The sequence below is a fragment of the Ovis canadensis genome, chromosome 3 (genome assembly GCF_042477335.2).
Source record: "Ovis canadensis isolate MfBH-ARS-UI-01 breed Bighorn chromosome 3, ARS-UI_OviCan_v2, whole genome shotgun sequence".
In the NCBI taxonomy this organism is placed as follows: Eukaryota; Metazoa; Chordata; class Mammalia; order Artiodactyla; family Bovidae; genus Ovis; species Ovis canadensis.
In genome coordinates, this window is record NC_091247.1 from 170,322,549 (window position 1) to 170,394,637 (window position 72,089).

General features: G+C 36.3%; 1 protein-coding gene and 4 pseudogenes across 1 annotated transcript; all 5 read right to left on the reverse strand.

Annotated features, from left to right (window-relative positions):
• Positions 1 to 832: 832 nt before the first annotated feature.
• LOC138435206 (olfactory receptor 6C1-like) lies at positions 833 to 9,106 on the reverse strand (annotated as a pseudogene).
• Positions 9,107 to 12,448: 3,342 nt separating this feature from the next.
• LOC138435208 (olfactory receptor 6C3-like) lies at positions 12,449 to 13,379 on the reverse strand (annotated as a pseudogene).
• An 18,536-nt stretch (positions 13,380 to 31,915) lies between these two features.
• On the reverse strand, positions 31,916 to 32,857 carry LOC138438281 (olfactory receptor 6C1). Its single transcript, XM_069586454.1, has one exon. The coding sequence runs from the start codon at positions 32,855 to 32,857 to the stop codon at positions 31,916 to 31,918; it is 942 nt and encodes a 313-aa protein (XP_069442555.1).
• Positions 32,858 to 41,273: 8,416 nt separating this feature from the next.
• LOC138438282 (olfactory receptor 6C3-like) lies at positions 41,274 to 42,186 on the reverse strand (annotated as a pseudogene).
• A 16,551-nt stretch (positions 42,187 to 58,737) lies between these two features.
• Positions 58,738 to 59,684, reverse strand: LOC138435209 (olfactory receptor 6C6-like; annotated as a pseudogene).
• Between the last annotated feature and the right edge of the window lie 12,405 nt (positions 59,685 to 72,089).

A 72,089-nucleotide genomic window follows, 5' to 3' on the forward strand; every position in this document is an offset into this window, starting at 1 on the left:
ACTGTTGGTGGGAATGCAAACTAGTACAGCCACTATGGAGAACAGTGTGGAGATTCCTTAAAAAATTGCAAATAGAACTACCTTATGACCCAGCAATCCCACTGCTGGGCATACACACCGAGGAAACCAGAATTGAAAGAGACACATGTACCCCAATGTTCATCGCAGCACTGTTTATAATAGCCAGGACATGGAAACAACCTAGATGTCCATCAGCAGATGAATGGATAAGAAAGCTGTGGTACATATACACAATGGAGTATTACTCAGCCGTTAAAAAGAATTCATTTGAATCAGTTCTGTTGAGATGGATGAAACTGGAGCCGATTATACAGAGTGAAGTAAGCCAGAAAGAAAAACACCAATACAGTATACTAACACATATATATGGAATTTAGGAAGATGGCAATGACGACCCTGTATGCAAGACAGGGAAAGAGACACAGATGTGTATAACGGACTTTTGGACTCAGAGGGAGAGGGAGAGGGTGGGATGATTTGGGAGAATGACATTCTAACATGTATACTATCATGTGAATTGAATCACCAGTCTATGTCTGACGCAGGATGCAGCATGCTTGGGGCTGGTGCATGGGGATGACCCAGAAAGATGTTATGGGGAGGGAGGTGGGAGGGGGGTTCATGTTTGAGAATGCATGTAAGAATTAAAGATTTTAAAATTTAAAAAAATAAATAAATTAATTAATTAAAAAAAAAATAAAAAAAAAAAATAAAATAAAAATCCAAAAAAAAAAAAAATAAATTTTGAAACAACTGGATTTTAATTTAATTGTTCTTCATTCATATGCCTCTAATTCATGAAACAGGACTTTTATATTTTCATTTCAAACATAGTCTTCCTTGCCATATCCGTGAAGGCTCTCTTGACTTGCTGATTCCTAAGAGTGTAGATAAAGGGATTCAGCATGGGTGCTACTGAGGTATTTAGCACAGCTACTCAAAGACACCCTGTCTTTTGCAGATGGATTCACATACATGAAAATGCAGCTGCCATAAGAGATGGAGATGACAATCATGTGAGATGAACATGTGGAAAAGGCCTTTGTCCTCTGAGTGGTAGAAGGGATCCTCAAAATTGTTCTGATGACATATGTGTAGGACAGAATTATTAATGCTAAAGTGAACAATAGAATAAACACAGCACAGGAAAACCCCCAGTATCTCTAGGAATTTGGTGTCTGAACAAGAAAGGTATAATAAAGAGAAATAATGACAAGTAAAATGGTTGATAACATTGGACTTACAGTAATCAAGCTGTATGAAGAACATGAGTAATGGGAGTGTAATTAAGAAAGACGTCAGCCAAGAGGCCAAGACAAGCAGTGTGCAGACTCTGTGATTCATGATGGTCATGTAATGCAGGAGTTTGCAGATGGCAATGTAGCGGTCATAGGACATGGCAGCCAGAAGGTAAAACTCAGTGACTCCCAAGAAAATGATGAAAAAAAAAATTACTGAGTCATACAATCATTAAAAGAGATGGTTTTATCTTCTGTAATAATGGTGGCCAAGAAGTTGGGAATAGTGACAGCTGTGAATGAAACTTCCAATATGGAGAAACTCCTGAGGAAGAAATACATGGGGGTCTGGAGGTGTATCCAGCAGGGTCAGTGTGATAATGATCAAGTTCCCAGTGATGCTGAGCATGTAGGTGATGAGCAGAAAGACAAAGATCACAGCCTGAAGTTGTGGGTCATCCGAGAGTCCCAGGAGGATAAATTCTGTTATTTTTGTGTAGTTTCTTATTTTTCTTCTTCTTTTAAATGACCTTTAGGAGAAAACACAAATGGAAGACACAGAAAAGGGGATTATCCATGTATAACACTGGGATTTGTCTCTGAAAGTAAACTTACTATGCCATGCTAACATAATTCAGGAGATTTTTAAAAACAAGTTAATAAAAATAGGTAACTTACTTTAAAGTAAGTTTTCTGTTTTTTTTTTTAAATTTAATTTTATGTTATTTTACTTTACAATATTGTATTGGTTTCGCCATACATCAACATAGATCCGGCACAGGTGTACATATATTCCCAATCCTGAACACCCCTCCCACCTCCCTCCCCATAGAGACAGCAAAAGAGACCCAGATGTATAGAACAGTCTAAAGTAAATTTTTACCATATGCCAGTATGTGTGTTTCAATAGAATACTTCTTTATAAAATCCCTATTTTACTGGTTGAATTCAGAGTAGAAATGATTTTTAAAATCTTATCCAAATCATACCTTATCTAAATCATACCTTATCCATACCTGAATTGAAAAAGCAGGGATTATAACCAAGATCTTCCTAAAACTTTCTAAAATACAGTAAAATCAATGCTACCTGTTGACTTGTAAGATGCCCCACCCCCCACTCTTAGAGGATTCCCTCCTGTTGGGAAAGACTTTGTCTTTCTTCAAGCCCCATAAAATCATCCTATCCTAGTTTGTGTCAGCTGGTTCCTTGAACTGTTGTTCTCTACTGTAATATAGAAAACCTAAATGTGTCAGGAAAAAATCACCCAGTGGATATGTCTCCAAAATAAAAGTCATTGGAATGAAATCTTTAACAATGTCAGATTTCCAAGTTTCCACTCAGACTCAGATTAACCTCCCAACCTCATACTTCTATTCTGAGGCCCCAGATAATGGAATAAAGGAATCCAGATAATGGATTTGCTTCAGCAGTCTTCTCAGATATTAGACAGTCAAGAGAGGAGGCAGAGTGGACGTTTAGTAGATTGGATCTATGTTATGAGTTAAGGAAACCAAACTGTGTTGTTCATTCGCCAAGCTGTGTCTGACTCGTTGTGACCCCATGGACTGCAGCATGCCAGGTTTCTCTGTCCCTCACCATCTCCCAGAATTTGCTCAAGTTCATGTCTATTGCATTGGTGATGCCATCCATGCCATCATGCCATGGTGATGTCATGCCTCTGACATCCTCTTCTCCTTCTGCCCTCAATCTTTCCCAGGATCATAGTCCTTTCCAATGAGTCAGCTATTGGCATCAACTGGCCAAATTATTGAAGCTTTCAGTAGATAGCAGCAATGGAGCTGCTCTGCTACAACAGTCAGTTCAGTTAAGTTCAGTCGCTCAGTCGTGTCCGAATCTCTGTGACCCCATGAATTGCAGCAAGCCAGGCCTCCCTGTCCATCACCACTCCCGGAGTTCACTCAAACTCTCGTCCATTGAGTCCGTGATGCCATCCATTCATCTCATCCTCTGTCGTCCCCTTCTCCTCCTGCCCCATTCCCTCCCAGCATCAGAGTCTTCTCCAATGAGTCAACTCTTTGCATGAGGTGGCCCAAGTACTGAAGTTTCAGCTTTAGTATCATTCCTTCCAAAGAACACCCAGGGCTGATCTTTAGAATGGACTGGTTGGATCTCCTTGCAGTCCAAGGGACTCTCAAGAGTCTTCTCCAACACCACAGTTCAAAAGCATCAATTCTTCAGTGCTCAGCTTTCTTCACAGCCCAACTCTCACATCCATATATGACTACTGGAAAAACCATAGCCTTGACTAGACAGACCTTACATAGGAAATCCCAAACCAGAATTAGGTCGTCTATGAATGGTTTAGCACCAGGTTCCCTACAAATTAGGGTGCCATGATGGGTGAAGGGGTGACTACCTTTCTGGCTGCACCCAGTGTCCCAGGAAGAAGGGCTCTTTGCACCTGACCCTGGTCCCAAAGCACAAGGTGGTGCTCCCTTAGGGACCCCGGTATAGGCCTGCCAGCAGGGATGTTGAGGGACCAGCTATCCAAGGCCAATCAAGGCTCCTGGGATGCTGACATGTCATTCTGCATGGGCAGTATTCTGACTTAGAGGTGTTCAGTCATAATCCCACAGATGGTATCTTCGCTCCATTGGCTCTTCAGCTAAGCTCTCAACCAAAATGTATAAATATCTGAAAACAAACATTACCTTCCAGAGAATATTTTTTTTTCAAAATTTCTGCCATCTACATGTTACTAGTATTCTCTCCATTTCTGTTTCTAGCCAAGTCCAACACTTTGCAGCCCCATTGACTGTAGCCCACCAGGCTCCTCTGCCCATATAATTTTCCAGGCAAGAGTACTGGAGTGGGGGTGACATCTTCTACTTCAGGGGATCTTCCCCATCCAGGTATTTAACCCAAGTCTCTTGCAAATCTTGCATTGGCAAACGGATTATTTACCAACTCTGCCACCTGGAAAGCATCTACATTAATATTCCCTTAATAGAATCTCTATTTTGTTAGTGTATTAGTATAAACATGAAATAGCAATGAAAACTTTTATTTTGTCATTCCAGTTAACAGTAATAATAATGCATTTATGTTAAAAAAGAAGCTGAGTTCCCTCAATAAATTCAGGCAACCCAGAATTTGATACATATTCACAAATATAAAAGTTATTGTTCTCAGTTAACAAAAATCATCTATAATTAACAACTGTGTATAAGAGTCAGACATGACTGAGCAACTGAACTCAACTGAACTGATGATTCTGATCTGTAAACCATTTCTGGAATGTGAAGTGTTAACCATTCCTGGGAAGTTTTTGGTAAAGTAATGAAGAATATATCCAAATTTATAAGACATCATTTCAGAGTTTTTTTTCCTTACAACTATTTCATGCTTTTTTCCCCTTTAGTCCCATGGATCTTAGGATAACAAGTTACATATTCCTTTCTGTCCTTTTCTATTTAATGAATTCTCCTGTCTTGGATACGGGCTTCTCAGGTGGTGTTGGTGGTAAAGTACATGTCTGCCAATTCAGGAGACATAAGAGATGTGGATTCCATCTCTAGGTTGGGAAGATCCCCTGGAGAAGGGCATGGCAACACACCCAGGTATTCAGCCTGGAGAATTCCCATGTACAAAGGAGCCTGGCAGGCTACAGTCCATAGGGTCTCAAAGAGTCAATACAGGACTGAAGTGACTTAGCAGTGGTGCCTTGGATCTCATTGTCGAAATAGGCATGTGGCTCAATGAAAGTGAAAATTAACCTATATGATAAACAAATGCTGGTCATTGTGTTAAATAAGATAACTGGAAGTGATTTTCAGGACACATATGCTATTCCATAGTAAATTGTAAGCATGGCTTCTTTGAGAAAAGATCACTAGCATTCCCCAAATTCATCAATTTTAAAACCTGACAATATTTAAATGTCTATTAAGGATTGGGTTCCTTATTTTATATAAATTGTAAGACATGAGTGGGAAGCTCTCTAAATTTCACAATATAATTGGAAACAAATTAGCTTCTCACATTCTCTACGTATACTGAATTTTCTCTTCATAACTTTAAGACTCCTAAGGAAATTGTAAGTAATTCTATGAACACGTATATCCTCAAGGCAGTTTGCACCCTTTACATACTACACAGTATTCCACTTCCTTATCTTTTCCTTTCACTTGAGGATCTTTTTCTTGTTGTTAGGTTTATAAGCTAGAATAATTTGTCACAGAAGAGAACAGAATATTTATTAAATTTGATATCTTGGGTAATAGCTTGGTTTTATAACAACCCTAATCTTTTTCTAGAATGATTCGTTCCACTCCTGATTGTGTTTGCTGACATCTAATACCATGGAAGAACATCATGATGACTTTCCGGGGGGGAGGGGGGGAACCTCATGAGTCAATTTAGATTATTTTCAGATTATTACTTTATGACTGCCTTTGACTAGTCTTACAATTAGTTCATAATCCTGTTTCTCTCAGTCCTCTAATTTTTTCACACACACACAAAAAAATCCTTGTTTCTTTCTTAACGGAAAAGGGAAATCAAATCAAAGCACCAATAAGTATGAATAGGAATAATGAAGGAAAAACTGTAAAGATCTAACTCACTCTCAAAATCTGTATGTTTTCCTAGAAATGTTGCTTCTCTCCTAATTGTCTCAGTTTTAACTATTATCTATGTCTGAAGATAATTTTTAACTTAGAAAGGAGATAAATTCTTATAAAAATATGGCATCAGGACTTAATTTTAGTTAAAAATGTGTGAGACTATTAGGGTTTCGCATTCCAAGAGAAATTATTAAAACTACAACTCTCTGAGTTATAGGTTTCTTTTCCACTATGAACCTGACTGTAATATTTCATGGAATTATCATGAGGGCTAATTTACTTAAAAGCAAAGTGAAATTATATAAAAATTTTAAAGCATGTATTCCCAGAGTAAATGCTATTTTTATTATTATTCCTAAAAATAAAATCAATTATTACCTTTGAGGAAGATGATCCCAATATAAAATATAATCATTTTTGAGGAAACTCATGGAGAGACAGTGCTAAGATTCATGTAGTTATCTAACAGACTCATTACAATAGTTTTGTGTAATGTTTGAATAAGCTAACAATGAGAGGCTAAATATTAAAATCATATAGCTAATAAATTGTCAAATTGGTATTCTAAATTTTTTCTGCTTGAACTGAATGAAGCATGTGTTATCAAACATATATTCAATGAGGAGGACCAAACTCAAAGAGTAATTTTCTAACAATGAATAAATAATTAGTAAGACAAACAGAAAGTATTAATGTGCTCATTCTTCATAACCCTTGATATTTACAGAAAGGAAAGGAACTCCAAATTATTCATCTCAGTGTAATGAAAAGTTTAGCTGCTGCTGCTGCTGCGGCTGCTAAGTCGCTTCAGTCGTGTCCGACTCTGTGCGACCCCATAGACGAGAGCCCACCAGACTCCCCCATCCCTGGGATTCTCCAGGCAAGAACGCTGGAGTGGGTTGCCATTTCCTTCTCCAATGCATAAACGTGAAAAGTGAAAGTGAAGTCGCTCAGTCGTGTCCAACTCTTCGCGACCCCATGGACGGCAGCCTACCAGGCTCCTCCGTTCATGGGATTTTCCAGGCAAGAGTACTGGAGTGGCATGCCATTGCCTTCTCCGAAAGTTAAGCTAAAAATGTATAAATCAATGCTAAGAAAAAGTTGTCATTGGCTTTTACTTTGCAGTCTTACCTTTTTTTGTACAAAAGTATCACTTCAGGTGACTGAAACTATTTTAAAATCTTGGTAACTGTTTCAATTTTAGGATAAGACATCGAGCATTTCTAAGAATACTCTATCTCAACACATTTGGAATTACCTTATTTTTATAGATAAATTTCCTTGATGCATTTTACATGGAAGCCATGGGAGCAAACACAATGAAGGGAAGCAAGATATCGAGTTACTGTGGTCCTTTCTGGATGTGATTTCTATATAAATTTTAACCTGCGTGAGGCAAATGTTGCTTTAGCCACCATATGGCCAAAGCTCATGGAAACACTCCAGCGAATCAAATGTGACAACAGGGCCAAGAGGAAAATACACTAAGGATTATAAACATGTTATCAGCATATATACCACTACTGTAACAGAAAACTTGGCAGATAATATCCAAACATATAGAAAAGCATATGGATTATTTTTCTTACTACCTATGTGAAGATATCTAAATGTACAGGATTTTGGAAGGGATTTCCTGAATATTCTAAATCACCATTTTTCTGAAGAATAGACCTTTTTCCCTTGCTGACTAAAATACTGTGATGAATGAATCTTATGAGTAAACATTAAATTTTCCTTTCTTATCTGACAAAATGTGTCTGTAAAGTTGCTCTCTGTGCTATTAAATATAAAAAATATTTAAAATCAAATAGAGCACAATAAAAACAAGAATGAGACAAAATATCATACTCAGTGAATTACAATGCAATTTATGAGAAATTTTGGATTAAATACACTTTAAACTGTTCAAACTCTTCCAAAAAACTTTTCAGGTTATTTTTCCATAGTAGTGGTACTAATTGTTGAGAAGGATCTACCAGAGGTCCTATTTTCACCTGATTGAAAACAGGTTGTCAGTGTTCCAGTAATTACTGAGAGCATAAAATCTAGGAATTTTACAAGAATTTACAACTCATATTCCTTTTAAGCTAATTTTAGAAAGGACAGAAAAATAAACTTCATCTATTGACTCAATCGCTGTTATTCATTCAACAAACATTTATTGAGATTCTTCTATCTTTAGATACTATAGGAGCACTAGGGACACCACAGGATCAAAATAGATATGACCCAAACTTTAAGCAGCCTACCAAGGAATCTCCAAACACAAATATAGAAGATACTGTTGTGGTCCATGCACAGGTTGGAAAAGAATTTCCAGATATATAGAATGAGAGGGAAATAAAGTTTATTAGAGTGGGAGATGCTGATAAGAAGAGATACTACATTTGGTCTTATCCAAAAGCCTGAGAAGCAATAGACTTAGGCACATGAGGAGAGGCGAGGAGAGGGTGAGATGTATGGAAACAGTAACATGGAAACTTACATTACCATATGTAAAATATATAGCCAAGGAGAATTTGCTGTATGGATCAGGGGCTCTGCATCAACAAGGGTGTGATTGGGAGGAAGTTAGGAGGGAATTCAAAAAGGAGGGTATATATGTAAACCTGTGGCTGATTCATGTTGAGCTTTGACAGAAAATAGCAAAATTCTGTAAAGAAATTACCCTTCAATGAAAGAATAAATAAATTTAAAAAAGAAAAGAATGGGAGACGCTGTTAGAACAGTGGGCCAGCTCAAGGGAGAACTGACGTTGAATAGTTCTTGGTCCACTTTTATACCCAGGGTACGAGTACAAAAAAGGGATAGGTGTCTTGCAGGTCATTTGCCAATTGGATGAGGCACGTATACTGGGTGGGGAGGAGTAAGGCAAATACCTTCCTTATGTGGGGTAGGAGGGGAGACAGGTTATACTGCTCAGGAGGACCTGAAATCTGTTAATAGTTATGACATGGGGGCGGGAAGGACCATATGTGTCTGGTTTTTCCGTTCCTGCATTCCAAGACCCTCCTTGGTTTTATCTGCTTTTTAGTCCTTGGATCATCACATTCCTCCTTTCCTTTATTTTAGGGCCAATTCTTTGGCCCCTGTTGATACCTGTTCATGCCTAACTATCTACTTATTTCCCTTCTTAGGCATTTGGGAACCCAGTCTCAGAAGAAGAGGAGCGATGTCCATTCTGGCTTCTTCAGGCTGTACAGGGGTGTCATGGGGCTCTGGGTTCCCTTTGCCTGCTTCTTTGTCAGAGTGCATTTATGGAGGGAGATGAGAGTCCATGGAATGATAAGGTGATTTCTTTTAGCATTGTCTTTGGGTTGGTCAGAAGGTATTCTTGTTGTACTACCACTTGGAGATTTGTTGTATTCTAGAAGAAACAAACTTAACAAAAAAGTTAAAGGTACATGGCCCAAAGATTAAAAGAAGAAGAAAAGCTGCTCAGGGGCTAGCCAGGAGAACCAGGAACAGACATTGGTTCGTGACACTATTGTTTCTCTAGGTACAAGAAGATGCAAGAATTTGGGCTCATAAAATCTTTACCTGAAAGCCTGACTATCTGAAGGCCAGTTCTTCTGGGCTTTTCCCAGAGCAACAGAGTGCCTTATTTCTGATCTCCATCCTGAGCTCCTTTGAAGGCGTGTTGAAAGTCAGTAGCTTGTAATGGTCATGATGTAATCTTTGTAGAGGCAGCTGGAAAATGCCAACTCCCAGTCAGCAGGGTCCACATATTTGACCATGCTTTGGGTGCATTGCATGCCCATTGTGCCCCACAGTGCTGGGAAGGCTCATTCCAGTTCCAGGGAAGATTCCATTGATAGGTCACTCAGTGTGCTGTTATTGGACCAGGACTTGTGAGCAGCAAAAGTCTCTGAAACATATTGTCTTATTATCCTCTTGGTCCAGGAAAATATTCCCTCTTGTTGCTTCTTCCCATATCTAGAGTTACATTATTATAATCATTGATCTCATGGAACTGCTTATCAGCATTTTAACACAGGCTCAGTCACACATTTATTAACATAAGAAGCAATATTCTGAAACAAGAGACATAGAAAATAGTACAGCTAGCAGCTGTTAATAGGGTCACAATTAAAATAAATAAATTTATATTTAAAAAAATAAAAAAGAAATAAAGAATTTAAGTCAAGAACTTCCATTAGGTATAGCCCAGCATACCCCGGGTCATCTGACTTGGTTAAATGACTATAGACAAGTGTGACTCCCCTGGTTGTACATCAAAAGGTCGGTTATTGAGATAAGTTTTATTTTATTTTATTTTTAAATAGAATATGAGTTTATTTTCTTTCACTTGGTGGGTGGGACAACTCTGCTCTACAGAGTCATCCATGGACTCACATTCCCTCCATTTATAACTCTGCCAACCCCAAGGGTGTTTCCTTACTCTCACATCCAAAGCTGGGTCACTGGTACATCTCTTTTATTTATTTATTTATTAGTTATTATTTTTTTAATTTTAATTTTTACTTTATTTTACTTTACAATACTGTATTGGTTTTGCCATACATTGACATGAATCCACCACGGGTATACATTCGTTCCCAAACATGAACCCCCCTCCCACCTCCATCCCCACAACATCCCTCTGGGTCATCCCCGTGCACCAGCCCCAAGCATGCTGTATCCTGCATCGGACATAGACTGGAGATTCGATTCTTACATGATACTATACATGTTTTAATGCCATTCTCCCAAATCATCCCACCCTAGTCCAGAAGTCTGTTCTAAACATCTGTGTCTCTTTTGCTGTCTCGCATACAGGGTTATCATTACCATTCTAAATTCCATATATATGTGTTAGAATACTGTATTGGTGTTTTTCTTTCTGGCTTACTTCACTCTGTATAATCGGCTCCAGTTTCATCCATCTCATCAGAACTGATTCAAATGTATTCTTTTGAATGGCTGAGTAATACTCCATTGTGCATATGTACCACAGCTTTCTTATCCATTCATCTGCTGATGGACATCTAGGTTGTTTCCATGTCCTGGCTATTATAAACAGTGCTGTGATGAACATTGGGGTACATGTGTCTCTTTCAATTCTGGTTTCCTCAGTGTGTATGCCCAGCAGTGGAATTGCTGGCTCATAAGGCAGTTCTATTTGCAATTTTTTAAGGAATCTCCACACTGTTCTCCATAGTGGCTGTACTAGTTTGCATTCCCACCAACAGTGTAGGAGGGTTCCCTTTTCTCCACACCCTCTCCAGCATTTATTGCTTGCAGATTTTTGGATCGCAGCCATTCTGACTGGTGTGAAGTGGTACCTCATTGTGGTTTTGATTTGCATTTCTCTAATAATGAGTGATGTTGAGCATCTTTTCATGTGTTTGTTAGCCATCCGTATGTCTTCTTTGGAGAAATGTCTATTTAGTTCTTTGGCCCATTTTTTGATTGGGTCGTTAATTTTTCTGGAATCAAGTTGCATAAGATGCTTGTATATTTTTGAGATTAGTTGTTTGTCAGTTGTTTCATTTGCTATTGTCTTCTCCCATTCAGAAGGCTGTCTTTTCTTGCTTATTGCTCCTTTGTTGTGCAGAAGCTTTTAATTTTAATTAGATCCCATTTGTTTATTTTTGCTTTTATTTCCAGAATTCTGGGAGGTGGATCATAGAGTATCCTGCTGTGATTTATGTTGGAGAGTGTTTTGCCTATGTTCTCCTCTAGGAGTTTTATAGTTTCTGGTCTTACTTTTAGATCTTTAATCCATTTTGAGTTTATTTTCGTGTGTGGTGTTAGAAAGTGATCTAATTTCATTCTTTTACAAGTGGTTGACCAGTTTTCCCAGCACCACTTGTTAAAGAGATTGTCTTTACTCCACTGTATATTCTTGCCTCCTTTGTCAAAGATAAGGTGTTCATATGTGTGTGGATTTATCTCTGGGCTTTTAGAAACAAACTTAGTGTGTCTTTTTAAATAGCTTAATTAAACCTTTTAGCAATATAACATAACAGCAAGGAACTATCTCAGAAGTGAGTAATAGTAAACTATTAACAAAACTATAACTTATTATTAAGTGAAATATATATTAAGTGAAATATATATTATTAAGTGAAATATATATATTTTTGTCATTGTGAGGACATTAACCCTGTAGCCAGGGAAGGCTTTAACCTATCAAATAAAAATGAGGTTTTTCAGGGAGCCTGAAAAATCCAAGTGGCTGTCTTGGATTTCCCATGGCCCTGACTCTTTGATATACAGCTATTGTTAACTCATTTTTAATTCTCTGATTTAGGAGTAGACTGTTGCCATGTTTTAAGGACATCAGAATAGCAAAAGTCTAAGGGTGAAGGGTTATGTTTTGTAGAAGCAGAATGAGCTTTTACATGTACCATAATACCAAAGTAACAAAAGATTTTAAAAAGTAATAAAATACTTAAAGGCAAAGAAATTCATAATCTGTTATTGAAAGCTTTATTCTAAGAAAAATTTGTTCTCTTAACATAGAGAATAGGCTAAAATAATATAGTAGGCTAAAATAATATATTAACTGTCAGGTGGCATGTTAAGGGACTATAGAGACCAACCATAGTTATACAGACTTTAAGGAACTTCAGGAATTAACCAAATTCCCCTTTAAAGTTGACAAAAAGATAATTTATTGGCAGAAAAGATTGCTTTATAGACCATGTCTTTGAAGGTTTGTTTCATTTGCTGGTTTCTCAGGGTGTATATGAAGGGGTTCAGCATGGGGGCCACAGAGGTATTGAGAATAGCCATTCCTTTTGTCAATGATGCTTTTTCTTTGGCTGAGGGATTAGCATACATGAATATACAGCTTCCATAGGAGATGGAGATGACAATCATGTGAGAGGAACAAGTGGAGAAGGCGGATTCTCAGAATAGTCCTGACAATGTACATATATGACAAAATCGCTAAGGCCAAAGTGAATAGCAAGGTAACCAGAGCAAAGTAAAAACCAATTATTTCTAGGAACCATGTATCTGAACAAGACAATTGTAAAAGGGGGAAAGAGTCACATGCAAAGTGATCAATGACATTGGAAGCACAGTAATCCAGCTGGAGCAGAAGTATAAGGGGCAGGAAAATGGTCAGAAACCCACCCAGCCAAGCACAGAGCACAAGCAGGCTGCAGAGTTTCCTGCTCATGATGGTTGTGTAATGCAGGGGCTTGCAGATGGCAACATAGTGGTCATAGGACATGACGGATAGAATGTAAAATTCAGTCACCCCCATGAAAATAAAGAAAAATAGTTGGGCTGCACAATTGTTGTAAGAAATAGTCTTGTCTTTGGTAATAATTGCCCCCAGAAATTTAGGGATACATACAGTAGTAAAGGAGATTTCTAAGAAAGAGAAGTTTCAGAGGAAGAAATACATTGGTGTCTGGAGATGGGAGTCCACCTCAGTTAGGGTGATGATAGTCAGGTTTCCAGTGACACTTAATATATATATGATAAATAAAAAGAGGAAAATCACAATCTGAAGGTCAGGATCATCAGAAAGGCCTAGAAGGACAAACTCTATGATCACTGTGTGGTTCATTTCTTTCTCTTTTTTCCTCCTTTTTTCTTCTTTTAAATATATTTAGATAGAAAGTGTATTAAAAGGAAGAGATGAAAATATAATTCATTATGATCAATATCATCAACTCTAAATCATTCTCTCTAATTCATGCCCATATTGTTTTCTTTTAATACCTTATTTACAATTTTTCTTAAAAAGTATTTGTGGATCATGTTTTATATAATAGTTCTCTTATTCTAAATCTAACAGGAGAAGTCAGGAAATCTTTATATGAGTCATATTATTCAGAATTGATAAATGAATTTGATACTTTTTGCTTTGTCTAATTTATGCAAGTCATTGCAGTTTTATTGGGATAATCCTATAAAACATACATCATTTTTTGTCATGTAGGTATCAGAAGACACTGCCATCTAAAAGAGAAGTGGATGATCTTACTTCCATCATAAGATATAAATGAAACTTAGAAGAATAAAGTAACCACACCTTTTATGAAACAAGAAATCAATTCATGATTTTCTTAGCAAATAAAATAAACTTTAAAATGTTTAATGGTTAGATAATTTAATTACCAGCTTTGTTTTTATATTAGTATTTATGAATGTAATTGTCAAAATGAAAATATACTATAGGTATTAGATATTATTTACAAGAAAATAGAATAAATAGCCTAATTATTTTATATATTAAATAACATCTGATTAATGATTTGTCTGATAATTACTTTGAAATCATTAATGTTTGACACTCTCTAAGATTTTCTACGAATATGTGTATAGAAAACTGTGTATATTTTTGAGCTTAAAAGGATATGCAGTATTTATCAATATTTAATTTTGCATTGAAGCACAAACTGAAATGGAGAAGGCAATGGCACTCCACTCCAGTAATCTTGCCTGGAAAATCCCATGGGTGGAGGAGCCTGGAAGGCTGCAGTCCATGGGGTCGCTGAGGGTGGGACACTACTGAGCGACTTCACTTTCACTTTTCACGTTTATGCATTGGAGAAGGAAATGGCAACCCACTCCAGCGTTCTTGCCTGGAGAATCCCAGGGATGGCAGAGCCTGTTGTGCTGCCGTCTATGGGGTCGCACAGAGTCGGACACGACTGAAGTGATTTAGCAGTAGCAGCACAAACTGAAAAGTAACTACTTGCCTCAGATAGTAGCAGCTATGTTACCCAGACTTTAGCTCAGTACATTTTCCACTTGAACATCCTTGCTTCTAAGCTATTGAACTTTATGAAAAACTGTTTTATTCCCTTGGAGTTCTACCCCACATTTTTTCTTTTGCGTGAGGTGATTAATCCAAAACGATATTCCAGAAATGTAGAGGAAATCCTCTCCTATTAATCCCAAGCCATTCAGCTGATTCCCAGCTCCACTGGATGTATCTATCATTCTGTGTATCTGGTTTGCTAAAATCATGGTAGCTCCCTTATCTTATTTTAGATATTCACATTTCTGCTGTGAATAATAGAAGATCAGTCATTGCTACTCTGCCAGACACTAGTAAACATCACATGAATCAAATTTGATTATTTTTTCTCTATTTTATGATGATTCATGGAAAATAAAAACGGAATCTCAGAAACCTTAAGAAGATGTGGAACTTCTATCATCCTCTTCAATAACATTGGTCTAGAAGTTTAAGGGAGAAATATTCAAAGCGAGAACTGCAAGTGACATGGCAACGTAGGGTATTACAACTGGAGATTCTTAAACTAGGATCTGGCATTTAGTTGCACTAAATGCTCAAATATTCAAGTTTAGCTGTTGTGACCTATGAAGAGAGACATGTGTTGATCTCCTGGGAACAAAGTCCAGGCGACAGCTGTGCTATGAAGTGGAACATCGGGGATTTCTGGAAGCTACCATTGGTGTTCTCAGAGCTTCCTGACTCTCTTCTATAGTGATTCTCTCTTGGGAATGTTTATGTTCATCCCACAGAAGAGTTCAATGAGGACTTCTACAAAATAATCCTTTTCATTAATCACAATTATTTAATATTTTTGATAAATAAAATATGTGAAATCTTACAAAAATAGCACTCAATCTACTTTAGTTTTAGTCATATTCTTGACATATAAAAGTTTTCTACATATACACTTCATTACTTATCCTTAGACTTCATTATTGTTGCAGCCTCAAGGTTCTTTCATAATTCTAAGTTATATAAGAATGTTATTAAATATTAAAAGTAACAAGGGAAAAATAACATACAAGGGAACTTCCATCAGGTTATCTGCTAACTTTTTAACAGAAACTCTACAAGCCAGAAGGGAATGGCACGATATATTTAAAGTGATGAAAACGGAAGAACCTACAACCAAGAATACTCTACCCAACAAGCCTCTCATTCAGATTTGATGGAGAAATCAAAAGCTTTCCAGATAAGCAAAAACTGAGAGAATTCAGCACCACCAAACCAGTTTTACAACAAATGCTAAAGGAACTTCTCTAAGCAGGAAATAAAACAAGGGAAAGACCTACAAAAAATAAACCCAAAACAATTAAGAAAATGATAATAGGATAATTGATAATTACCTTATATGTAAATGAGTCAAATGCACCAACCAGAAGACATAGACTGACTGGGTGGGTGAAAACATGTGCATGTATGTACTTCCAATTACTGTATCACTCTGCTTAACCTCCCAAACTGTATGGAACTATTTTATATTATTAGGTTAATCATGTTCCCATTATAGCTTGCAATTGCAGGGATCTTTAAATTTTGTCTGGCTGCTGCTGCTGCTAAGTCGCTTCAGTCATGTCCAACTCTGTGCGACCCCATAGACAGCCGCACAACAGGCTCCCCCGTCCCTGGGATTCTCCAGGCAAGAACACTGGAGTGGGTTGCCATTTCCTTCTCCAATGCATGAAAGTGAAAAGTGACAGTGAAGTCGCTCAGTATGGCTAATTATTGTGAAAACTGATAAACGTCTTTTACTATTATAATTATTACTGTTGTAACTATTACTCCTTAATGTCATTGTATCATGATTGGTCAACAATAGAATTCTATATCATCAACACTAACATTTAATAGGAAAACCTATAATCACATTTTAAAATAAAGATGCATATCTGAAATATCTTGGAATTTTTTGAAAAATACAAATGCCCAGGTATTGCTTTTTTCCTCCAAAGCTCCAGATATGTTTCTAAGGAGCAGCCATGTTTAAGAAGAACTGGACCATAGAATGATCTTTTACTTTTATCCAGTTGGTTTCACTTTTTCTATTTCATGTTCAGTACTCCCATCTCATTTAGCTTTTGTTTTCAGATTTCTCCATCTCTTCTACTTTTTTTTTTAATGTTCTTTCTCAAGCCTTTATCAAGCATGCTACTGCTGCTAAGTCTGCTAATGCTGCTTTTGCTGTTAATTCGCTTCAGTCGTGTCCGACTCTGTGCGACCCCATAGACAGCAGCACAACAGGCTCCCCCATCCCTGGGATTCTCCAGGCAAGAACACTGGAATGGGTTGCCATTTCCTTCTCCAATGACTGCATGCAGCCTTCCAGGCTCCTCCCTCCATGGGGTTTTCCAGGCAGGAGTACTGGAGTGGGGTGCCATTTCTTTCTCCATTTATCAAGCATAGTAGAACAGTTTTCATATACATATATATATAAATAGTATTTGTAGTATGTGTGTGTATATATATATATATATCTTAGAAAATTTATCAGTTTTTTCCTAAATAGAAAATTTGACATTTTGACTCAACTTGTTTGACTTAGTATTAATAAAATGCTATATTTCTAATTATAAAAATAGATATACAACAAGCAACAATGTTTTATTGTATCACACAGGGAACTATAAACAAAATCGTGTTTATACCTATAATGGTATAATACCTATAATGGAAAATAATGTGAAAAATAATATATATGTATATGTGTAACTGAATTACATGGCTATGTACCTGAAACACTGTAAGTCAACTATACTTCAATAAAGTATATATGCTATGAAATTTTTAAAAAGAAATGTAGCTTTTTGGTACTCAAGGATGAGATTCTGCAAAGTACTTTAAGATCACTATAGAAAATTATTCTACACTATAAAGTCTTTTAAGCATGTAAAAGACTATGTAAATAATCAATAAAATGTCACAGACCATTACAATGTTTACTGAGCTTAATATAAAAGATTAGAAACTCATATATACAAATTCTTTACATTATTAATAGTACTTCTGATAATAATGAGGAGGAAAAGAAAGAGGAAGGTAGAGATAAATTTTTCAGCAATTACTATAGTCCAGACCTAAATCCCAGGGATGGGGGAGCCTGGTGGGCTGCCGTCTATGGGGTTGCACAGAGTCAGACACGACTGAAGCGAATTAACAGCAAAAGCAGCATTAGCAGACCTAGTCTAACTGTTTTCTACATATTGTCTCTTTGAATCCTGCCAACAATTTTAGGAGGTATCTGTAATTGTTACTCTCTTGCAGAAATAATTATCTTATCTTTTTCTCTGGAAATATTTTATAAGATTGTTGCCCAATTGGTCAAAGTTTATGGGAAATTTTAGGACAGCAAGTGGATAGACTATCTACAGCCTATTGGGCAAATTTGGCTCATGAACTATTTTTATTAAAAGCTTTATTAGACATGCCTTAGCCCTTTCATTTACATATTGTTCATAGCTGCCTCCACACTACAGAGGGGAAGAGTTAGTTACTTCAAGGACTTATGGTCTACAAATTCTACATTATTAATATATGACCCTTTTATAGAAAAACTATGTCTTGACTGGTGATATTGATAATCAAATGCTCATACAGATTGCAAACATTTATAATAACCACTAAGGAATTTGCATTGTGTTATGTAGGGAGCTCTGTTATCTGATAATATCAACATAAACTCTCTCATATCTTTTGCAATAATTTTACAGTTCTTTTAATTACCAGAGCTATATCTATCTACAGTCTATGGTATATTTTTTTGAGTCATTAAGAAGTCATAGTTATCAATCAAGTCTATCTTCAGCATTTTCATATGTTTCCAGTTAAGCTTAGAAATTATTAATGTCCAGCATGAGGGGAGGAAAAAATAACTGCATGATTTCCCTACAGTGTGGAAATCTCCTCAGTATGGTTTATAAGTTATTTTCTTTGTGTTTCAGCAAATGGTGTATCTAAGACTCTCAACTGAGTATAGTACGTGAATATCAGAACTTAGTTCAATGAATTATGATTACAGTCTTTCTATAAAAATGATTTAAAAATGTAGGATGAGTTTGAGCACTCTCCATTATTATTTCAGTTTTTGACTTCAGGGAAAACAGAGAAAAAAATGTTTATGATCTTGTACAATTGTTCATATAAATTCTAATCAGTACATTTTCCATGCGATGTCATACACTAATGCTTAAAATAAGCGTTTTTGACAAGAAAATCTCAATTTTGTATAGTAAAAAATTGCTACTGTTAGTTTCTCTACTACTGATTAGGCATATCAATTAAAGAGGCAATTAAAAGAATTGTATGTACAAGCTATTATCTCAAAATAGCCACAGATATGAGAAAGTTATAAAAAAAAAGCTTAGTTATTGATTTTCAAAAGATCAACTTATCAAGCATTTATTTAAATATACAACTGACCATAGCAAATGTAGTCATAGTTGGTATCCAGCAACTACAAATTGGCAATTGGCATGGGTACTTGCCATATAACCTCTACAAGGATTAAATCATGTGCTACCACAACTACTGACCTTCAACCCTCCCTGAAGGAGAGAGGGTAGAGAGAAAAAATGAGGCACTCTCTGCTCCAGGAAAACTGCCAGGACAGGTCTTCAGATAGTTAGATACACTCAGGAGCTGATTTTATGAGCCCAATTCTTATATCTCCTCATATCTAGAAAAGTACTAAAATTCTTCATGGTGCAAATTGTTTCTCATGGCTGGCAGAAGCTTCATACGACCAGCAGAAATTCTAAAATAAATATATGCTTAATCGCATATAAAAATCACACGTATCCTATCCTTCCCTCGTGCCTCCTTGGAACAGTTTCTCAGGTTTCTCAGAGTAATCTGAGGCACTCTCTCCTGCGTTGCTCATATTGCCCACCTAAAAACTTCTTAACACACAGCTCTCAAGTTTTTTAAGATGCCAGTTTCTTCAGGCTTTTTTAAAGAATTATTATCATATATATGTTATTATTGGCATTCCCCCAAAGCAGGATCTGTATGATAATTTTCCCTAAGCAACTATTCATTATAATAGTTTTTTGAATTGAAGAATAATATAGTGATGTTTGAATGGTATCATAGACTCATGGACATGAGTTTGAACAAATTCTAGGAGATAGTAAGGAACAGGGAAGCCTGGCTGCCGTCTTCTGCAGCCAGGAGTCTGAAGTCCATGGGGTCGCAAAGAGTTGGACATGACTGAGCGACTGAACAACAGCACAGAAAATGTTAAACTCAATAATGGGAAAAGTTTTTTGATTTCTCAAGAAAATATAATTACATTTTTCTTTTTTTAATAAAAATTTATTTGTGTTAATTGGAGGTTAATTACTTTACAATATTGTATTGGTTTTGCCATACATCAACATGAATCCACCACAGGTATACACTTGTTCCCCATCCTGAACCCCTCTCCCTCCTCCCTCCCCATACAAAATCCCTCTGGGTCATCTCAGTGCACCAGCCCCAAGCATCCAGTATCATGCATCGAACCTGGACTGGCGACTCATTTCATATATGATATTTTACATGTTTCAATGCTATTCTCCCAAATCATCGCACTCTTGCCCTCTCCCACAGAGTCCAAAAGACTGTTCTATACATCTGTGTCTCCTTTGCTGTCTCGCATACAAGAAAAACACCAATACAGCATACTAACGCATATATAGGAATTTAGAAAGATGGTAACGATAACCCTGTATGCGAGACAGCAAAAACAGTCCTACAGTTAGCTCAGAATTCTGTTTCTCTGATTCCTCTGAAAAAAAGGGCAACTTACTTTTCTTAATGGAAAAGTGAAAGTGAACGTGAAAATAAGGCAAAAGTGAGGTCGCTCATTCCTGTCCGTGGACTGTAGCCCACCAACCTCCTCTGTCCATGGGATTCTCCAGGCAAGAATACTAGAATGGGTTGCCATTTCCTTCTCCAGGAGATATTCCCAACCCAGGGATCAAACCCAGGTCTCCCACATTGCAGACAGACGCTTTAACCTCTGCCCCACCAGGGAAGCTCTTTGGAATAATGGAAAAGCGGAGTCAAATCAAATTAGTCAGATCAACACACATACCCGTATGATTAGGAATAATGAAGGAAAAAATGTAATCACCTAAATCACTCTTAAGATTTGTGGGTTTCCATAGATATATTCTGCTGCTGCTGCTGCTGCTGCTGCTGCTGCTGCTGCTGCTGCTGCTGCTGCTGCTGCTGCAGCAGCTGTTAAGTCACTTCAGTCCTGTCTGACTCTGTGCAGTCCCATAGACAGCAGCGTACCAGGCTCCTCCATCCATGGGATTTTCCAGGCAAGAGTACTGGAGTGGGGTGCCATTGCCTTCTCCGAAGAGATATTCTATTTCTCCCTAAATGTCTGTTTGTTAACTAGTATCTATATTTGAAGATAATTTTTAACCTAAAAAGGAAAATAAATTCTTATAAAAATATAGCATCAGGTCTTAACTTTAATTATTTTGTGTGGGATTATTGGGGATTTGCATTCCAAGAGATCTGGATTAAAAATACAACTCTGAGTTATTTTCTTCCCCACTGTGAAAATGAGGATAATATGTCATAGAATTATTGTGATGGCTACCAACCTAGATAGCATATTGAAAAGCAGAGACATTACTTTGCCAACAAAGGTCTGTCTAGTCAAGGCTATGGTTTTTCCAATGGTCATGTATGGATGTGAGAGTTGGACGGTAAAGAAAGCTGAGCACCGAAGAATTGATGCTTTTGAACTGTGGTGTTGGAGAAGACTCTTGAGAGTCCCTTGGACTGCAAGGACATGGAACCAGTCCATTCTGAAGGAGATCAGCCCTGGGATTTCTTTGGAAGGAATGATGCTAAAGCTGAAACTTTAGTATTTTGGCTACCTCATGCAAAGAGTTGACTCATTGGAAAAGACTCTGATGCTGGGAGGGATAGGGGGCAGGAAGAGAAGGGGATGACAGAGGATGAGATGGCTGGATGGCATCACGGACTCGATGGACGTGAGTCTGAATGAACTCTGGGAGTTTGTGATGGACAGGGAGGCCTGGTGTGCTGCGATTCATGAGGTCACAAAGAGTCGGACATGACTGAGCAACTGAACTAAACTGAACTGAACTTGATTAAAAGTAAAATTAAATTATATAAAATTTTAAAGCATGTATCCCCACACAGTAAATGCTGTTCTCTTTATTATTCATACAAATAAAATCAATTATTACATTTGAGGAAGATCATTATACAGCCCTGACGTACTCCTTTTCCTGCTTGGAACGAGTCTGTTGTTCCATGTCCAGTTCTAACTGTTGCTTCTTGACCTGCATATAGGTTTCTCAAGAGGCAGGTCAGGTGGTCTGGTCCCACTATAAAACAATAGCAACCATTTTGGAGGAAACTTATTTGAGAGACGGTGCTGTTTATGTACTTATCTCGTTGATCTCATTGATTCATTGCAGTAACCTTATGTTACCTTTGAAGAAACTGACAATGAGAGATTAATTATTACAAAAAAAAGCATAGAGCTAGTTAAATGTCAAATTGGAATTCTGTACTATTTCCTCCTGAAACTGAAGCATGTGATACATATCAGACATATATTCAATGAGCAGGACCAAACTCAGAGTAATTTTCTGAAAATTAATAAATTAGTATGACAAACAGGAAACATAAACAAACTCATTCTTCAGAATCCTTGATATATACAGGAAGGAAAGGCAACCTTAAATTATTCATCATTTATTTCACCTAATGAAATGCTAAGCTAAGAATTAATAAATCAGTGCTAAGGAAAGAAAAGTTTACATTGGCTTTTACTTTACAATCTTACCTCTATTTCTACAAATGCTTCACATTAAGTGGCAGAAACTATTAAAAAATGTTGATAACTACTTTAAGTTTAGGTTAAGATATTTAGCATTTGTAAAAATACTATATCTCAATAAATTTGCAATTATCTTCTTTCTATAGCTATTTTTCTTTGATGCATTTTGCTTTGTAGCCATGGGAGCAAAAATGGTGAAGGGTAGCAAGATATCATTACTGTGGTTCTTTATGGACATGATTTTTATATGGCTTTTTAATCTGCATAAGCCACAAGCAGTTTTATCACAACATATGTCCATGGCTCATGGGAAGTACTCCGGTGAATCAAATGTGCCAACAGAGCCAAGAGGAAAATACTCTAAGATTATACATGTTATTAATATTTGTACCAATATTGAATTAGAAAACTTGGTGGACGATGTCCAAAGAGATAGGAAAGCATGAGAAGTAGGGCAGAAACATATGGAATATTTGCAAAATTTTTGGAAGAGGTTTTCTGAATTTGGTACATCAGAATTTCCCTAAAGTACAGATATTTCTTGGTCTTGTTGACTGCAATATTGGGATGAATGAATCTTATGTGCACACACTACATTTCCCTTCTTGTGTAATAAAATGCCCCCATTAAGTGGCTCACTAAGCTATTAAGTATAAAATAAATTATTCAAAAGATTAAATAGAGAACAATGAAAAGAAGAATGAGATACAATATCATGCTCAATGAATTCCCATAGAAGCCATGAGAGAAGTTAGATTAAATAAATTTTAAAGTCTTCAATATGTTCCAAGAATTTTCACAGGTCATTTTCCCTTAATAATGGTGCTAATTGTTGAGAAGTATCTACTATCCAGAGGCCTCTTTTCATTTGATTGGTGGGCTGGATTCTGGTAATTAATGAAAGCATGAAGTGGAGTGAAGTGAAGTGTAGTCGCTCAGTCATGTCCGACTCTTTGCGACCCAATGGACTGTAGCATAAAACCTAGGGAATCTGAAAAAATTTACAATTCAGATCCTTTAATCTAATTTTAGAAATGACCAAAAAATTCTCCACGTCTGTTGACTCAATCATTGTTATTCATTCAACAAACATTGGGAACCTGCTGTCTTCAATACTATAGGACACTGTAGATACAATAGGTTCAAAATAGATATGAACCCACCTTTACTCCACTTGCTGAGGAATCTCCAAACACAAATCTGAGGATAGACATCCTCAGAAAAGATTGGAAAGACCCCCAGAGTCTCTAGGTGGATTGAGTAGCGATGGTTTCCCCTGAACAAATCCAGCTCTAAAAGACCGGGAGAGGTGGCTGTTTTATCAAATGTGTACATAACAACATCAATTTACAAGGGACATAAAGAAGAGAAAATGATGAAAGAAAATGAATCTCAAAAATAGACCCTAAATAAATGTAGGTTTATGAACACTTGACAAAGAATTCAAAGTAATTGTCATAGACATGAGTATTAAGTTCTGGAAAGTGGCAGTGTTATAGTTACATTGCATTTATTTTTAATTATTTGATTATAAATATAATTTACTTTGTATTTTTATGGAATTCATACAAAATTCTATAAAATACATAATATCATGATCAATATTTACCTTCAATATATATATACTGAATTTCACGAAATAAAAACCTCTACTTTAAAAGTGCAATGCACGAGTACATATTATCTCTTTGGACTGAATATTATACAGAATACATAGCTTCTTTACACCATAGGAAATGATCAATGTTCACCTTGAAAATACATAGGAAATTACACACTCATTTTGAAAATTTACATTTGAAGTACAGTCTGGTACTTCATAGGATCCTTTCAGGGATTAATTAGCAGAATTAAAATGATCTTTTCACAATGTGTTTTGTCTTAAAGAAATACATTTCAATCTACAAAAATTCTGTAGGAGGAATAACTTTATATATTTTGAAATGTTGATAAGCAATGCACTGGAAAAACTTAGCTTGGAAGTGAAAGTCACAGATTGGGAAATATATTAACTGTCATGTGGCAGGTTCAGTTCAGTTCAGTTCAGTTCAATTGCTGACAGCCTATAAAGAGCAAAGGTAGTTATTAATGAATAGATGGTTAGGAATTTCAGGATTTAACCTGATTGTTCTTTAAACTGTCGTTTATTTTTGACCAAAAAAAATTATTGGCAGAAAAGACTGCTTTATAGACCATGTCTTTGAAGGCTTGTTTCACTTGCTAGTTTCTCAGGGTGTAGATGAAGGGGTTCAGCAAGGAGGGCCACAGAGGTATTGAGAATTGCTTTTGTCAATGATCTCTTTTCTTTGGGGTGGGATTAGCATACATGAATATGCAGCTTCCATCAGAGATGGAGATGACAATCATGTGAGAAGAACAAGTGGAGAAGGCCTTTTTTCTCTGACTGGCAGATGGAATTCTCAAAATATACTGATAATGTGCCAGATTTTTGTGCCATAATATCGCTAACACTTTATATATTTTTCCTGTTTCTTGGCAGTCAGGGATGATAGTTTGAAGTTATCTGTTTTTTTGATTAATGTTAAACTATAAACAGAGAAGAGAGTGACACCCCACTCCGGTACTCTTGCCTGGAAAAACCCATGGATAGAGGAGCCTGGTAGGCTGCAGTCCATGGGGTCGCTAAAAGTCGGACATGACTGAGTGACTTCACTTTCACTTTTCACTGTCATGCTCTGGAGAAGGAAATGGCAACACACTCCAGTGTTCTTGCCTGGAGAATCCCAGGGACAGAGGAGCCTGGTGGGCTGCCGTCTACGGGGTTGCAAAGAGTCGGACACGACTGAAGTGACTTAGCAGCAACACTATAAAATTAAGCAAACACAAGCTTTTTGTTTTGTTGTGTTTTTTTCAAATCAGTCTCTTATATTGGCTATTATAGCTCACAACCTCACGCAAGTTACATAACTTTTCTGAGCATCAATTTACATACTTGTAAAAATAAGAAAATAATGTCTAATCTGCCAATTAGTTTTGAAGTTTAAATAATTATTTTTTTAAATTTGTGAAAACAAATATTTAGACAGTTACCATTATTCTTATACTACCTGGAGTTTTATAGAAACACTGTAAATAATATATATTTCTTGTAGACAGCATTTATTCTTTTAGTTCATATGCTCAACTAGCTATGTCAATTTATCCCTGGAATGAAAAATTGTTCAATATATGAAAATCAATCAATGTGAGACACTACTTTAACAGAACAAAGGATAAAAATCACATGAGTATCTCAATATATGTAGAAAAAGCGTTTGGCAAAATTCAAAAACCTTTCAAGATAAAAGCTCTCAACAAACTAGTAATAGAGGTCACCTTGACACAATAAGTGGAGAAGGCAATGGCACCCCACTCTAGTACTCTTGCCTGGAAAATCTCATGGACGGAGGAGCCTGGTGGGCTACAGTCCATGGGGTCGCAAAGAGTTGGACACGACTGAGCGACTTCACTTTCTCTTTCCACTTTCATGCACTGGAGAAGGAAATGGCAACCCACTCCAGTGTTCTTGCCTGGAGAATCCCAGGGACGAGGGAGCCTGGTGGGCTGCCGTCTATGGGGTCGCACAGAGTCGGACACGACTGAAGCAACTTAACAGTAGTAGCAGTGACACAATAAGAGCATATATGAAAAGCCCACAGCTAATATTATTTGTTGTTGTTATTCAGTTGCTAAGTTGTGTCCAACTCTATGTAACCCATGGAATGTAAAATTCCAGGATCCTGTCCTTCACCATCTTGCAGGGTTCACTCTAATTTATGTCCGTTGAGCTGGTGATGCTACCTGACTATCTCATTCCTTTGCTGCCTCCTCCTTTTACCTTCAACCTTTCCCAGTATCAGGGTCTTTTCCAATGAGTCGTCTCTTAGCATTAGGTGGCCAAAGTATTGGAGCTTCAGCTTTAGTGTCAGTACTTTGAGTGAGTATTGAGGGCTGATTTTCTTTAAGATTGACTGGTTTGATCTCCCTGTAGTACAAGGGACTCTTAAGAGTCTTCTCCAGCATCACAATTCAAAGGCACCAGTTTTCTGGTGCTCAGTCTTTATGGTCCAAACCTCACATCCATAAATGACTACTGGGAAGACCATAGCTTTGACTATACAGACCTTAGGTGGCAAAGTGATGTCTCTGCTTTTTAATGCACTGAGTTTGTCATAGCTTTTCTTCCAAGGAACAAGAGTCTTTTATTTTCATGGATGCAGTCACCATACACAGCCAAAAATAATTTGGAGCCCAAGAAAATAAAATCTGTCACTGCCTTACTTTTTCCCCATCTATTTGCCATTAAGTGATGGTACTGGATGCCATGCTGTTAGCTTTTGGAATCTTGAGTTTTATGCCAGCCTTTTCACTCTCCCTTTTACCCTCATCAAAAGGATGAAACACTATACTTAAATTAAAAACTGAAAACATTTTTTTCTAAAATTAGAAACAAGCAAGGAGGCCCTTATATTCAATATAGTACAGAAAGTACTAGTCAGAATAATTGGACAAAATTGATGAATCAATAAACTAGTCATCTCTATTTGCAGGTGACATGATTTATAATAGAAAACTCTACACACTTTGTAAAAATGTTTTAAAGTTGCAGAACATAAAATCAACATTAAAAATGTAAGTTGCATTTTTATACTATTAATAAGCTTTCTGAAAAAGAAATTAAGTAAAAAATGAAAGTTGCAATAGTACCAAAAGGAATAAGATACTTTGGAATAAACTTAACTAAAGAGGTAGAAGATACATACACTGAAAAATGCAAAACTTTGATGAAACTAAAGACATAAACACATGGGAAAACATTCAGTGCTCATGGATGAGGAAACTTATATATATGTCCTGCTCCCCAACAAAATCAACAGATTCAGTGCAGTCCTGTCAAATACAAGTGGCATTATTTTTTTACAGAAACAGAAAAAAAATCCTAAAATTTATAAGGAATCACAAAAGACCATGACTAGCCAAATAAAACTTGAGAATAAAAACTAAAGCTGGCTTCCAGATTTCAAAATATATTGAAAGCTATCATAATTAAACTGATAGAGTACTAGCATAACAACAGCCATCTTAACCAATTACACATTGTGGGGAGCCCAGAAAACACTCAGGTACATACAGTCAAATGATCTTTGAAAAGGGTGCCAAAAACCCATGGAGGGGAAAAAAGAATCTTTTCAAAGAGGGATACTGAAAACCAAAGACTAATAATTTCAAAGAAAAGTAATATTTAAAGAAACTATAAGTAAACATTTTATAGTAGTATTTGCAGAAAAGAGAAAAGTTTTTCAAATATGAAAAGACTTGCAGAAAAGCATTGAAAATATGACTGCTTTATATAAAAGTGTGAATGTACATAAAGGAGCTCAATGTTAAGTTAATTATTGAAAACAAAGAGTGGTTATGGGAAAACTGGGCATCAACATGCAAAAGAAGGGAATTCTACCCTTACTTTACACTGTACACAAAATCAACTAAAAACAGATTAAAGCTTAAACATAGGACATAAAGTTTTAAAACTCTTTAGAAGAAATCGTAGGGGAAAAGCTGATGATATTGGACTGGGCAATGATTTAATGGATATGACCCCAGAAGCATAGGCAACAAAAGTAGGTAGAACAGTGGGATTACATCAAAATAGAAAGCACTTTTACCACCAAAGAAAGAGTCGACAAACAGCAGAGTGAAGAGACAACCTATAGAATAGAAGAGAATATTACAAACACTGCATCCGATAAGGGATTAATGTCTAAAGTATGTATGAAACTGTTACAACTCAATAGAACAAAACCAGCACAAACCCCCAAACCTAATAACTTAATTAATAAAAGGACTGAAGACTCATGTATACATTTTCACAAAGAAGACACACAAATATAAGGAGATAAATGGCTAACAGATATATGCTAGATGCTTAATGCCACTAATGTTCAGAGAAAAGAAGATCAAAAGGACAATATTAAGTCACCTCACACCTGTCAGGATGGCTGTTATCAAGATGATAAAACACAAGTGTTGATGACGGTGTGGAGAATTTAGAATCCTGATACATTGTCGGTGGGAATGCACATTGTGCAGCCACTATGAGAAACTGCAGATTTCCTTCAAAAATTAAAAATAGAACTACCCTGTTATCTAGCAACCCCATTTCCAGGTATGTATCTAAAATAATTGAAATCAGGGTATGTAACTGATAGCATTGTCATGTTCACTGCAGCAGTATTGACAATTCTTAAGATATGGAAAGGAACCCAAATGTCTAGGGAAGGATGAATGGATACAGAAAATACAGTAAATGCATTTAATGGGATAGTACTGGACTATTATTCAGACTTTAAAAAGGAAAACTATTCCAATATACAGAACAGCATGAATGAAGCATGAGGGCCTTCTGCTTAGTATAATAAGCCAGTCACAAAATGTTAAAAACTGCACAAATTCACTTAGATGATAAACCTAAAATTCTCAAACTCCTAGATTCAGATAGTGGAATGGTGGTTACCGGGGGGGGGAGAGGGAGAGGGAAATGTGGATATTGCTAATCAATTGACATAAAGTTTGTTATAGTCAACAACACTGTAGTGTGCCTTTAAATTTTTAAGTGGCTAAATCTCACATTAAAAGTTCTTATCACCTCAAAAGTATAATCTGTATATATCTCTAGTGGTTAAATATGCAAGATAATATTAATAATCATTATCATAATTTATTGATAGCCAACTATGTTATATGCTTTACAAATTCATTTTCATTTCTATAGTAAGTTATATATACCTGGCTTACCTGAACTTACACCTGACTTACTGATGGGAAAATATTTGCTTAGAGGTTATAGAAACCTGAAGTTTGTCAGATATTCACCTTATTTAATATACAAATTGTATTTGAGATAGGATAGAAAGAAATGGAGAACTCACTCTTAACTTCCCTTTAACATTTGAATCCCCTTCAATTTTCCATCACTCCCATCTTCAACCCTCCCTTTTTCAAAAAAAGAAAACTTGTGGTATATCTCTCAAGTGTGTGTATCTCTTAATGATTATTCAGAATGTTGCACCACTAATTAGGTTTTATTTTCTATTACTAAAATGTGGTTTACCTAAATGAGGGTTATTTTGGTATCTGTAATCACTTCACCTACACACATACACCCACCTTTCCAAATACTTTAGGCACCTATTAAGGCCTTAATAAGTGGACGAGTATTTTAGCATATGAAATCCTAATTTTCTATAAAAAGGGGAGATTTTGCTTTGTTATCAAGATTTTAGCCTCTACAAAACTTAAGTGATTTTGTTATAAAATAGTTTAAGGTATAAATAAACAAATAAATATTTTCAGGATTAAATAATTCAGATATATGCCCTGTTTCAAACTAGTCCTGAATTTGGGAAGGACCTGTGTATATATTTCAGCTAGATCAAACAATAGAGCTTACTTTTTGTGGAACTGGAGAAAGTGAACTTAATTCTACATATCTAAAATGGTTATTTCTTCACCATATTCTAGACAATATGTATGTGTCTACTGACTTCTATTGGGTTACTATGGGATTTGGAAATACTCCAGTATTCTTGCCTGGAAAATCCCCTGGACGGAGGAGCCTGGAAGTCTACAGTCCATGTGGTTGCTGAGGGTCGGACATGACTGAGCAACTTCACTTTCACTTTTCACTTTCATGCATTTGAGAAGGAAATGGCAACCCACTCCATTGTTCTTGCCTGGAGAATCCCAGGGATGGGGGAGCCTGGTGGGCTGCCATCTATGGGGTCGCACAGAGTCGGACACGACTGAAGTGACTTAGCAGCAGCAGCAGTGATCTATCTAGCACTATATTTACAAAAGTACATATTGTTAAAAGTCTATGTGTTCAATTAATGAAGAAATTATTCAGTTCAGTTCAATGGCTCAGTTGCATCCGACTCTTTGCGACCCCATGAACCACAGCACACCAGGCCTCTCTGCCCATCACCAACTCGCAGAGATTACTCAAACTCATGTCCATTGAGTTGGTGATGCATTCCAACCATCTCATCCTTTGTCATTCCCTTCTCCTCTCTCCTTCAATCTTTCCCAGCATCAGGGTCTTTTCAAATGAGTCGGGTCTTTTCAAATGAGTCAGGTCTTTTCAAATGAGTCAACTCTTCACGTCAGGTGGCAAAACTATTGGAGTTTCAGCTTCAGCATCATTCCTTCCAATGAACATTCAGGACTGATTTCCTTTAGGATGGAATGGCTGAATCTCCTTGCTGTCCAAAGGACTCTCAAGAGTCTTCAACACCACAGTCAAAAGCATCAATTTTGGGGGGATTAGCTTTCTTTTTGGTTCAACTCTCACATCCATACATGACAGCTGGGAAAACCATAACCTTGACTAGATGGACCTTTGTTGGCAAAGTAATGTCTCTGCTTTTGAATATGCCATCTAGGTTGGTCATAACTTTTCTTCCAAGGAGCAAGTATTTTTAATTTCATGGCTGCAGTTACCATCTGCAGTGATTTTGGAGCCCCCCAAAATAAAATCGGTCACTGTTTCCACTGTTTCTCCATCTATTTCCCATGAAGTGATGGGCCTGGATGCCATGATCTTCGTTTTCTGAATGTTGAGCTTTAAGCCTTTTGCACTCTCCCCTTTCACTTTCATCAAGAGGCTCTTTAGTTCTTCTTCACTTTCTGCCATAAGGGTGGTGGAGAAATTATTAGGACATACCTTATAAAGTGTGCCATAAATAATCTTTCTGTTTTTAAATGAAAATATTCACATTTTTAAATAAAGTATACAGCATTTAAAATCATTTCCCCGGATAAATAGTGAAGGGACTTCCCTGAGGCTCTAGAGGCTAAGAATCCATCAGCCAGTCAGGAGACACAAGTACAATCCCTGGGACAGGAAGATCCCATATACCATGGAGCAGCTAGGTCCCTCTGCCACAACTACTGAGCCAGTACTCCAGAGCCTACCAGCTACAACTACTGATGCCATGCACCACAATTATGGAAGTCTGCATGCCTAGAGCCCTTGCTCCATAACAAGAGAAACCACTGCAATAAGAAACCCATGCACTGCAACAAAGAGTAGCTCCATCTTGCCTCAACGAAAGCCCACGAGAAGCAATGAAGATTCAGTAAAAAAATAAATAATAAACAGATAAATTTTTAAAAAACTATAAAATGGTAAAAAGAGTTTCTGTCAAATATACTGTAAATGAAATACATAAGGTTATATTTCCTGTGTTGAGTAAGCTAAATATCACATCAAAACTGAAAAAACAGGAATTTATATTAAACAATTTTTAACTTAAGAAGTTGCAACTAACAAAATGTTCAGAAGAATGGGAGTCAGAAAGACATAAGAAAAGTTGTTCAAATTGAATGAGAAATGTATAAACAAATATGATTTTCAACTCCTAGGAATAAAAAGAATAAACTAGGTTGACAGGGAAGCCATTGTGATTTGAATAAGTTATTAAAATTCTTGATTATATATTTTTTAAAGTTGCCCTGCAAAAAGTTTCTAGTTTATTATAGCACATCATTTCATTTGCTTCTGAAAAATAGTCTTTCTTGCCATGTCCATGAAGGCTTGTTTGACTTGCTCATTCCGTAGGCTGTAAATGAAGGGGTTCAGCATGGGGGCTACTGAGGTGTTTAGCACAGCCACCCCCTTGCTCAAAGACACCCTCTCCTGTGCTGAGGGTTTAATGTACATAAAAATGCAGCTGCCATAAGAGATGGAGATGACAATCATGTGGGACGAACATGTGGAAAAGGCCTTTGTCCTCTGACTAGTAGAAGGAATTCTTAAAATTGTTCTGATGATGTATGTATAGGACAGAATTATTAATGCCAAAGTGAACATTAGAGTAAACACAGCACAGGAAAACCCCATCATTTCGAGAAAGTTTGTATCTGAACAAGACAGCTGAAGCAAAGGGAAATAATCACAGGTAAAATGGTCAATAATATTAGACCTACAGTAATCAAGGTTTAAGAGCAACATGAGTGCAGGGAATATTATTAAGAATGAAACTAGCCAGGAAGAGAAGACAAGCAGTGTGCAGACTCTGTGATTCATGATGGTCATGTAATGCAGCAGTTTGCAGATGGCAATGTAGCGGTCATAGGACATGGCAGCCAGAAGGTAAAACTCCGTGACTCCCAAGAGAATGAAAAAAAATAACTGAGCAATGCAATCATTAAAAGAGATGGTTTTATCTCCTGTAATAATGGTGGCCAGGAACTTGGGTATACTGACAGTTGTGAATGATACTTCTAAGATGGAGAAATTTCTGAGGAAGAAATACATGGGGGTTTGGAGGTGGGCATCCAGCAGGGTCAGGGTGATAATGGTCAGGTTTCCAGTGATGCTGAGCATGTAGGTGATGAGCAGAAAGACAAAGATGACAATCTGAAGTTGTGGGTCATCTGACAGTCCCAGGAGAATAAACTCTATTGTTTCTGTATGGTTTCTCATTCTTCAGTTTTTTGTTTGTTTTTCTCCTTCCAGGAGACCTACAACAGAAAGCACAAGGGATACACTAGAAGAGAGGATTACCAAATATCCTAGTGTAGACCTAGAATTTGATGAAATTAGTATGTCATTTCACCTTCAGGGGAAATTTAAAGCAAATTGATAATGACATTGATCCTTAAGTTTCCTCTGTTTAATAAGTAAAACACTCTTTGATTAAGGGAAGTTTAAAACTGTAAATATCACAAATCTTGTAGGGCAAGAATTTGTTCCTACACTTTTTCTGACACCAGATACTACCTTTCAGAAACATACCCACCAGGTTTCATGAGAATTATCTTTGTGCTAATATTCCAGCGCCTACACAGTTTTCCTACTGTGTAACTTAAAAGCTTAATTATATTGAGAATCTTTAAAATGGAAAAGATATTGCAATTTTTAAATTAAAAAGAAATGACTATTTTGTCCTTGACTTCTGTGGTGGCTCAGAGGTAAACTATCTGCCTGCGATGCAGGAGAAGCAGATTTGATCCCTGGGTTGGAAAGATCCCTGAAGAAGGAAATGGCCACCCACTCCAGGATTCTTGCCTGGGAACAGACAGGGGAGCCTGGAATGCTCAGTCCACAGGGTTGCAAGAGAGTTGAATACAACTTAGGGACTAAACAACAAAACAGCAAATCAAGTTTTGTTAACATCCAGTTTTTTTCCTTTTTTAAAGATTTTTATATGTGAAGCATTTTTAAAACCTTTTTTGAATTTGTTAGAATATTTTTTTTTCTATTTAGTCTTTTCTGGCCATGATGCATGTGGGATCCTAGATTCCCCATCAGGAATCCAACCAGCACCCCATTCATTGGAAGGCAAAGTCTTAACCCCTGGACCACCAGGGAAGTCTCTCAGGTTTTTCAGCTCTTCCTACCTCACTGGAAGTCAGAAATGCTAAAGCCACTGCCACTGGCACATGCAGGTTTTAGAGGCAGAGGGTAAAATGAGATAGACAATCATGTAAGCTTAAGGTCAATATCATCTTAATCCCTGGAGACAATTTATAATATCACAGCATAACTATGTGTCATCATTATGGACTTTATTCTCATACAACCTATTTCCCTTTATATTTAAAATATTACTTACATGTTATTATTATGATGATGGTTAATAAGTAAGACAATTGTCCTTCAAGAAAGCAAATGTTAATAATATGTTTATTTGTATATATTTTGCAAATAATGAGCTTAAATTTTTCTCTTTTGGGGGTAAAATTTAAATTATATTATAGAAGACCGAGGATATGTAGGTTTTAATTCAATTCACTTACTAGGTCTGAAAGTCACTCAGTCCCTTCATGCTCCATCTATAAATACACACTGAAACGTCTATCTCATAAAGTTATTTTGACCATTAAATGAAAAAATACATGTGAAGCATTTTGAAAAATGCTTATCATTTAATAAAACCCTTATAAGGCTTTGTTCAATGGAGAAAACATTCCCTAACCACTGAGCTGAAAACATTTGGGATTGAGATGTTGTGCTATGTAAAAACTTACATCTAAGATAAGTGGTAGTGCATAAATTTAGCACCAAGAGAGTCACATAAGAACAATAACAAGCAATGAAAATAGAGTAGAACCACATGACTCTAGAGTACCCAACAGGCATTCTGGGAAAGTGAATCTTATCCTCACTCTTCCACTTTGGGTACATGATCACTTCTCCCAACACAGTGTATCTGCCTTCTCTACCCATCATTGCTTCCCTACTTTCCACAAACAATCCACTTCTCTCATCTTCAGCTAGCATTTGACCACCACATTTGAGGCATGTTAGATATTTGCCAGGACTTCAACATTGCTACCAATAGCCGCTTCATTTCTCTGCTCCTCATTAATATTAGTAACCTTTCTGAGAAAGACTGTGAAGCTTGTATTAACAAAATGTATGTATGTAACTAGCATAGGGGTAGAATATTTGAATGATTTTCAAATCACCTTCTTCCTTATTCCCGAACAGATGTAATACTCATGCTACGAGTTCTGTAGGAATTTATATTCCTCCTTTCAAAGCCACCTCACATACTACAGAATCTCCTGTGAACTTCTCTCTAGTCGGTGTAGCACAAAGTCTTACCTTCAAAGCTATGGCAACATGATCCAGTGCCTAGTATAGTGAGAGTAGATTTAAGATAAACACTTATCTATGTAAGTAGTTTTTCTGAGTTTGTTGTTGAATTTCATGCTGCCCCTAAGTGCAACTCTTTATTTTAAGCCAAATTCTAGACTATGTTTCATGTCAGTTCTATCTTGATTTATAAGATGTATTTTCCTACTTTACCTACATTTAAGGATGCATTATCTGCTTAAGTTAAATTCCCTGCATTAATGTATGGCAAAACCAATACAGTATTGTAAAGTAAAATAAAGTAAAAATAAAATAAAAAAAATACCCTGCATTGAGTATATTTATAACAAAGAACATGTAAAGAAAGCTAAATTTTTGATATATAATTTAAAAAATTGTAAAATATTATTTCAAAATTAATGTCCTTAATTTCTCTACAATTCATTCTTTTTTATTTTATTTTATTTTATTTTTAATTTTTTTTTTTTGAATCTTTCTGCCGCTTCTTGCAGCTGCTTTATTTTATATCTTTTGCACAACAATCTACAGGGCAAGTTGCCAAGCACTATGATTCAGCGACTATACAGTGTGCAGGTGCGGGGCGAGATAACCTTTACCTTAACTTATTTACTGCAGCTAAGACTTTGTTTTGAGAACTTCCTTATCAACTTAGAATCCATTTTGTCCCTGGGTCTGTTCCTTTTGAGGACTCAGAGAAACATCCTTGTGTGCAAGAAACGTTCTTTTCCCACGGGAACAAACAGAGGATTCTGGGCAGAACATCTCATTTGCAAGAATGTTCAGCCCTGGTTGACAGTCTTGTTTAAATTTATTTATTTTAATTGGAGGTTAATTACTTTACAATATTGTATTGGTTTTGCCATACATCAACATGAATCCACCACAGGTATACACGTGTTCCCCATCCTGAACCCCCCTCCTTCCTGCCTCCCCATAGCAGCCCTCTGGGTCATCTCAGTGCACCAGCCCCAAGCATCCAGTATCATGCATCGAAAGAATAGCCAATTCATTCTCTTAATGAACTCTACTCCTGCTCAGTAACATCACTCTTCCTTCATCAGGGTTTGCCTTTCATTGAAAGCACTATGCTGTCAATGTGCAAAGTGTTTTTCATAACACTGTGAACTCACAAAATACATTTTCATAAACTGACAACTTTTGGTTTCAATCTCAAGACTGAAATTTCTGCAATAACCTACAGGCATTGGAGAGTTAGGTTTCTTTTTAATTATGTTATTATTATATGATGAACTATGTGTCATTGCACTGTATTTTTAAGCCTACTTCAACCTCATTACATATTCATTTCCTCTTCAGTTTCCTCATAATTTTAACTATTTGATGAATTATAATATCAGGATTTACACTTTTTGCTGCTGACTAAACCTGTCACAGAATGTATGAAGAGCTGTGAAGAAAGATATTAACAGACACTAGAAGAATTCATATGAGCATTACTGGTGATGGACACTAACATAGCCAGGCTTCTAGGGCCAGAGAAAACAGGCTGAAGCAAACCCCAGCAAGAGACGATTTAGTATCATGAAATTGGGAGTGGTATATGAGACTTTGTATGTAAAAAAATTATGAAAATGCAATGGATTTTATTCACCTAACATCTAGTAAGCATGATGAAAAATCATCAGCATTCATTCCTTCATTCATCAGCCCTTTGAAAGAAACACATTTCAGTGTTTAACAGGGTATATAAGATTCCAAGAGATTTAAACCACCCCAATGATGTATTATCACAGAATATGAAGAATATCTCCAAGCATTTAACTCATGTTTTCAACTTTTATTTCTGAACACAAGTCCATATTTCCCCCTGGAAGAATGTGGTTTAGGTTACTAAGCTTTGTATTTCCTTCCACTCATTTAATAAAAATCAATTCTTACTTTTTTTCTGAGAATCCTTGAGACAGATTCTTTAAGCTATTCAAAATTAAAATTAGCAATATTATTTCTAATTTGTTAATAAGATGACTGCAAATCATCTTCAATATGTCATTCTGAAAATATTCCTATATCCTGCCCTTCCTAAACCCCTATAATCATGTTAATATTGACAATGAAACTGTAGATAAATTTATGCTTTCTTTGATACCCAAGTTGAAAAAGAGACTTCATATTAATGAATACATTCTTTTTAAAGGAATAAAATATATTCCTTTGAGAGACTGAGATAGGCATCTGATTGGTTCCATTTTATTTCTGGTGTGTTTTGCTGTTGATGTTTTTAAAAATGTTTTTGTACACTGGGAGGAAAAATCTCTTAGTAATGCAATGACTTTGAAGGTATAGTTGGTACAACTTTTACTGTATCTACTACTTCTCTCTTCTTCAGTTAAACTTCATTACAGGTCGTTAGAAAACTTTGACAAATCATACCAGAAGGCGATGTGCTTCATTCATCGCATCATTATTTCTTTGTACTTTGTGGGTTTAAAGGGTGTTTTAGGGTTTAGGTTAATGCAGTAAGAAAAAGGAAGTTGTTTAATTACATATTGTATGTAACATTTATTTTGGCTTCATATTATCTTGGACACTGCTCAATCATTCTGACTTTGGGCCATGACACTTGGATCCTTTAAGAATTTGTTTCATCTTGAATGAAGCACAGACTCCTCAGGAGAACCAGTCAAGTGGTTGGAAGGATTGTTTCATTAAATTTTTTTTTCACAATTATTATAGAGGACTATTTCCTTGAAGAAATCTGATTAGTTTATATTTCTTTATTTCAATAGGGATAGGCAGGTTCAATTATCAGCATACATACCAGTGTTCACAGAGACAACACAAGGGGAAAAAGAGATAATAATTCACATTTAATAAGAAGCCCAGAAATTGTAACATTTATATCTTTGGAGGTTTGTGGTGAATATCAATTCATAACCTCACACTTTCAGTTCATTTGTTAATGATCTATAATTTAAACAATGAAGGGAAAGTAAATCAACAAAAATTATTATTAGTAGTATGTTAAAATTGTTAACATGCTATAAATTCCTTTGTTACAGCATTCTAGGGTAAATTATTATCACACAAAATATATGGGCATTGAGGTAAGAAAAACATGAATTTAAAATATTGCAAAGTAATTAACCTCCAATTAAAATAAATAAATTTATATTTAAAAAAATAAAAATACAAATGGGCCATTTATGGATGTATGACTCTGGATGAGCTATTTAATTTTTTAAGCTTCAGTTTTCTGTATTTAAAATGGAGTTGAAACTTCAAAAGTATTTCTTAGAAATAATTGCAATAACATAAAGGAAATTATTCGAAAATCATGTGGCACTTAATATATGTTAAGAAGACTAATTTTCTTTATTTTTACTTACTTTAATTTTCTTTTGATTGTAATTAATTCTCAACTCTGGGGAGGATAATCATAGCAATTGTGTTTTAGAAAAGGTATTACTTATTTCAATGAAATAATAACTTTTGTATTTTCATTTCATTTAACTCTTATAACATACCTATGAACTTTTAATTTTTATTCCCAAATAAATAACTCGGCTAAGTTAGGTTCTGTACCTTATATGTTTTATATAGCTAGCAAAGAATATACCAAAAATTAAAGTCTATTCTCTTAAACAAATTACTGCAAAGCCTATATTCAGTTAGAAACAAACAACAGAAATAATAATTACCTGCCTTTATTTAATAGTGAGGGCTTTTCTGGTGGCTCAGTGGTAAAGTATCTGCCTGCCAATTCAGGAGACACTGGTTCGATCCCTGGGTTGGGAAGAATCCCTGGAGAAGGAAATGGAAACCCACCCCAGTATTCTTGCTTGGGAATTCTACGGACAGAGTGGGCTATATAGTCCTTAGGGTCACAAAGATTTGGACATAACTGAGTGACTAACAATACCACTTCCACAGCACAGTGAATCAGTTATGCATATGCATACATCCACTCTTTTTTAGATTCTTTTTCCATACAGGTATTACAGAGGATTGAGTACAGTTGCCTGCGCTGTATAGCAAGCTCTTATCCTATTTAATTTATTGAGTTGATAGGTAATAAATGACTGATAAAATTTGAGAGACTTCCACTGCTATCTATTTGCCAAACTTACCTCTGATTTTTGTACAAGTTCGCTAACATTCGAGTGGCTGCAATATAAACATGTTAGCAGCTACCATGGTTGTAATCCATTTCTGCAAAAAACGTTTCTTCTCATTGCACAAATTTGCTTCCTATTGTCAATGTTTTTGTCTTAAATTCCTCTCTTATTCAGAAAGGATATGTTTATTTGACAATAGAGAATGCGAAAAAGTAAATATATGCAAGATAAAAAATATCAGGTGTTTAAAAACCCTCTGGAATGGTTTCTGCATAGATTTTAAGTAGCACAAGCTACTTAATGTTTTATCTATTCTCTCTCATACAGGCTCAAGGGAACTAATTCAGCAAATCAAAATTGCCAGAACAGAAATGTGCAAAAAACACAAAGGAATATAAAACATAAAACACATTAGTAATGGAATTAGAAAAGAAAGCCTGAGAACAGTATCCAATGAGACCAAAACAAACAAACAAACAAACAAAAAGCCCAACACTAAGTGTGAAGCCTTTTCCCTTGACATCATTTTTAGACAGATATCAGGAACCAATTATCTTAATTCCTAGTACAGATTTCTACGCAATATTCCGTGTCATTTTTTTTAAACTGGTAGTCTACCACATTTAACTAACTACATTCATTAACTCCATTATTTTTAATCTGTCTTCCAGTGAAAAATTTTGTTACCATTATACTGCTATACATTAAAAGTATAATAGTTTATACTTTTTTCCTACTCCTTCTGTTGCTCAGCACAACAGAAATTGAAGAGGTATCTTGTTTTGATTAATCCATTAATCTGTATGCTAAGCATAACTTTAGGAGTTAGTACCTTGGTAAATAGACTGTAATTATATTAATATAAATATGCACAAGTGAAATGATGGGGGTGAAAGGCAACAGAATCATTCAGGTCCTTAATAAACACTGTGAGAAATTTGCAGGTCCTTACAGAGTTTCAAATAAGTATACAGTCAAACATATAAACATTTTTTGTTTGCTTTTTGAAATTGAGCTCTCATATTGGTTATATTGGAGAAGGCAAGGGCAACTCACTCCAGTATTCTTGCCTGGGAAACCTCATCGATAATAGAGCCTGGGGGGCTATGGTCTATGGGGTCACAAAGAGTCAGACATGTCTAAACAGCTGCAGCAGCATTGACTAATTAGGCAAATTACTCAGACAAATCACTCAAATTTTCTGAGCATCTATTTACACATTTGTGTATGATGAGATAATCATGCTTAATTTGTCATACAGCCTTTCAGATGGTTCAGTGGTAAAGAAATCGCCTGCCAGTGAGGAGATGCAGGAGACTCGAGCTCTATCCCTGGGTCAGGAAGGTCCCCTGGAGGAGGAAATGGCAACCCACTCCTGTATTCTTGCCTGGGAAATCCCAGGGACAGAGGAGCCTGGTGGGCTACAGCCCATGGGTTGAAAAGAGTTGGACACTGAGAATACGTGCAATTTGCCATATATCTGTAAGATTACATAAGATATGAAACAGAACATACTTAATTCAGCATAAAATAAACCAATAAACGCTCTCTGTAGAAGAAATATTATTCAAGAAATTCCTGTTAAATTTTCAGGTGGCATTAGAGTCATGGTAGCTGACTATTCCTTTTTATGTATTTATAAAAATAATGTAGATACATAAGGAGAGTATATGAAATAAACAAAACACGTGCCTTCAACATAACTAAGAATTATGAGATATTATGAACTTTAGGAAAATAAATATCCAAGTCCATCAGATGAGTGGAAAGAACTGGACAGATACTGCAGATAATGTGCAAAAAATATAGTTGTTGATTATTTATTTCATATTCTACAACTTTAAGAAATTGCTATATTAGTACCAAAAGATAATATTTAAGAGTAAGCTTATTAAAAGATTAAAATGTTTACTCCTTTAGAAATTACCATATTAAATATTTTCTTCAATATGAGATTATTTATTATTTAGAATAATTGATAAAATAATTTATGTTCTAAAGCTACTGGTTTTCTATTTGGAATTGTAAGTCAGTGATTATATGGAAGCTATAGATAGTTTGAAAGGAAGACACAGCGTAGTCAATTTCACTAAAAAAGAAGTTTGAGCTAATGAGCTCAGCAGTGCAGATGATATCTGTGAGATGGAGCTAGGTGGACACTGTGGAAGTTAAATTGCATTCATTCATGTTAATACACACTTTCATTCATTTCTAGAAAATATCACTTTATGAACCAAATTTTTCAAAGCTTGTTTTACTTGGTTGTTCCTCAAGGTATAAATAAAAGGATTTAACATGGGGGCAATTGAAGTGTTGAGAATAGCTACTCTTTTGGTCAATGAAGCTCTTTCTTTTGCTGAAGGCTTGACGTACATGAATATACAGCTTCCGTAAGAAATGGAAATGACAATCATGTGAGAGGAACATGTGGAGAAAGCCTTTTTCCTCTGAGTAGCCGATGGTATTCGCAAAATGGTGCTAATAATGCACATGTAGGAGAGAATCACTAATGCCAATGTGAAGAGCAGAGTCACAAAAGCAAAGTAAAAGCCAATCATCTCTAAAAGCCACGTATCTGAGCATGAGAGTTGCAAAATGGGGAAATAATCACAGGAGAAGTGATATGCTGGAAGCACAGAAATCTAGCTGAAGGATAAGCATGAGTGGTGGGAAAATGGTAAGAAACGCCCCTAGCCATGAACTAAAGACCAGCAAAGTGCAGATTTTCTTGTTCATGATGGTGGTGTAGTGGAGAGGCTTGCAGATGGCAACATACCGATCATAAGACATGGCAGTGAGAAGGAAAAACTCAGACACACCCATGAAGATGAAGAAAAATAACTGAGCCAAGCAATTGTTATAGGAAATAGTCTTGACTTTAGTAATGATTGCCCCCAAAAACCTGGGGATAGAGACACTGGTGAATGTAATCTCTAAGAAGGAGAAATTCCGGAGGAAATAATACATCGGCGTCTTTAGATGACAGTCTGTTAAAGTGAGGATGATGATGGTTAAGTTTCCAGCAACACTAAAGATAAAAATGACAACCTGAAGCTCTGGGTTTTCTGATATGCCCAAGAGGATGAATTCTGTAAGCATTGCGTGGTTTCTCATACTGATTTTGTTGTCTTTAAGCCAAATCTGTTGGTATAAAATAAAATGAAGAATAAGTGAATAGTAAAGGAATTGAAGATTTAGATACTGGAATTATTAGTTCTCATTAAAGGAAGCACTGGACCTTGTTTCCTGTAAGAATTTTTGCAATATCCACTCACTTCTACTAAAGCAAAATACTTTATACATTGTCTATTAAAGAGAAAAAATGTATTTACAGGTCTATGTTAAAAGTCCTCATATTAGATATTTGACATAAAACCTCTATGTAGGACTAAATTTTCTATGTGAGCAAATATCTTTTAATTACATTTTCTACAGCCATATTTACTAGCCAAATCTGTAGTTTAGATATTAAGACGTTAGTTTCTAGTTTCCAGGATGCTGTGCTTATAGGATTGAAATATCTAATTTTGAGTTATGGTTCTGATACCATGTGCAAACTGTATTGGCTTAGGAGGTTTCAGTGGCAACTGATGACCCAATGACAATTCCTGAGCTTAATAATAGCTACGATTTTTTCTTTCTTAGTATATATTTCTTCAATATGCCAAAAATAAATAAATGTGTTTACAATCACATATACATGGAACTAGAATTGCCTTGCTTATAGATAAGAACAAAGTTCTAAATGAAAAGAAAGAAATAAGACATTAAAGATATTGACTAATGCCACATAGAGCTATATGAATATTGCATTTCTATGACATACTGATCCTTGTATGACAAAACCAATACAATATTGTAAAGTAATTAACTTCCAATTAAATAAATTTATATTAAAAAATAAATAAATAAAAATGAATTTACAGTCTTCTCATTTTTTAAATTTTGCTGCATTTACTCTTTTTACCCTTATGTGTCTGAGGACAGGACAGAACACAAGAGGGAGCCTTCTGATGCCAAAATATCCCATTAACTTCTTTCTAGGAGGCTAAGTCATTAGAATAAATAAAATTCTGTTTAAGATTTACTGTTTAGTAACCAAAATTGTTCAAAAGTAATCTATAAAATTTTTATTCATCTTGATCGCTCTTCATTCTTAGCAACCAGAATTGTGTCTCTGTGTAAGCTCTTATGAATATTTATTTTCTTTATATAGCTTGAACTAGAACAGTCAACAGGTGGTAAGTATCAAAGCTCGTATAGTGCCTTCATTTGCTCTTTAAGTCCTTCCTAACAATCAGCATTTTCTTCCTTTAAGAATAAACACATTTTGTTATACATATTAGCAAAATTGGCAGATCAAAAGGCAGAAACTATTGCTGTGTTTTGAACAATGGTTGAAATATTAAAGTACAAAACAAGTAATAGTAAATGTGTTAAAGCAATTTATTCTGACAAAATAAACTTTTGGATGGAAAAAAGGTGAAATACACATTTAAAAACTGGGCACATTCATAGTTTCTGATACATCTAATGATTCCAGTCAGAAATATAATCCCATATTTTCTTTATTTACTTAAAATGTGAGATGTAATGCATTTGTATTATACTTTAGGAGATTTTTTGGTCTTTATCTCATCCTTGTCTCCATTATATAAAAGTATCTTACATAGAGAAAACACAGGCTTGATTTCATGGATATTTTCTACAAACTCTACTACAAAAATTTGTTTTTTCATTTCTTTCATCTTGCCATATAAAGGTAAATAAACATTGTCCTGACTGAAACTTTAAGAAATTACTCTTGTAATCCTGAGAGTTCTTGAAGGAAAAGTTGAAGAAACACTGCTTAATGACTGGAAGGTAAAACATATCCAAGCTCCCTAGATAAGATGAAGATTGACTATTACCAAAAGAGTAAACGATTTTACCTTCTTTGGTCACTGCTTAAATCTCTGAAACCAGAGGGATGATAGAAAGGGTGTAAGAAGAGATAATTCAAGAGATGTAGTGATGTCATGACATACACTTTTCCAGAAGCTAATGAATAGAACAGGATAAAAGGGAAAGTGTGCCAACCAGTTGGTTTTCCTTTGGTTGAACTTAAATTTCTCTAATAAGCACATGGCACTCAGTCCACGCTAGGGAGGTAATTTATCCTCAGTCCCTTTGGGGCGGATTGAATACAGGGCTGAGCTACACCACAGTGGACCCTTCACTAAGGGTAGTACCTATGTTTCACTCATTTTCACATCTCCACCAGCACAAAGTAGAATGAATGAATAAAGAAAGCATTGTAATATCCTTAAAAATACGAAGAGTACTTGAAACTTTACTATTTTTTCATTCTAATAGTTACATATGCTTAATGTTATGAGAATCAAGTATGAGAGAACCAGTATCAAATCAGCACATTGTGACTTATGGGATGACCCTTATGTTTCCAAATGAATTTTTGTTTGCCCTCAAAGCTTAAAATTATATAGTATTACATTTTTGTACGGTGGTCTGCTACATATTTTTCTTTATATTCAGCTCTAAACATAGCCACATTCATACTCTCAGAGATACATTTTTTTCTTCTTACATTTATGCAACTTTATTACAGAAAATATTTGGCAATTTTCTTTTATTTTCAGTTAATAATATGTAATGGATATTATTCATTATCAAATTATCTAGATAGAACTCATTATAATGATTGCATAGAATACCAGAGGAAATGTACATAATTTGGTAATTTCATTGTTGATTGAGATTTAGGGAATTAGTCTGCTACCAATTTCACATCATTGGTTACAATGTTGTCTATTTTTATGCTTTTTTTTTTTGCATACATAGAAGTATTGATGTAACATATATACTAAACTTTGATAGATACTTCAAAATTTCTCTCCTGCAGACAAGAATGAACTCTTTTAGTGCATGATAATCAGTACTGGATTCATTCACAAATTTTATAGAAGGATGAAAATGATGCCACAATTAATTTAATAAAAATATCATAAAGACCGCATCATGGTGCCTAGGTGACTAGGTTTTGAGGTTAAAGAGAGCCAAGCTCTCTGTAACTTTCCAACTTGATTTAACCTTTCTGAGATTGCTCTGCCCATAAAATGAGAATCCTAAAAGTCCTCATTCATAGTATACTGTAAAGATTAAAGTGATAATGTATAAATTAGCAGAATAGTCCCAACTCTGGGATCGAACCCAGGTCTCTCCCATTGCAGGGAGATTCTTTACCAGCTGAGCCATCAGGGAAGCCCAAGAATACTGGAGTGGTAGCCTCCAGTGGTATTCAATGGATAAGATAGGGTAGCCTATCTATTATCCAGCAGAGCTTTCCGACCCAAGAATCAAACCGGGTTCTTCTGCATTGCAGGTGGATTCTTTACCAACTGAGCTGCCAGGAAAGCTCTAGTAGTGTATAAAAGTCAATCTTACTTTAAATTTCATATTCTGCAATTAATAGGTCAAACATTTTTATTTCTATTTCTCATCCATTAATGGTCTGTTTTATTTTTTATTATTTTTTTAATTTTTATTTTTACTTTATTTTACTTTACAATACTGTATTGGTTTTGCCATACATTGACATGAATCCGCCACGGGTGTACATGTGATCCCAAAAATGAACCCCCCTCCCACCTCCCTCCCGACAACATCCCTCCAGGTCATCCCCATGCACCAGCCCCAAGCATGCTGTATCCTGCATCGGACAGAGACTGGTGATTCAATTCCTACATGATAGTATACATGTTTCAATGCCATTCTTCCAAATCATCCCACCCTCTCCCTCTCCCTCTGAGTCCAAAAGTCCGCTATACACATCTGTGTCTTTTTTGCTGTCTTGCATACAGGGTCATCATTGCCATCTTTCTAAATTCCATATATATATGTTAGTATACTGTTTTGGTGTTTTTCTTTCTGGCTTACTTCACTCTGTATAATCGGCTCCAGTTTCATCCATCTCAACAGAACTGATTCAAATGTATTCTTTTGAATGGCTGAGTAATACTCCATTGTGTATATGTACCACAGCTTTCTTATCCACTCATCTGCTGATGGACATCTAGGTTGTTTCCATGTCCTGGCTATTATAAACAGTGCTGCGATGAACATTGGGGTACATGTGTCTCTTTCAATTCTGGTTTCCTCGGTGTGTATGCCCAGCAGTGGGATTGCTGGGTCATATGGCAGTTCTATTTGCAATTTTTAAAGGAATCTCCACACTGTTTCATTGCAATGAAAAGAATAAAATACTTAAGAATATGTCTACCTAAAGAAACTAAAGACCTATATATAGAAAACTATAAAACACTGATGAAAGAAATCAAAGAGGACACTAATAGATGGAGAAATATTCCATGTTCATGGATCAGAAGAATCAATATAGTAGTGAAAATGAGTATACTACCCAAAGCAATTTACAAATTCAATGCAATCCCTATCAAGCTACCAGCCACATTTTTCACAGAACTAGAACACATAATTTCAAGATTTGTATGGAAATACAAAAAACCTCGAATAGCCAAAGCAATCTTGAGAAAGAAGTATGGAACTGGAGGAGTCAACTTGCCTGACTTCAGGTTCTACCACAAAGCCACAGTCATCAAGACAGTATGGTACTGGCACAAAGACAGAAATATAGATCAATGGAACAAAATAGAAAGCCCAGAGATAAATCCAAAGACATATGGACAGCTTATCTTTGACAAAGGAGGCAAGAATATACAATGGAGTAAAGACAATCTCTTTAACAAGTGGTGCTGGGAAAACTGGTCAACCACTTGTAAAATAATGAAACTAGATCACTTTCTAACACCACACACGAAAATAAACTCAAAATGGATTAAAGATCTAAATGTAAGACCTGAAACTATAAAACTCCTAGAGGAGAACATAGCCAAAACACTCTCCGACATAAATCACAGCAGGATCCTCTATCATCCACCTCCCAGAATTCTGGAAATAAAAGCAAAAATAAACAAATGGGATCTAATTAAAATTAAAAGCTTCTGCACAACAAAGGAAAATATAAGCAAGGTGAAAAGACAACCTTCTGAATGGGAGAAAATAATAGCAAATGAAACAACTGACAAACAACTAATCTCAAAAATATACAAGCAACTTATGCAACTCAGTTCCAGAAAAATAAATGACCCAATCAAAAAATGGGCCAAAGAACTAAATAGACATTTCTTCAAAGAAGACATACGGATGGCTAACAAACACATGAGAAGATGCTCAACGTCACTTATTATTAGAGAAATACAAATCAAAACCACAATGAGGTACCACTTCACACCAGTCAGAATGTCTGCTATCCAAAAATCTGCAAGCAATAAATGCTAGAGAGGGTGTGGAGAAAAGGGAACCCTCCTACACTGTTGGTGGGAATGCAAACTAATGGTCTGTTTAAACTTGTGTTCACTTTTCCTTGGCTTTGTTGTCTTTTTATTTATTAGTAGAATATATCTGTTATGAATAGTAACCCGCAGTCATATCTGTGGCAGGATGTTTTCAGAGACGAGCTTTCCTTTTTAACTTTTAATAGAGTGGTTCAACTATGAAAGTTGTACAGTCTGTCATGAATTCTTGGTGACCTATTCTTCTCAGTACATCCTTCCATGTATTTCAAAATTCTATAAATATCCGCTTATATTCACTTCTATGACTTTGCTTTCTACATTTTTGTCTTTGGTCCATCCAGAATTTATTATTGTATCAGATATGGATTTTTTTTGTTTGCTTTTTAAATGCATAACTAATTGCCCTGACATCAATGAGCTAGAGACAATATGAGAGTTTGGACAGTGAGTTGCTAAGAGCATAAATGTCCTGTTATTCCGTTAACAGATTCTGTCTAGCTCATTGTTCTCATTAACAAGATTTGTATGTCATTTTTAAGCTGAGAAAATAACTGACTCAACTGAAATATTGCCTTGCCTATGAGAAATCATAATTCTCATATTCCAAAAAAAGGAGTTTTCTTTGACTTCAATGTAAAGAGTCTAATTTTTAAAAAGTCCTGTAAGATTGAATCCCCTCCTTCCATTCAGACCTGCTGCCTTACATCCACCTTCACTTTTTCATTGGAGCATACTTGTGTTTTTTGTTTATTTGTTTCAACAGTCTGATGATCTGCCTCTTGGAAGTGGTTTATTTGGAACTTCAATTGTCTTCTAGCCATCCGATAAATCTACTTTATTCTTTATGGCAGTATTCCCTGAATCTTTGATTTTCCCAAACTCTTACATGTTTCCTTTATGCCTTGCACTTCATCTTTGCAGTAGTGATTATATTTTAATTGATAACATGGTCTCATTCTCACTAGACTGTAAGTTTCATGGAATAAGTGATAAGTCACATGTGCGGATATTTAAATAAAAATATGAATTAGTTGCAGTGAGACGACCCAGAGGGATGGTACGGGGAGGGAGGAGGGAGGGGGAGTTCAGGATGGGGAACACGTGTATACCTGTGGTGGATTCATGTTGATGTATGGCAAAACCAATACAATATTGTAAAGTAATTAACCTCCAATTAAAATAAATAAATTTATAATTAAAAAAACTACAAACTCAAATCCCCAGTTACATTAATTTCATTTCAAGTACTCCAAAGCCAAATGTGGCTAATGGCTAATATATTGAATAGCACAGATTACAGAGCATTCCCATTAATGCAGATAGTTTTATTGGACACTTATTTCTCTTTCCGTTACTCTTGAAATATTGCTTAAGTGCATGGCATCTTTCTGGAACCAAGGGCCTGTGTGACCTCTGCTCTGACCTTATCAAATTTCTCATCATTTCTTATAATTCCTAGGCATTCTCTCTCTCTCTCTCAGACACACACAGACATACACACATACATGCACATATTTTTCTTAAGGTTTTATCTAAATGTCATATATTCCTTGAAATCTTCCCTGGTTTGCAAAGCCAGGATTAGGTGCCCTCTGTTCTTTGCTCTCTTAAAACTTTGCACACTTATCTTACTCTATTGCAATTACTCATACATATATCTTTTTGCATTATAATGATACGTAATGTGGAGAAAATGGCCTTTGTTTAATTCATCTTTATACATCTTAAGCCAAGAAAAGAAATGCACCAAACTTGATTTTTATATATATAAAATGTTAATACATATAAAAGTTTGGGTTATCCATGTATATATTTATATATATAATATATATATCACTGTATATATAATATATATTACAGTATATACATTACTGTATTTTAACTACTAATCAAATTAGTAGTTATATATATATTTACTGTATTTTGACTACTAATCAGTTTGTTAAGAACTCTTTCATCAGTGTTTAAGACAGATATAGAGCTGTAATTTCCTCTACAAGAAGGAATATATATATATATATAACTGTATATATTATATATATGATAGATATTATTGTATTATATATAATTACAGTATAATTATATATATTATTGTATTTTAACTAGCAATCAAATTTTGTTAAGAAATCTTTCATCAATGTTTAAGACAGATAATGAGCTGTAATTTCCTCTCCTTACAATTTATTTTTCTGGTTTCAGATTAGGATAATGCTAATAAAAAGGTGGTAAATTTTTTTATTTGGGGAAGATTTTTAACACCACCTTCACACACTTGAATAGATGTAGGGCTAGTCATGCCTTCCTCAGTGAGTTTCTTAAGTTTGTGTCTTTCAAGAATAGGTTCATTTCATTTATCATATTTATGATCATAATATTATTTGTAATTTTTCCTTATTTCCTTTTAATATCTGTGGGATCATGAATATACCTTTTACTTCATTATTGATATTAGTAGTTTGTGTATTTTCTTTTTCCTTGGTTAGCCTTGCTAGATATTATTTGCTTGAATTAATTTTTCAAAAAAGTAACTTCTGTTGCTTGTGCTATACTGTCATATCTAAAAAAATATCATTGCCAAGAATAATGTCAAGGAACTTTCTCCTATGTTGTCTCAGGGTTTCATAGTTCCAGGTCTTACATTTAGGCTTTCAATCAATTTTGAGTTAATTTTTTGTTGAGTATTGTAAGATATGGGTCCACTTTCACTCTTAAATATTCAGTTTTCATAATTAACGTTTATTGAGAGTACATGTGTACACGTTGAGTATCCTTGACTTCCTTGTAAAATATTATTTGACCACTGAGGCACTGGTTTATTTTGAAGCACTCAATTCCATTACATTAATTTATGTGCATGTTTTTATACCTGTAGCATACTGCTTTGATTCCTATAGCTTTGTAAAATAGTTTGACATTCAGAAATGTAATGTCTCCAGCTTTGTTTATTCTCAGGATTGTTGTGGATATTCAGGGTCTTTTGTATGTCAATATGAATTCTATTTCTGAAAAAGATACCATTAGAATCTTAATAGAGATTTTATTTAATCTATACATGGCTTCAGGTAGTATGGACACATAAAATATTAATTTTTAGAATCCATGAAGAGTATACTTTTCCATGTATTTGTGGCTTCTTCAATTTTTTTTACAATGTCATATCATTTTAGGTCTATAGATCTTTCACCTTCTTGGTTAAATTTATTCTTAAGTATTTTATTGTTTCTGTGCTGTGATAAGTGGAATTTAAATGTTACCTCTTTTTCAGATAGTATGTTGTTGTCATATACAAGCACAACTGATTTTTGTATGTATATTTTTTATCCTGCAATTTTGCTGAATTTGTTGATTAACTCAACAGTTTTCTTGGGTTTTCTATATATAATACCATATCATCTGCAAACAGAAACATTTTTAATTCTCCTTTGATTTTGATGCCTTTTATTTCTTTTTCTTTCTTGATTGTTCTTGCCAGGACTACCAGTGCTGTGGTGAATAGGAGTGGTGAAAAAGAACACCATTGTCTTGTTGCTAATCTTCAAGGAAAAGCTTTCAAACCTCCTCACTGTGTATGATATTATGTAATTGTCATAAATGGCCTTTTATGTTGAGGTACATTCTTTTTTTTTTTTTGAGGTATGTTCTTTCTGTATTTAGTTTGTTGAGATTTTGTTTTGTTGAGTTTTTTCTTCATCTACTGGATGAAGATGTAATTAACATATACAACATTATTTGAATTTAAGGTGGTGGTGTTGTTGTTCAGTCACTCAGTCATGTCTGACTTTTTGCAACCCCATGGACTGCAGCATGCCAGGCTTCCGTGTCCTTCACCAACATCCAGAGTTTGCTCAAACTCATGTCCATTGAGCTGGTGATGCCATCCAACCATCTCATCTTCTGTTGTCCCCTTCTCCTCCTACCTTCAATCTTTCCCAGCATCAGGGTCTTTTCTAATGAGTTGATTCTTCACATGAGGTGGCCAAAGTATATAAGTTTCAGCTCATCGGTCCTTCCAAGGAATATTCAAGACTGATTTCCTTTAGGATTGACTGGTTTGATCTCCCTGCAGCCTAAGGGACTCTCAAGAGTCTTCTCCAATACCACAGTTCATAAGCATCAGTTCTTCAGTGTTCAGCCTTCTTTATGGTCCAATTTGACTTACATACATGAAAAGATTACCACAATAAGTTTAATGAAAATCCATCATTTCATATCAATTCTAGATTGAAGAAAAAATTATTTTTTCTTTATGATAAGAATTCTTAGGATTTACTATCTAAATAACATTAATATGAAATATAGAGCAGTGCTAAATATAGCAATCATGCTATACATTGCACCATTAGTAATTATTTAGACTTATAACTGGAAGTCTGTACTTTTGACCTCCTTGGTCATCATACAAAGATAATGCATTATTACTGCTTATATTCCAACCATGTACATTTCATCTTCATGACTCATTTATTCTGTAGTGGAATGGTGTACCTCTTCACCTGTTTCAACCATCCCTTAACCCCATTCCATCTTTTTTCTCTTAATCTATGACACTTATTTCTGTTGTGTTATATTTGTTCATTTGTAGTTTTTTTTTTATGTCACATGTAATTCAAATCATGTGGTACTTATTTTTCTTTGTCACATATATTTCACATATAACACTCTCTATGTCCATTCACGTTATCCCAAATGGCAAGATGTCATTCTTTTTTATGGATGAGTAATATTGTGTTTTCACAGAAGGCACTGGCAACCCACTCCAGTACTCTTTCCTGGAAACTTCCATGGATGGAGGAGCCTGGTGGGCTGCAGTCCATGGGGTCGCCAAGAGTCGGACATGACTGAGCGACTTCCTTTTTACTTTAAACTTCCATGCATTGGAGAAGGTAATGGCAACCCACTCCAGTGTTCTTGCCTGGAGAATCCCAGGGATGGAGGAGCCTGATGGGCTGCCGTCTATGGGGTCGCACAGGATTGGACACGACTGAAGTGACTTAGCAATATTGTGTTTATATTTTAATCTATTCACCTATTGATAGGAATTTGGATTGCCTCCATATTTTGACTATCATGAGTAATGTTGCAATGAAAATAAGGGCACATGCATCTTTTCAAAATAGTGTTTTGTTTTCTTTAGGAAAAAATATAAGAAGTAAAACTGCTGGATCCTATGCAAGGTTTATTTTTAATCCTTATAAAAAGCCCCAAAATGTTTTCCATAGTGGCTGCACCAATTTACATTCCCAGCAACAGTGCAAAGAATTCCCTTTTCTCCATATCCTCACCAACACCTATTTTTGTTATCTTGTTAACGATCTTAACAGGTGCAGATGATACCTACTTGTAGTTATGATTTGCATTTCCCTCATGATTAGTGATACAGAGCACATTTTCACATAGTATTGACCTTCTTCCTTGCAAAATGTCTACTCAGGTCCTATGTCCACTATTAATTGTTTGTTTCTTTTCATGTTGAGATGTAGGAGTCTTGTATACTTTTGAATACTAATCTTTTATGAGACTATTGTTTGCAAACAGCTTTTTCCATTCAGTAGGCAGTTTCTTCTTTTTGTTGATAGTTTCCTTCACTGTTCAAAACGTTTTAGTTTGATGTGATCCCATTTGTTTATTTTTGTTTTTGTTGTCCTTGCCTGAGAAGATATATCCTAAAAGTTATTCCTAAGATCTATGTCAAAGACTGTACTGCCTAAGTTTTCTTCTACTAGTTTTAGGGTTTGGGGTCTTACATTCAAGTCCTCAGTTCATTTTGACTTTATTTTTGCAAAAAGTGTGGTAAAGTAGTCCAGTGTGATTGATTTTCGTGTGGCCATCCAGTTTTCCCAACATCCATTCATTGCAGAAGCTGTCTTTTCCCCATTTTATAATCTTGCCTCTTTTGTAAATTAAATGACCATGTAAACACGGGTTTATTTCTGTGCTCTCCATCTGTTTCCTTGATTTTCTGTCTGTATCCTATGGTGCCAGACTGTACACTGGGGTAAATGAAGGAAAGAGGTATAATCTATAACTTCAATTATTTTATAGATTACTTAGTATAGTAGCACTATAAATAAATATTTAGAATTTAAGTTTTATATATAGATGTATACATTCCTTAGCCCCAGGGGAAGGATTTATCCTCTACCTGAGGGTGTTGTACCAGCTGACAATAGGAAAAACTACCAGAGTGATTACATAGAAACTTTTATTCCGGGTAAAATAATCACTCTTGAATACTATTTTCAGCAAAAAGCCTACAACTTAGTGTTTTCATATATACAGTATTTTGTAAGGAATGATGTCATCACAGAGAAGAAATTGAGAGGACTCTTGCCTGGAAAATCCCATGGGTGGAGGAGCCTGGTAGGCTACAGTCCATGGGGTGGCTAAGAGTCAGACACGACTGAGCGACTTCACTTTCACTTTTCACTTTCATGCATTGGAAAAGGAAATAGCAACCCACTCCAGTGTTCTTGCCTGGAGAAGGGGAAGCCTGATGGGCTGGCGTCTGTGGGGTTGCACAGAGTCAGACATGACTGAAGCGACTTAGCAGCAGTAGCATATAAAAGTTATTCTCAAACTTCTGTTAAATTTTTTCACAGTAACCACTCACAATGTGTCAAGAAGGTTGTGGACTGCATTTGTGTTATATAGTTTCTTCATTATGTGTGCCCTGAAGTATTCTTTATTGCTGTTGTTATTTAGTTGCCTCTTGTGTTCAACTCTTTTGCAACCCCATGCACTATAGCTCTCTAGGCTCCTCTGTCCAATGGGATTTCCCAGGCAAGAATACTAGAGTGGGTTGTCATTTCCTTCTCTAGGGGATTTTCTAGACCCAGAAATTGAACCTGTGTACCCTCCAAAATCACTGCAGATGATGACTGCAGCCATGAAATTAAAAGACGCTTACTCCTTGGAAGAAAAGCTATGACCAACCTAGATAGCATATTCAAAAGCAGGGACATTACTTTGTCGACTAAGGTCCGTCTAGTCAAGGCTATGGTTTTTCCAGTAGTCATATATGGATGTGAGAGTTGGACTGTGAAGAAGGCTGACCACCAAAGAATTGATGCTTTTGAACTGTGGTGTTGGAGAAGACTCTTGAGAGTCCCTTGGACTGCAAGGAGATCCAACCAGTCCATTCTGAAGGAGATCAGCCCTGGGATTTCTTTGGAAGGAATGATGCTAAAGCTAAAACTCCAGTACTTTGGCCAGCTCATGTGAAGAGTTGACTCATTGGAACAATCTTTGATGCTGGGAAGGATTGGGGGCAGGAGGAGAAGGGGACGACAGAGGATGAGATGGCTGGATGGCATCACTGACTTGATGGGCATGAATCTGAGTCAACTCCGGGAGTTGGTGATGGACAGGGAGGCCTGGCGTGCTGCGATTCATGGGGTCGCAAAGAGTCCAACATGACTGAGCGACTGAACTGACTAATCCTGCTTGGCAGGTGGATTCTTTACCACTGAGCCACCTGGAAGACCATGCACTAAGTTCCATTTTTAAAAAAGAAAGAAATCCAGTTTGAAAACTTATCATAAAGCTACAATCATCAAGAGACTGTGATACTGGCATAACAGTCAACATACAGATCAAAGGAATAGACAAAGAACTCTAAGGTAGAACCACACATTTATGGTCAATTGATTTTTAACAAGAGTGAAAAGATTATTCAAAGAAGTAACAACTTTTGTAAGAAGCCATGTTGGGAAAACTAGATATGTACATGCAAAAGAAATCTCTATCTCACCCCATAGATAAAGGTTATATATAGGGCTTCCCTGGTGGTTCACTGGTTAAAAGTCTGGCTTGCAATGCAGGGGACACAGGTTCCATCCCTGATCCAAGAGGATTTCATGTGCTGAGGGGCAACTGAGCCCATGCACCACAACTACTGAGCTTGTGCATTAGAGCCAGCAGGCCACAACTACTGAGCCCAAGAGCTGTAAACACTGAAGTTTATGTATCTAGAGCCTGTGCTTCACACTGAAGTTCATGTATCTAGAGCCTGTGCTCAGCAAGAACAGAAGCCACCACAATGAGAAGCCTGAGCACTCCAATGAAGAGTAGCCCCCATCCACTGCAAACTAGATAAAGATAGTATGCAGCAACAAAGATGCACTACAGACCAAACAAATAAATAAATAAAAAGAAAACCAAATCTTTTTTAAGAAAAGACTGTATATAAAGATCAACTCAAAAAAAAATATTATTATGGGCATTAAAAGTATACATTTCTTAAAAGAAACCATACACATAACTCCTTGTAACTTTGAATTAGGCAATGATTTCTTAAATAGGACACCAAAAGCACAAACAGCAAAAGAAAAAAAATTAACATGGCTTTGTCAGGCAAGTGTATTCGCCTCAGTTCTGTCTCATCACAACAAAGATTTGGAGTGACAGTCATTAAAGCCTTCGGCATGTCACAGCTTTCGGGTCTTGGACAGACTGTGTTATAGCTCTCAGGTCTTGAATGGACCGTGTTATAGCTCTTAGACAAATCAGTGTTACAGCTCCATGTTACAGCTCTGTTTTATTTAGATAATAGCAGGAAAATCCATCCTTGAGGTGTGAGGACATGTCGCCCCAAAGACAGGAAGAGAAGAGCACCCCAGCATGCGGGAGAGAGAGAGACCCCCCCCCCCCAGCCCTTTGACTCCTCTTTTTATGTTTTTTCTCCCCCTGGGCCTGCACTATGTAAATTGGGCTAGCCAGGAGTGTTGTTTGTTCTACCTGAGGTCCTCACTCCGGTCCTCAGATCTTCCTTTGTTCTATTTTTGCAGGTTTTTTCCTTCCTTGTCTTTTAGCCACCGCCATTCTGGACTCCTGTTTCCTATTCTAACTACCTAACAGCTTCATCAGAATTAAAACTCTAGTGATCAAAGGGCACTGTGAAGAAACTGAAAATACAACCCAAAGAAGAAAAAAATTTCACAAATCATGTATATAATAACATTTTGGTGCTTTTTTAAAGGGTCTTCTTGGTGGCTCAGATGATAAAGAATCTGCCTGCAATGCAAGAGACCTGAGTTCAAACCTGTGTGTGTGTGTGTGTGTGTGTGTGTGTGTGTTTTAAGACTTATTGAATGCAAACACTCTGTTGATGGAGGTTTTTAGGGCCTTGAAAACAATAAGTACTTACTCCCCTATTTTCCCATAGAAGAGCAGATGGATAATAGTGTTGGTTTAAAAATGGTAAAATGAACCAGAAAACAACTCAGTTAAAATTGTTTCTTCAGGTACACAGATAATAGTCTTACAATTAAATAAATACCTTTGTGATTTTTTTCACATGTTTTTCTCTGATAGAATATTGTATCCAGAATGGAAATCTATACATTTTAAGGAGATTTTGTAGATTTTTTTTAAAGGATCTGACAGTATATAACCATAATCCTTTCTTAAAAGTCATTATATTGATATATTTAAGTGAGTATGTACAGGAAAGTGAAACTGTTAGTCATTGAGTCATGTACAGGGTCAAAGTTTATACAAATGCATTTGGTTGCAAAGAGTTGAACATGACTATAACCCACTAGGCTCCTCTGTCCATGATATTCTCCAGGCAAGAATATGGAGTGGGTTGCCATTTTCTTCTCCAAGGGGTCTTCCTGACCCAGGGATCAAACCCGCAGCTCCTGCATTGCAGGTGGATTCTTTACCGCTGAGCTATAGGGGGAACAGGAGTGAGCAGAGAGGAAATTCCAAGAAGATTCAATTCATTATTTAAACACCCTTTAATTTTTCTCAGATATTCAAATTCTTAACAGTTCATCTCAGTTTTTTTCTAAAGATCTCTGGAGATATCTCACTGAGATTTGAATTCGTGGACACTATTTATTTTAATCCTCAAATAATGCATTTAGTATAAATATTAGCCCTCTACCTTGTCTTCTTGATTTGGACATCTGTCTTCAATACAGTTAACAGAGTGATCCTTCTAAAATGAAAATCTGGTTATATATGAACCACTGGCTTCAGAGTCACCTATAGTCTATGTTTCTATACTCCAGTTAAACTGAAAATATATATTTAGGGATGAGAACACGAACTTTAAATTTAAATAAGCTAACCAGGTAGGTGATTCTTATTTTTTCCAGATATTTAGGACTACCCGCTACAGAACAAGTACGTTTTTGGACATAAAAGTTTCTTATGATTTGAAGTCTGTCTTTTTTTCCCTTGACTTGTTAAATATTATCTCAGCTGAGGCAACATCTTCTGTCAAGTGCAACTAACATTTCTCGACAGTTCAGTGTAGGCCAGATGCAGATTGTGCATCAGTTTATATAATGTATCATTTCATCCTCAAAATAACATTAAAATAAAATTATTGTTATTATACCTATTTCATAACTGGAGAAACTCAGCAACATAGAGTTTGAGAACCTTGATCAAGCTCATACAGATGTCTAAATTTAAGCCTGCAATGACTGGCCAAAAGAATAACACTTTGAGTTATCAGACTTGTGATATCAGCAAGTTGCACTTAAAGCATCAATACTTCCTAGAGGCCCAGTAGTGTGTGAGTGCTAAGTCACTTCAGTCGTGTCTGACTCTTTGCAACACTATGGACTGTAGCCCATCAGGCTCCTCTGTCCATGGGATTCTCCAGGCATGAATATTGGAGTGAGTGTCCATGTTCTTCTCCAGGTGATCTTCCCGATCCAGGGATCAAACCCATGTCTCCTACATCTCCTTCATTCGCAGGCAAATTCTTAACCACTAGCACCACCTGGGAAACTTCAGAACCCTGGTGGTAGGATATGTTATTAATAATATTTACATCAATAAAATTTGTATATGGTTAATATATAATTATAATCGTTTTAAAAAGTCAGAACCATGCATGTCTTGTAGAGAAAATAAAATTCAACATTTGTGTTGACAACGTGAAGAAAGGACTCACTGTAACACAGGAAAACACAAATTATCAACAGTGATAAGAAAGTAAAGTGCATTATGCTGAAAGCCTTGATTAAAATGTTTTAAGAAGTCTAAATGAAATTGAAGTAAGTAAAGTCACTCAGTCGTGTCCGACTCTTTGTGACCCCATGGACTACAGCCCACCAGGCTCCTCAGTCCATGGGCTTCTCCAGGCAAGAATACTGGAATGGGTTGCCATTTCCTTCTCCAGGGGATCTTCCCAACCCAGGGATCAAACCCGGGTCTCCCACATTGGAGGCAGACGCTTTAACCTCTGAGCCACCAGGGAAGCCCTAATGAAGGACAGGTTAATTAAATTGTAAAATGTTAAAAAATTTTTTTGCCTTTCTCCATTATTTCATGGTTAAACTTTTCCTCCCTTATTGAAAAACATGTAAATATTGTGAAGTATATTTTTGAAAGCTTGTTTCTCTTGCTGGTTCCTAGTGTGTAAATGAAAGTGTTTAATACAGGGCAATTGAGGTATAAAGAACAGCTACACCTTTGGACAGAGTCACCCTTTCCTTTGCAGATGGCTTCATGTTACTAAAGATACAGCTACCATAAGTAAGGGAGACTACAATCATATGAGAAGAACATGTGGGAAAAGCCTTTGTTATTTTCTGAGCAGACAGAACGTTTAGAATGGTCTTGATAATATATGTATAGGAAAGCATCACTAACAATAATGTGACCATGAGTATTCCAACAGCTGAGCCAAATGAAATCAATTCTAGGATGAGTTGTCTGTGCAAGAAATCTGCAGCACAGGGGAAGTGTCACATACAAAATAATCAACTACTATGGAAGCACAGAATTCCAGTTTCATTCCCAAGAGCACTGGTGGAAAAGTAACCAGAAAGCCCACTGCCCATGAACTGAGTACAAGTTGGCAGCACACTTTTTTGCTCATAGTGATCAGGTAATGTAAGGGTTTGCAGATTCCTACATAATGATCAAAAGACATGGCAGCCAGTAGGTAAAATCCTTTAATGCCTAATAACAGAAAAAAGAATAGCTGAGATGTGCAACCATTGTAGGAAATGATTTTGTTTTCAGTCATGATGGCTATCAGGAATCTGGGAATACAGGTTGTTGTTAATGAAACTTCCAAGAGGGAGAGATTTTTGCAGAAAAAATACCTGGGAGTCTTGAGGTGGGATCCAGCAAGATAAGAAGGATGATGGATAAGTTTCCCATCACACTCAACATGTAGTTTAGGAAGAGAAACATAAAAATCACAATTTGGAATTCTGGTTCATCAGCCAGTCCCAGGAGAATGAATTCTATCTCTCTTGACTGGTTCTTCATTTCAGATTTAAGATCATGGCATCTGGTCCCATTACTTCATGGGAAATAGATGGGGAAACAGTGGAAACAGTGTCAGACTTTATTTGGGGGGGGGGCTCCAAAATCACTGCGGATGGTGATTGCAGCCATGAAATTAAAAGACACTTATTCCTTAGAAGAAAAGTTATGACGAACTTAGATAGCATATTGAAAAGCAGAGACATTACTTTGCCAACAAAGGTCCATCTAGTCAAGGCTATGGTTTTTCCAGTGGTCATGTATGGATGTGAGAGTTGTTCTGTGAAGAAAACTGAGCACTGAAGAATTGATGCTTTTGAACTATGGTGTTGGAGAAGACTCTTGAGAGTCCCTTGGACTGCAAGGAGATCCAACCAGTCCATTATAAAGGAGATCAATCCTGGGAATTCTTTGGAAGGATTGATGCTAAAGCTGAAACTCCAGTACTTTGGCCACTTCATGCAAAGAGTTGACTCATTGGAAAAGACTCTTATGCTGGGAGGGATTGAGGGCAGGAGGAGAAGGGGATGACAGAGGATAAGATGGCTTGATGGCATCACCAACTCGATGGACATGAGTTTGAGTGAACTCCGGGAGATGGTGATGGACAGGGAGGCCATCACCTCCCTGAGGTGAGGTGATGAGAGGCTGAACTGAGAGACTGAACTGAACTGAACTGAACTGAACTGAAAAAGACTTAGGAAAACAATTCTTAAAGAAGCAGGTGTAACAGTACTTTTTAAAAGGCTGCAAACATAGAAAAAAATATTCAGAAATGTAAATAAGTTTAATAGTTTGATCCAGTGTGCCAAGACATAAAAGTGAAAGTGAAGTCTCTCAGTTGTGTCTGACACTTTGCGACCCTAGGGACTGTAGCCTACCAGGCTTTTCCGTCCATGGGGTTTTCCAGGTAAGAGTACTGGAGTGGGTTGCCTTTTCCTTCTCCAGGGGATCTTCCCAACCCAGGGATCAAACGCAGGTATCCTGCATTGCAGGTAGACGCTTTACCCTCTGAGCCACCAGGGAAGCCCCATATAACTATTACTAGAAATGAATTTTCTATATATGTTTCACAAATTAATAACAAATTTCTTATAGCGTGTTGACCATTACATTAGCTTCAGTTGGCAATGTTTATTTTTTAAAAAACTCTTAGCTCATCAAAAGAATTTTTAAAGATATGGAACATATAGTAAATATAATAGTTAAATATTTTCCCAATCATGGAGATATTCTAACAAATCCCATAAATTATTCTGTCCCAATATGATGTTTTCTTATTTTTTTCTTATATCATTTAATTTAATTTTGGGGGGAAGGGACTTCAAATGTACCAGTCTTCTTATAATCAGTTGTGTTTAATCACAAAGTATGGAAAATTATATTTACATAAAAATGAAAAAAAAATGTGCCAGTTCAAGTAAGTGAAAATTATCTGACTTGTACTTGCAAAATGACTTTCATTTATGATTTAGATATATATTCCAAATTATACATCACTTTTGGTATCCAGATTATATTATTATAATTCTGTATACAGAAATATGATAGAAATGAGTCAAAAATAAATGATAAATATTCTCCTCTTTATAATATAAAATAATTATTTCAAGTGTAAATTTAATTTCAGTGCTTCTCTAATGAAGGATTCGAAAAAGAGATACAATCTAGGAATTATATGCATCTGCTAATGTTTTCCACTAGCAGTCACACACATAAAAATCAGAGAACATAGATGTTACAGATAATTGGAATCCTCTTACATGCCAGATGAACTTCCCTGGTGGCTCAGAGGGTAAAGCATCTGCCTACAATGTGGGAGACCTGGCTTCAATCCCTGGGTTGGGAAGATCTCCTGGAGAAGGAAATGGCAGCCCACTCCAGTATTCTTGCCTGGGAAATCCCATAGAAGGAGGAGCCTGGTACTTTATAGTCCATGAGGTGGCAAAGAACATGACTGAGCAACTTCACTTTCACTTACATGCCAGATATAATTCATTTTCCTATTGTTTAGAAACTATATTTAAATATAAAAATTACTCTATAAAAATTCTAATTAAAAGTGTTATATTTTAACTAAAAAGATGTTTTAGGAAATCTCTCAAATGAAGGGAACCTAAAATTTGCAGCAAAGAATTATTGCTTCAAATTGTACACTAACAAAAGCCATGGTTTTATCATTTCACTCATAAGAGGCACAAGGGGATTCATTGAAATAAAAAGAGAAACAAAAAAGAAACACCTTCAGGAGAATGCTACCAGAAAGGATATACATACCAATTAAATTTTTAAAAAGAAAAAGGTAAAGAAAAAGAGAAGAAACAGAAAACAAAGGAAGAATTAAAGAAAAGCACTGTGAATTGCTTTAACTACAAAAATGAAGAGATCTTTTTCATAAGAGAATTATAATTTAAACTTAAAATATTTAATGCCAACAAGAATTTCAGATACTCAACTACCACAGGACAATATGACCAATTCTACTGGTGAGAAAGTTTACCCCAAACATGAACTTCTCTCCTGTTTTTGTTAGGCAATATGTTAGAATTTCATTAACTTGATTGTGACCAACCCCCAACCCCCCAAACTGTGGGACAGTACTTAAATAATTTCCTAGTTACTTTATTTTTTAAAAAGATAAAACATAAAGAAAAATACACAACAAATATACAATAGGATTTTTATTCCCAAGCCACTGATGTTACATTTGCTACTCAATATGGTTATGTGGATTTACAACAAAAAAAAGAATATTTCACTGGGTAAACATGATAAAACCATTATTACCAAAATGTAAGCAATGATATGTTATTAACTTTAAATTCTCCAATATTATTCAAACATCACCAATTGTCTAAAAATTTCCCCATATAAAAAAATGAATACAGTTTAATATGGCATGCTTCATTTGATTCCCATAGTATTTTAGTTTGCTTTTATTAGTATTTGGAATAGTTCTCTAATTTTTCCTTCACTTTTTTGAATGTTGATTGAAATTATTTTCCTGTAATTATATATTATGTCCCTTGATTTTGGCTGAAGCTTCCTCAGTAATTATGTTCAATTTATTGACCTTTGGCTGGACTTCCACAGCAGTGATGATGACTTTCTCATCAAGTCCTATCAGATATGCTATTTCATAATGGATGTAAAAGGTCTGACTCTTTTTTCCTCTCTCCCTCTTTTTGAATATCTAGGATGTTCAGAAGTAAATGCATTTACAGTGAAAATTAGAAAGTGTGCATGGTCAGGGAAAGGCAGAGTCTCAGAAGAGAACTGAGACCTTAAGTTTATACTCAGGCTTACAATTGGCACAGAGGACGCCTACCATAATCAAAACACAAAAGTAAACTAGAAAATAACCAAAAAATGGCAGCCCTTGGCAAGAGGAAGAATCTGAATCCCAGAGTTAGCACATTATTGAATTCAAATGGCCAGTGTTCCTCAAACAAAAATGTAAAGAGAAACAAGAAACATATGGTCCATTCAAAATAAATCAAAAGAGACTGGGCTGAAAAAGGCTTAATGGCAGATCTAATTATAGAATTGAACACTGCAATAGCTAAACTGTTAACAAATCTATTACTCTTACAGAAATTCAAAAAAACTTGCTTTATTCTTTTGAGTGCTCTAAGTCGCTTCAGTCGTGCCCAACTCTTTGCAACCCCATGGACTATAGCTTGCCAGGCTCCTCTGTCCATGGGCATTCTTCAGACAAGAAGAGTGGAGTGTATTGCCACGCCCTCTTCAGAGGATCTTTCCAACATAGGCATCGAACCTGTCTCTTATGTCTCATGCACTGGCAGGCATGTTGGTCACCACTAGAGCCACTTGGGGAGTAAATGATAATATGGAGCACTGCATCCAAGTTCAAAAGTATATAATTGTCTTAAAATTACATGAAATATTTACAAAATTGAATGTCAGCTTGGCCTAAAGGAAATTCCAAAACATTCCACAGGATTAATTCTTGGAAATATGCTTTCTAATTATAATGGAATTAAGTCAGACTCAGTGACAGACCAGATGACACGATCTTAGTTTTCTGAACGTTGAGCTTTAGCCCAACTTTTTCACTCTCCTCTTTCACTTTCATTAAGAGGCTGTTTAATTCCTCTTCACTTTCGGACATTAGGGTGGTGTCATCTGTATATCTGAGGTTATTGACATTTCTCCGGGCAATCTTGATTCCAGCTTGTGCTTCTTCCAGCCCAGCGTTTCTCATGATGTACTCTTCATAGAAGTTAAATAAGCAGGGTGACAATATACAGCCTTGATGTACTCCTTTTCCTATTTGGAACCAGTCTATTGTTCCACGTCCAGTTCAAACTGTTGCTTCCTGATCTGCATACAGATTTCTCAAGAGGCAGGTCAGGTGGTCTGATATTCCCATCTCATTCAGAATTTTCCACAGTTGATTGTGATCCACATAGTCAAAGGCTATAGTCAATAAAGCAGAAATAGATGTTCTTCTGGAACTCTCTTGATTTTGTCATGATCCAGCGGATGTTGGCAATTTGATCTCTGGTTCCTGTGCCTATTCTAAAACCAGCTTGAACATCTGGAAGTTCATGGTCCATGTATTGCTGAAGCCTGGCTTGGAGAATTTTGAGCATTACTTTAGTAGCGTGTGAGATGAGTGCAACTGTGTTGTAGTTTGAGCATTTTTTGGCATTGCCTTTCTTTGAGATTGGAATGAAAACTGACCTTTTCCAGTCCTTTATTCACTGCTGGGTTTTCCAAATTTGCTGGCATATTGAGTGCAGCACTTTCACAGCATCATTTTTCAGGATTTGAAATAGCTCAACTGGAATTCCATCATCTCCACTACCTTTGTTTGTAGTGATGCTTTCTAAGGCCCTCTTGACTTCACATTCCAGGATATCTGGCTCTAGGTGAGTGATCACACCATCGTGATTATCTGGGTCGTTAAGATCTTTTTTGTACAGTTCTTCTGTGTATTCTTGCCATCTCTTCTTAATATCATCTGGTTCTGTTAGGTCCATACCATTTCTGTCCTTATCGAGCCCATCTTTGCATGAAATGTTCCCTTGGTATCTCTAATTTTCTTGAAGAGATCTCTAGTGTTTCCCATTCTGTTGTTGTCCTCTATTTCTTTGCATTGATCACTGAGGAGGGCTTTTTTTATCTCTTCTTGCTATTCTTTGGAACGCATCTGCATTCATATGCTTATATCTTTCCTTTTCTCCTTTGCTTTTCACTTCTCTTCTTTTCGCAGCTTTTGTAAGGCCTACCCAGACAGCCATTTTGCTTTTTTTTACATTTCTTTTCCATGGGGATGGTCTTGATCCCTGTCTCCTGTACAGTGTCACAAACCTCCCTCCACAATTCATCAGGCACTCTATCTATCAGATCTAGTCCCTTAAATCTATTTCTCACTTCCACTGTATAATTATAAGGGATTTGATTTAGGTCATACCTGAATGTCTAGTGGTTTTCCCTACTTTCTATAATTTGTCTGAATTTTGCAATAAGGTGTTCATGATCTGAGCCACAGTCTGCTCCTGGTCTTTTTCTTGTTGACTGTATAGAGTTTCTCCATTTTTGGTTCCAAAGAACTTAATCAGTCTGATTTTGGTGTTGACTATCTGGTGATGTCCATGTGTAGTCTTCTCTTGTGTCGTTGGAAGAGGGTATTTGCTATGACCAGTGCATTTTCTTGGCAAAAGTCTATTAGTCTTTGCCCTGCTTCATTCCTCATTCCAAGGCCAAATTTGCCTGTTACTCCAGGTGTTTCTTGACTTCCTACTTTTGCATTCCAATCCCCTATAATGTAAAGGATATCTTTTTGGGGTGTTAGTTCTAAAAGGTCTTGTCGGTCTTCACAGAACCATTCAACTTCAGCTTCTTCAGTGGTACTGGTTGGGGCATAGACTTGGATTACCATGATATTGAATGGTTTGCTTTGGAAATGAACAGAGATCATTCTGTCATTTTTGAGATTGCATCCAAGTACTGCATTTTGGACTCTTTTGTTGGCCATTATGGCTACTCCATTTCTTCTGAGGGATTCCTGCCCACAGTAGTAGATACAATGGTCATCTGATTTAAAGTCACCCATTCCAGTCCATTTTAGTTCTCTGATTCCTAGAATGTCGACGTTCACTCTTGCCACTTTCTGTTTGACCACTTCCAATTTGCCTTGATTCATGGACCTGACATTCCATGTTTCTATGCAATAGTGCTCTTTACAGCATTGGCCCTGGCTTCTATCACCAGTCACATCCACAGCTGGGTATTGTTTTTTCTTTGGCTCCATGCCTTCATTCTTTCTGGAGTTATTTCTCCACTGATCTCCAGTAGCATATTGGGCACCTACTGACCTGGGGAGTTCCTCCTTCAGGATCCTATCATTTTGCCTTTTCATACTGTTCATGGGGCTCTCAAGGCAAGAATACTGAAGTGGTTTGCCATTCCCTTCTCCAGTGGACCACATTCTGTCAGATCTCTCCACCATGACCCGCCCGTCTTGGGTGACCCCATGGGCATGGCTTAGTTTCATTGAATTAGACAAGGCTGTGGTCCTAGTGTGATTAGATTGACTAGTTTTCTGTGATTATGGTTTCAGTGTGTCTGCCCTCTGATGCCCTCTTGCAATACCTGCTGTCTTACTTGGGTTTCTCTTACCTTGGATGTAGGGTATCTCTTCACGGCTGCTCCAGCAAAGCGTAGCTGCTCCTCCTTACCTTGGATGAGTGGTGTCTCCTCACTGGTGCCCCTCCCGACCTTGAATGTGGAATAGCTCCTCTAGGCCCTCCTGTGTCCCCACAGTCACAACTCCTTGGACATGGGATAGCTCCTCCCTGCCCCCGCCCCTGACCTCGGACATGGGGTAGTTCCTCTCACCTATTCCTGTGCCGTCGCAGCCTGGCACTCTTGGTCACTGGCCCTGACCTCGGATGTGGGGTAACTCCTCTTGATCACCGCCCCTCAGGCATGGGGTCCTTCCAGCTTCTGCCCCTGACCTCGGATGTGGGGTATCTCCTCTTTGCCGCACTCTGTGCACCATCGCAGCTGCCCATGCTCTGTGTATTTTAGTTAAATACACATTAAAAACTGGCATAATCAAAAGTATGCTTTAGAAGAGACAAAAACTAAATATGAATCATTTATTTATTTCAGTGTGGTCCAATATGGTAGGCACTAGCCACCTAGAGCTTTAAGTACTTGAAAGGTGACCAATATGAATTTAATATTCATTATTTTGAATTTAAATATATATACACATATACAGCTATCAGTTCAGTTCAGTTCACTCGCTCAGTGGCATCCGACTATTTGCGACCCCATGAATCGCAGGCAGACCTCCCTGTCCATCACCGACTCCCGGAGTTCATTCAAAATCATATCCTTCGAGTCGATGATACCATCCAGCCATCTCATCCTCTGTCGTCCCCTTCTCCTTCTGCCCACAACCCCTCCCAGCAACAGAGTCTTTTCTAATGAGTCAGCTCTTCACCTGAGTTGGCCAAAGTATTGGAGTTGCAGCTTTAGGATCAATCCCTCCAATGAACACCCAGGACTGATCTCTTTAGAATGGACTGGTTGGATCTCCTTGCAGTCCAAGGGACTCTCAAGAGTCTTCTCCAACACCACAGTTCAAAAGCATCAATTCTTCCGTGTTTTGTTTTCTTCACAGTCCAACACTCACATCCATACATGACTACTGGAAAAACCATAGCCTTGACTAGATAGACCTTTGTTGGAAAAGTAATGTCTCTGCTTTTGAATATGCTATCAAGGTTGGTCATAACTTTCCTTCCAAGGAGTAAGTGTCTTTTAATTTCATGGCTGCAATCACCATCTGCAATGATTTTGGAGCCCCAAAAAATCAAGTCTGACACTGTTTCCCCATCTATTTCCCATGAAGTGATGGGACCAGATGCAATGATCTTTGTTTTCTGAATGTTGAGCTTTAGGCCAACTTTTTCACTCTCCACTTTCACTTTCATCAAGAGGCTCTTTAGCTCCTCTTCACTTTCTGTCATTAGGATGGTGTCATCTGCATATCTGAGGTTTTTTATATTTCTCCCCACAATCTTGATTCCAGCTTGTGCTTCTTCCAGCTCAGCGTTTCTCATGATGTACTTTGCATATAAGTTAAATAAGCAGGGTGACAATATACAGCCTTGACATACTCCTTTTCCTATTTGGAACCAGTCTGTTGTTCCATGTCAGTTTTAAATGTTGTATATGTAATCTTACCAATAGACTAAAAAAAAGAAGCTACCTTCAGACAGATTATAGAGAAATAATTTAACTTCAAAATTATTTGAACTTTTGGGGGACATAGTTAGTGAATATCGACAAAAATTATAGTCATGCAACCACCACTACAAACAACGTACCAAATGTTCATATCACTCTATGAAAAGTTCCCTTAAAACACTTTTGTAGTCAATTACTTCTCACTCTCAGCCTATAACACTACTCATCAGATTTTGTTCTCTAATTTTTAGTGTTTTCTAGAATTATGAAGAGATTCCCCAATGGCTCAGTGATAAAGAATCGACCTGCAATGCAGGGGACACGAGATGCATCCCTTAGTTGTGAAGATCCCCTGAAGGAGGGTATGGCAATCCAGTCCAGTATTCTTGCCTGGAGAATCCCATGGACAGAGGAACTTGGTGGGCTACAGCCCATAGGGTAACAAAGAGTCAGACACGAATGAAGCGACTGAACACACATGCATACAGAATTATGAAAATGGAATCACAGCATATGTAGATATTGTATCTGGCTTCTTATACTTAGCATAATATTTCTAATATTCAATTGTACTTTTTAATATATCATTAGTCTATTCTTTTGATGTGTATAATACAATTTGCTGAACCTTTCACCAGCTGACAGACATTGGATTTTCTCCAGGAATGGGCAGTAACAGAAAATGCATTTCATAGATAAATTTAGTTCATTTGAAAGATCAAAAAGTAATTTAATCAAAATCCACCCCAAGCTCTTCATATTGTAAATATATTAATATATGATCCTTAATTATTACTTACAAATGTCATGTATACATCACTAGGTACCAGATTGTAAAATGGTTTGCAATAAAGTGTAAAATTGCTTCTGTTGCTAACTGGAAGCAAGACGACATCTTGTGTTGGTGTAAGCTAGCTTGGGATTTTTGAATGTCATGCCAGGACAGAGAACTGCTGATGACCTTGTTAGATATTTCATTAATTTCCCTAAATCACTTACATCCTCCTTTGGGTTACTTTCACTTCAACTTTTGTTTAAAGTACATTACAAAAAAAATAATAAAGTACATTACAGTGTTGTCTTTCATTGTCAGTAATTAGTTGTTTTGGAATTCCTATCCCCAGAGAAGAAACTTTTTTCTGTGTTTTACTTCAATAGATCCTTTGAGGGTATAGTAAGTAAAAAATGATAAATGGTGGAATATTACAAGTGGACAGAAAGAAATGTGGAATCTCTTTCTTGGAACAGTTATTTATCTCTGATTAGATGATGCCCTGAGATTTTTGTCACTTGTCCTCTTTTATTTTAGTTCAATTTACTTTGAGGAATAACTATTTTGAGGTTGTGAATGACAGCAAATATAAGAACAAACTTTCATATAATGCAGCTTATCTGGATTAGATGATGGAAGTCTATTAAAGTTATTGATACCTGAGTTCTGAATTGCAAAGTGGGTATGAATTTAAGACAATGTAGCAAATCTTAGCAGCAGCAGCAAATCTTTACAGAAACACAATATGTACACATTTTTTCTTTACACAGAAATCACCTAGTAATCAAGATCCAGGTTAGATAATAAACTATTATTGTAAAAACGTAAAATCATTATTAGTTATGTTAGCACAAATCTCTTCTATGTATTCATTAGGGAATAACAGATACAAGAGATCCAAGAAGGTAAGTCAACTATAATTTTAACACGTTCAGAATCAGAAATTTAGTCAAATGTACAGTGAATCAAATTTAGGGAGTTAAAATTGACTACAGAATTTTTACATTTAAATTTTTTTTAATATAAATTTATTTATTTTAATTGGAGGTTAATTTTTAATGATAGAGTCATTTATGTTTTATATATTCATAGTTAATGTATTTTATTCAGTTACATGCAAATTTCACTTTCTTTGATTCTCTTTATGAATTAAATATTGCCTAGGTAAAGAGATATGAAGAAATTATGGCAATTTTTTTTTCTGAAACTTGAGAAAATATAACTCTAGAACAATCTGTTAGACCTACATGGTAAGAGAAGTCCTATGACTAAATCCTAAAATATAGCTTTTCAAATCAGAGGTAGAGCAACTATAGGTGTCATAGCAAAGACAAAACTATATATTTTGGTAATAAAAGCTTACAACCTCCTAGTAGTTGAAGACTACAAGTCTTCAATTGCCATTAAAGACATTAAGGCTCTTTACTAATACTTGCTTTGGAAAATAACCTTAAGAACTAAAATCTTATTTTATTTTTTCAAACAGGAAAAAAGTAATAAACAGAAAAGATAGGAATATTAGCAAGACAAATGCAAAAGAATAAAGTCAGCAAAGTATGCTTGAGTAACTCATTTCTCTAAAAAGTCTACACGAAACTCTATTCAATGTTATGTGGCAGCTTGGATAGGAGCTTGGAGGAGAATTGACACATGTATCTATCTGACTGAGTCCCTTCACTGTTCACCTGAATCTATCACAACATTGTTAATTGGCTATACTTCAATACAAAAAAAAAAGAAAAAAGAGAGAGAGAGAGAATCACAACCAGGAAAAAAAATTTTTTTAAATGCTCAGAAAAAAAAAGAAACAAAGAAAACCAAATCCACAGGCAATACTTATATTGAAGGACTGATATGATTAACATAAAGGGGTCAGTACAACATGGCTGTCTGGGGAGGCCTTACAAATAGCTGTGAAAAGAAGAGAAGTGAAAAGCAAAGGAGAAAGGGAAAGATATAAGCATTTGAATGCAGAGTTCCAAATAATAGAAAGAAGATATAAGAAAGCCCTCCTCAGTGATCAATGCAAAGAAATAGAGGACAACAACAGAATGGGAAACACTAGAGATCTCTTCAAGAAAATTAGAGATACCAAGGGAACATTTCATGCAAAGATGGGCTCAATAAAGGACAGAAATAGTATGGACCTAAAGAAGCAGAAGATATTAAGAGGAGGCAGCAAGAATACACAGAAGAACTGTACAAAAAAGATCTTCACGACCCAGATAATCACAATGGTGTGATCACTCACCTAGAGCCAGACATCCTGGAATGTGAAGTCAAGTGGGCCTTAGAAAGCATCACTACAAACAAAGGTAGTTGAGGTGATGGAATTCCAGTTGAGCTATTTCAAATCCTGAAAAAATGATACTGTGAAATTGCTGCACTCAATATGCCAGCAAATTTGGAAAACTCAGCAGTGACCACAGGACTGGAAAAGGTCAGTTTTCATTCCAATCCCAAAGAAAGGCAATGCCAAAAAATGCTCAAACTACCGCACAATTGCACTCATCTCATACACTAGTAAAGTAATGCTCAAAATTCTCCAAGCCAGGCTTCAGCAATACATGGACCATGAACTTCCAGATGTTCAAGCTGGTTTTAGAAAAGGCATAAGAAACAGAGATCAAATTTCCAACATCAGCTGGATCATGGCAAAAGCAAGAGAGTTCCAGAAAAACATCTATTTCTGCTTTAGTGACTATGCCAAAGCCTTTGACTGTGTGGATCACAATCAACTGTGGAAAATTCTGAAAGAGATGGGAATACCAGGCCACCTGACCTGCCTCTTGAGAAATTTGTATGCAGATCAGGAAGCAATGGTTAGAACTGGACATGGAACAACAGACTGGTTCCAAATAGGAAAAGGAGTACATCAAGGCTGTATATTGTCACCCTGCTTATTTAACTTCTATGCAGAGTACATCATGAGAAACGCTGGGCTGGAAGAAGCACAAGCTGGAATCAAGATTGCCAGGAGAAATATCAATAACCTCAGATATGCAGATGACACCACCCGTATGGCAGAAAGTGAAAAGGAACTAAAAAGCCTCTTGATGAAAGTGAAAGAGGAGAGTGAAAAAGTTGGCTTAAACCTCAACATTCAGAAAACGAAGATCATGGCATCTGGTCCCATCACTTCCTGGGAAATAGATGGGGAAACAGTGGAAACTGTGTCAGACTTTATTTTTGGGGGGCTCCAAAATCACTGCAGATGGTGACTGAATTTCACTGCCATGAAAATCATCAACACTTACTCCTTGGAAGGAAAGTTATGACCAACCTAGATAGCATATTCAAAAGCAGAGACATTACTTTTCCAACAAAGGTCCGTCTAGTCAAGGCTATGGTTTTTCCAGTGGTCACGTATGGATGTGAGAGTTGGACTGTGAAGAAAGCTGAGCACT

Bases quoted from the DNA above. Each gene is read 5' to 3' on its own strand.
- LOC138438281 (XM_069586454.1), bottom strand. From the start codon at position 32,857: ATGAGAAACCATACAGAAACAATAGAGTTTATTCTCCTGGGACTGTCA.